The sequence below is a fragment of the Stegastes partitus genome, unplaced genomic scaffold (assembly GCF_000690725.1).
Source record: "Stegastes partitus isolate 25-593 unplaced genomic scaffold, Stegastes_partitus-1.0.2 Scaffold1567, whole genome shotgun sequence".
Taxonomy (NCBI): domain Eukaryota; kingdom Metazoa; phylum Chordata; class Actinopteri; family Pomacentridae; genus Stegastes; species Stegastes partitus.
In genome coordinates, this window is record NW_007579298.1 from 100,652 (window position 1) to 162,897 (window position 62,246).

Genomic DNA, 62,246 nt, shown 5'->3' on the forward strand with positions numbered 1-62,246 from the left:
TACAAATATTTAAGAATTTGCTACAGAAACCCTAAATCAATGTATTTTTATTTTTCTTTCGAAAACAACAACAATTGAACAACAAATATAGAGCTGCACAATTATGATTAAAAAATTTTGTGGTTATTTTGATAATTATTAAGATCACAACTAATAAATATATATATATATGTTTTTTATTGCTATTTTACATTTAAATTATTAGAGCACTACTTTTGCTTCCATGTTGTGCTGCATTCTCACAATAAGTCTTAAAATAAGGTTCTTCTTCACCTGCATTCAGTGCATCTCCTAGAAGCAAGATCTGAAATTTAACTTACTGAACACCTGTTTACATGCTACAGTTTAATGATGGCCCACAAATGCCGCCCATGCAGACTATGGTAGATGATAGCGATTCAGCTGTGCACAGAGAAACCTCCAGTCTTCCATGTCGGTCACTGAAAAAAGTGAATAATTATAATAAAGTCAGATTTACTGAACTTTTTTAATGAGTTTTTAAACATCCGTATTACGTCGACCATGTTCATTTATATTCATGTAAGTTGTGATTGTGATTCAGATTCTGTTCATTTTTGGCAGCCCTAAATAAAGTGCATAATAATCAAGAGAATATACTGTGATAACTGTGACTAAAAGAGAATACATTAATCCTGAGAAGCAACACTGTGATCCAACTGTATTGGACACGCACAATATTGTGTTTACTGTAGGGACAGCGCACTCATGAGTGGGGGTCTACAGTGTTTGTACAGTGTCAGATATAGATGGCCTCATGCTGCAGCAGCATATGAAGGACTGTCTGCTGAGCTGGAGGCCAAGCTGAGTTTGCCACATGGAGGAGCAGGAATAATGAGAAGCGGGACTGAGGGTCATTAGAGGTAGAGAGGATCTTTTTCCACACTGGTGGCTGATAGACTGCCACTGGAGTTTGATTAAAATGTGTTGTGTGGAGTGAATGGGGTGCTGCGTTTTGAGATGAGAAGGAGCCTCAGGTTTCTTGTTTCTTTTTGCAGTGGAGATTTTTTACGTCTCTCTGGTGAAGTTCATCTCAGAGAGCAGAGAGGAACATATGCGCTTGTGTGCACAAATACTGACGCGCTTGTATAGGCACTCTCATGCACAAGTAATGCAAACTGAACATGAGGATACGCTGCACAAACATATACAGACTCCTACACACAACAACACATGGACCAGAATGCCTCAACAGATGCTCTGTGGTTGTCGGGATCAGATGGACACTGTTGTATCTGTACTGGAGGCAGCATCACGGTAGTAGGATGCCTGAGTAAATCTGGCCTCAGCCATCTGTCCCGACACCTCTCTGTACACATACTGGATGTGACACCACTCGGCAGACAAGTACAAAGGCATTCTGATTGAACAAGTTTAGAGCGCTCTGGAAAATGCATTGTCAGCATAGTTTGAGAATTGCTAAATGGCTTTTGGGTGCTCAAATAAACTAAGTGATGAAGAGTAGGCTAATACAAGGTTGCATAAACCATTCATAAATATGAAGCCACAGTTCATCTTTGGTCATCAAGAAAGCAAAAAAAAAAAAAAAAGTGTATTTCCTAAAATTTCGGACTATTTTTCAAAGAGGATTTTTTTTAGTTGTAATATGTGGAAAAATTCATCAAAAATTCTGAAAGTATGAACTACAGGCCTTTTTAAAAAACTTTTTACTTTTGATTCATCACAGTAACAAAGTCAAGAAAGTCATTATTAACATTAACAATGCTATTAATTAGTCTGTTCAAACCTTCTAATCCGACAGCATGAGCAATAAGCAGCTAAATGAAATTCATCCATCACTGATTTCATTGGAATAATAGCTGATTGGTGAATTTGATTGATTATTCTATATCTTATTTACAATAAAAGAGGGATGTTGAGGCAGTCTACTTAATCTAGAACTGAAGTGGCAGCTCAGTCCACCAGTTGACTGAGGCGAACTGTAAGCTTACAGTCGGCAGCCTCTCCCACAGGCATCTCGTTCATGACCTTTCAAATGATTGCTGATTAGGAGCACTCAGCCGCCTCCAGTGAGGGGAAGAGGGGAAGCGGGCAGAGCAGAGGAGAGGTGGAGGAGGGCATCAACAACAGTATTTTCATTCAGTGTTTGCAGCCTTTCCACCAGGCTGAGTACACATTGCTGATAGAAGAGCATCAGTCACTCAGGCTTTCTGCAACTAACACTGTCGTGGTTTTATCATTACTATATGATATAAAAAGGACTTAAAGTGTTTCAGTCGATCGCCAGCGTTCCGCAGAATGGACGAGGCTTGAGGATGACCGGCATCCAGCTTACAGGTGTGCATTAGTCAGTCATTCTGGCTTTGGAGACACCTGTAAAATTATATTTTCTACATAATGGCCAAAGTAAATAAAAAACAAATGCTGTTGACACATTCATTCCATCTTCGTACACAATACATCAACTGTTCTTAATGCACATAGTTCAGAAATTTAAGATTCAAGCTGTTTTGGCTTTCAAATCATCTCATAACATCTAAAAATACATTTCAAAAACTGTATATACAACTAAATGATTTTTGCCTTTCTGTTTTGGAAGAAATGGTGTGACTGCATGGATTCTGATCACGTGCAATACGAAGAACTTAAACACCCCCTACAAAAAGTGTTTTACCTTGTTAATATGGTGGTTTTTTAGATGTTAGACGACACCTCATGAGCAGAATAAGCTTTGACTGAGCATTTCCACCTTGCAGTGGAGACACATTTTCATACTTCAGGGCTTTCACACATAATAATCCTGAGGAACCAATCCTGTCATCTTGCAGGGTGGGACTTATTGTATCATTCTTCAAAAGCTATTTCCAATTTAAAGATGTATGTCTATATTACACCAATAAAACGACTAATTGTTGTGTAGCATGGAGTAGTTTTGCAGTGTTTGAGCAGGTGAGCTGGTGTGCATGAGCTGCAAGTGTGTAGAATTATATCTGTGCCATTTTAAATCAGAAATTGATTCATTTCATGGGCTTTAATCAATAACCGGAGAGGGTCCTAATATGGAAAATGTTCCCATATATACATATGACAAATTGTATTATAGTTGCCTATGGTGATGGGCAACTATAGAGTAATCATGCCTGTGTGTGTGTGTGTGTGTGTTTTTTGTTTGTTTGGTTTTTTGTCTTTTAACAGTCTAGCGCTTTACAGGAAAGGAGTTTGAACCTGAAACTTCATACATGACCTCGGTATGGTCCCTTCTCGGAGTGATGAGTTTTTGGGGTCAATACATGCGGGCGGCTGTGGCTCAGGTGGTAGAGCAGTTGTCCTCTGATCATAAGGCTGGCGGTTCTATCCCCCGCCCCTCCACAGTCGAAGTGTCCTTGGGCAAGACACTGAACCCGAAGTTGCTCCCAATGGCAAGCAGCACCTTGTGTGGCAGCTCTGTTACCATTGGTGTATGAATGTGTGTGTGAATGGGTGAATGAGAAATACATTGTAAAGCGCTTTGAGTGCCAACAAGGTGGAAAAGCGCTATATAAGTGCAGTCCATTTACCATTTACATGCATTGGTGACTGCTGTAGAGGTCAAAGGTCACATTTCCCAAAAACAGCCCTGTGTGACTGAAAATGCACAAAAGACATAGGTTTAGTATACTAACTTAGGAAGACATCCGAGGCTTATAAACTGGTGATGTAAAATATGACCTTGAGACAAAGATCAAGGTCATGCATACATTGGGCAACTATGTCCCTCTACTGAAGGCTCTCTAGTTTTTTATTGGTGAATGTTTTTCCAGATATGTTCAGTGTAGACGTATTGCAAATTCTTACATGTTATTTAAAAATGTTTATTTTGATTACGTTACAAAAAGTCAAGCCAAGCTAAAGTTATCTTTCCAAATGTTTTTGCTGCTTCAAAAGAGAAGTGTATGAATGCAATTTCACAAACATAAACGTGTGCTGTAGTTTCTTTGTGTGCTGCCTTTTCTTTCGCACCATACAAAGAAAAAAAAGCGAAGAAAAGCCGAGCCTGATCCACTATCTCTGCAGACGAAAGTCACTGAAAACATGACCATGTTGGTCCAGGGCTATAAATTGTGGCCACCTGACAACACATTATCATTATTCCCTGGAGTGTTGCAGGGAGCCTTCAAGCTTTGGTGCACCTGAATTATTCAGGGTGTCGCTCTTATCCAGCATGGCCCACTCGTTGTTTAATCTATTGGTCCTCTTCGGTGTAGAGTATCTATGGAACTTGTGTGACATATGTTTATGTGGACAACAGCTGTAGGCATGCAGGTGTGCTGTAGGTTTTTACTTTTAGTCACGGTTCTTAGGTATATCTGCTTATAGTTTTTACTCCAGATAGAGTTCCTTTTATTATCCAAGTGTTAAGTGTCAGTGCCAAATGAAGACGTCAGGTTGAAGACAAAATCATTTTCTTTTAATAGATTGTACTGGTATATTTTCCCTCTACCCATCAAAACACAGAGAAATTAATGATATTCCATTTTTTATTTTTTATTTTTTCCCCAGGTCTGATGTGGCCTTTTCATCCTGGTTATTTTCTCCTCTGCTTAACATACCTGTTTTTAGACTTGACACATCGTAATCTTTGCGACTGTTAAGAAATTGCAGTGAGAAGGTAAAAAGAGTTGATTGTTCTTTTTTTTTTTTTAATGTTGCTGGATGACTTCTGTCTTTTCCAAATCATGACACCACAAACAAAACCAAAATAATTTAATCATAGTAATACAACAAAAGGTCTCTGAGGTTTACTCTAGTTCCACTTCTGTGGCAGCGATGAAGAATATCGTATACCCAATAGGTGTTTACTGAAACATGAAACACATTACCGGGCCGTATCAGATGGGAGCGAAAACTAAAAACAACCAAAGGGGCTAAAACAAATGGAGTTGGGGAAAGAGGCTGGATGTTTGATGAAGCAGTGAGTATGGGGACAGAAGAAGAGAGAATGAGTCAGCAGCAGCTTTCTCTCTCTGCCTCTCTAAGGACAGATGTTTTCCTAAGATTAATATTCCCACTCAGAGTTTACTCGCCCGTGTTATCCCCACCCTCACCAGGTGATTTCATGCCTCCTGAGCAGCAAGAAAGGCCCTTTTTCCTGCATCCATGATGTCCAACCTTTCACAGATTTTTAATAAATGATACTGATAAACCCAGCTTGTGGGACTGAGTGTAAGGTGGCGCTAAATTTAGCCCGACCATTGATCTGACTGTTTACACACACCCCTCACCATTCATACCGTTTCCATTTCTTCATGAATTTTTAAACTGTGGAAATCTTTACCACTAATGCCTCCTCCAGACGAGTCGGACGTCACTCAGTGCCGGTTGTGGCCACTGTGCTCTGTACTAAAGGCGGCGGCAGTCATTACAGGTGCCCCCCATTCTCTTTGGTCCTAATTGATCACAGATTGGATCGGAGGCAATGAATTATAAATCATTGTTTCCACTGACGTCTGACTGTGGACCACGGTGCTCTTTTTTTCTCAGTGTGCAGGTAATTGAGTGGGCTTAAAGAACAAGGTATGAGTCCATGATATTGATCTGTGGGAGGTCATTTCCGAGCTTTAGAATGGTTGATCAAATTTCAGACGCGTGACTGTGCGCACGCCAACTCTCTTTTTACATCTTTGTGTAAGTGTGTGCACGTGAAGGAGTGAGATAGAGATCACAGTTTAATCTCCAGGCACTGTCCTCTGAGACTTGACCATGAAATCCTCAGACATAAATGGATTACCTTGCATCTGATAATTATCGTGTAAATCCGGACCCGGTTCTAACTGTCACCTTCACCCTGACCTGACTTAACCCGCAAATCCTTTGTTCTGTGTCCATCCGATGCTTCGGTAAGTCCTTTACTCACCAACTTTGTGTTATGCTTTGCAGGTTTCTTTTTTGGCCAAGGGTTGTCAGGCATCTATGATATTGTGTTTTCCTGAACTAAATATCTCAGGAAGGCCTTAAGGAATTTCATCAAATTTGGCACAACTTCCCAGTGATCAACTGAGAATATTTTTCTGGTCCAAGGTCACTGTGAACTCACAAAACACTCAAAATAACTAACATTTGACACAAATGTCTAAAAGGACAAAATGATTAATTAATAATATCTTACACCTGCAAGGTCAAACGTCAACTTTACTGTGGTATCGTTAGGTTCTATTATTAAACGCTGTAACGAAAGAACAGAGAGGTAGATTGTGAGCATATTTCACATTTAGTTAGATACTGAATTGGTGACACAAATTTTGGATGTCTCCCTTGATATTTGTATAGACCTTCTGCGCTATTGGGATGGATTGGGACTGTGTTAGACTTTTAGCTGTTTTGTAGCAAAATCTATAGTCTCTAAGTGAAGACAGCATGTTTCTTGCCAGAAGTCATACACTGGCATCATACATGTCAACATGGTGATAAATTCCATTTTGCCAAAAAAAAAAAAAAAAAACGCTATTAAACGTGGAGTCTGTGATTCTTTAGAGGGACTTTGCGATGTCCAGCTAGTTAGCATTTCTACATAGTGAGCACGTCAGATTTACTGTCCCTCTCACTCCCACTGCCTCCTTCCCCTCTGTCGGGGGAATATGCACAAGATTGGATGTGGATGGGAAATGTTGGATTCCTGTTGTGTTGTTTCCCATTTACAGAGATATGGTTGTGCACGAGGGCTGCAAGGTAGCTCGGTGGTTAGCACTGTTGCCTCACAGGTAGAAAGTCACCGGTTCGCGTCCCGGTGAGGACACCCGGTATCTTTCTGCGTGGAGTTTACATGTTCTTCCTGTGCAGCGTGGGTTTTCTCCGGGTTCTCCGGCTTCCTCCTCCAGAAACATGTTGAGGTTAATTGGTGATTCTAAATTGTCTGTAGGTGTGAATGTGAGTGTGCTTGGTTGTCTGTCTCTAAGTGTAGCCCTGTGATAGACTGGTGACCTGTCCAGGGTGTCCTGCCTTCACCCTGAGTCAGCTGGGATAGACTCCATCCCCCCGCGACCCTAGTGAGGATTAGGCGGTGTATAGAAAATGGATGGATGGGTTGTGCATGAAGACTGAATTTTTTATTGCACACACAGAATGAACAGCTAGCGGACCATGAGATGAAATTTACTAATTTTGACAAAGTGTGTATTGGATTAGAATCTGATGCTCCATTTTTTATTTTTTTTAAAATTCCATTAAAGTCTTCCCTACATGTTGTATATGAGTCTGCAAACTGTAACTTGACTGATTGGCAGAGGCATACAACCGCAAGGTGGTAATTCTACTTTTTATGTATTTTTTTAAAATTTCACTTAATTACTTATAGCAGACAGGAAAGTGTCTGTTTTGTCACTTGCCTTTTTCCCAGCAAGGTGAAACTGACACCAACACAAATGGATGTGGCTTAAATGTGATGGATTCTGCCGAAGTGCCAGGTGATTCACGTCTGGGAAGTTAGCCAGTACACATTATTTTTTCTATCACACATGCAGGTTGGAAAGTCTTTTATCTGGGACTTCCATGTCGGCTTCTAAACGATGTTCTGATATTATTTTTACTGAGTGCCTTTTAGTTTAGAGAAATTGAACTGCGCTTTCACGTCCATGCCAAAGGCATCAGCATCAATCAAAAGTACATTTTTAGTAACAGTATTTGAAGGATTTTGCACTGCAAAAGTGTGGGGTTTGGTGAGACATTTAAAAAAAAAAAAGCAACCAGCTATTAATAAAAAACCCACTTACATTTTATCATGAGTGATCTGCTCCATGCCTGTATATCAGAAAAATTGGGACATTAATAAAAGTCTGTCCAGCTAACAGCCTTGTGAGGCTTTATTTAGACACAGGAGAGTTTAACGTCAGCATCTACACGTGTTCACTTTCTTAGTTTAGCATGTTAGTACGCTACTATTTGCCAAACTAAATTAGAAATGTGTGAATTACATACAAAATATTTACACAAAATGCTGACTCACAAACATGGACATACTTATATCACACAGTTAATATTCAGTCCAGCTTTTAATATTCTAAATCTGTGATACACTGAGAAAATACATATCATGCTGTCTATTTATCTAATTTAAATCTATTATTTATCAAACCCTAACATCTATGAGACACTGGATCAGTAGGACTTACTGTTAGCTCACTGAAATCCAGCCATGCACAGTATTTATCTCAATCAGTGCAACATTTCCATCATATTTGGATGCTTATGTCTTACAGTCCCTCAATTAGACAAGTCCTGCCTTCTTTTGCTGTGCTTTTTAAAGATTGCGTGTACCACCAATGGCATAGTTCACCTTTTAAAGAGAGCCCTTTGTCTCCCAATAATCCTCAGTGTTGTTTTAGTGCTTTATAATTATGACGAAGCCGTGCCCTTCATTGAATCCATTGCCAGTAAGAAGCATTAATTGAATCGTGGAGTCAAAGCATCTGGTAGTGCATTTGTTCTCCATGTTAATTGTGAATGTTAATTAGGTTCTCTCTTGATGTTGGCAGTGTTTCCTCCTCTGTCCGTGTGCGTACGGCCAATGGCTGCTGACGCATGAGCCTTACAGCAAAGTCAGGCCAGTGACCACCACACAGTGAATTATCAAAAATTAAACAAATAAATGGGACTGCCTTTACAGGTTTGTCACAGTGTTTTAGTCAGAGAGGAGTTGATATACATAACAGTTTTTCCTTCTGTTTTGGGGCATTTTATTATGCTGAATTAGATAGTTTGGGGTATTTAGGTGGAGAAAAACACCCGCATTAATCTTCCACAGGATCACATTGTACTGCGTTTTACATGTATGCATGCTGTTTTGGTCTTCATGACTGGATTTGCTTCTGGTAGTCAGCACACATCTACTTTACAAGTGAAAACTGTCATTTCTGAGCTTCCCAATTTTCCCCAAAAATAGAGCAAACAATTTGCATCAAGCCTGATTGACACATTGAGACACGCACACAGAGTATTTCTGAAAGCCTAGAAATAAAGCAGAAATAAAGAGCATATTATTATTACACACACTAAAAATTAAATGTGTAATTTTACTGCAGGTTTTAAAAGACTGTTTTGGAAGATGATTTCTTTCATAGTTCTTATTGTCATAATTTTCTAATTACAGGACTGACAGATGGTATTAGAGCCCGATATGTTCGCCAGTTGATATGTCTGACACTAGCGTGAACTCTCTCTCTCTCTCTCTCTCTCTCTGTGTGTGTGTGTTCGTCTTTGTCAGCATTTGTTTTTCTCCCCTACAAGATTAAAGTGGCTAAAAAAGTAAGAGGGCCATTTCTCTGCCATGTGAGGAAGATTAGGGTGGACAGACGCTAATCAACTGCCAACAGAGACCAAAGTGATGGATAGAGAGAATGAGAGGGAGGTTTACATTCAGAGTAGGAGATGGGAGGAAGAGTGGGGCCACGAGAATGATAGGGAACAAGAAGTGGCTGGATAGAGAGGGAGACATCACCCAGAGACTTCCATTTGTTCTGCTGCTCAGGATTTCAATGATCTGTGCAGCTTAGTGATTGGATGGAGAAGTCTTGACTCAGACAACAGTCATGTAGAAGGCGATATTGCATCATCATGTCTTCACTAAGGTTAAATCAAAGTCACTTGAAGTAGATGTCCATGTAGATTTTGTATGTATGCATGTGCTGATATTCTCATGAACATTAAATACAACTTATAATCTTACCACCCAGCAGGCTTGTCACTGACTTGGCTCAAACAAGGCCACCGGCTGCACCTTGTCCAAACCTGCAGGCATCCTCCCAGCACCACAATCTGTCACCACCGTCAGCACCTACTGTAGGACAGTGCAGCCTGCCCTGCCATCCTCCATCACTCACTGGCCTTCATCAATCTATTGTACAACCTTTTGTGCACCATCTCCACTGGCCCTCCCTTAAACTCTTAAACCATCCTGACTCTGCAAAAGGAAATTTGTCACTTCATCCATCATCTGCCAGTTCAGTAGTACGCTTAGGATTAGAATTGTGACATTTCTTGAAAAGTCACAGCCACTTATGTTGACATAGTCTGATTTAAGTAAAACAAAAAGACAAATGAAAAGAGTTAGAACAAAACAGAAGAGATTTTTACGAGAGCCCAACTGTCACTGGATGTTTGTGACAATGCCAATACTGATTTTTAGGGAGTAAAAAAAATTCCAATATTAAGATATCGGCCTATATCCTTAATATAGTTGTATACACTATATGCTACTACATACATACACATATAAAAATACAGTTTATTTGAGTACACTGAAAAAAGAAAATGACAAGATCATTGTTGAATACATTTCCGGCAATGCACTTCACAATCTGAATCGAAGCTTACCATGAAGACACCTCTTGACTCCGCACCATCATCTGCTCTGTTACATGTGCTGCTAGACAGTTCTGAAACTATTGTAAGCAGTAGAGTCAAACCCGTTCTTCTGTACAAACCAGGTGATGAAACCATTTCTAAATTAGCCCAAATGTCTTTATCTAGATTATGTTCCATAAAAAATAGAGAAAAAAGTTTTTATATCAGGACAAAGAGGACAACATATACATTAATTCTGACCTGTCTGTGATAGGCCAACATTGTATTGACCAACCAATAAATTGGTCAGCTCTAATTTTTAGGGAGAAAAATTAAATAAGAATATGGACGATATGTTAATGTATTTGACCAGATTCATTCAGGACCATTGAGATGGACCACAGAAAATGGATGTTATGTAATAGATGCCATCAGTTCTGATACGTTAAATATGTTTAAAATCAGTGAAGTACTCTTTTACTTCTTAGATTTGCATTGAAATTTTTTTTTTTTTTTAAATAATCACAGTAATCAAACAAGAAATATTTGGAATAAGAGTATCTCAGTTGGCAAAGAAAGTCCTGAAATGTGTGATTTTAGTTCTAACATTAGGATTGGTGACAGATGATTGTCACACTCACCAAACTCCATTAAAGTGTTTAACACAATGTTCCATAAAATGGGTTGCAAGAAGACCCCTTCAAAAGGGTACATTGTGAATCTGAGAGGGAGCATTAGAGCAGCAATAACTCAAATTTATATTATGGAAATATGCTGTGCTGGAACATCTGCAGAAAGTGGTGAGAAGCAGGGGGAAGCTGAGGGTGTTGTCGCCACTAGGGACATTACGATATGACAGAGTTGAACCATTTGTCTGACTTTCATCTACTGAAATGACAAAAACTCAATCAGATGTTCAACACTGTATCACATTAACATATTAAGGGAATCCAGATCGAAATATTCAACAGATAGTTCTCTTCCCCTGATGAACAGCTAGTTAACGTTCAAATAAGACACATTTGGGTGTAACAACATTAAAACTGTATTGTTGTGTAACAGAAAAAGCCAGTATTGGTCAAATATCACTTCCCTTATCTAATAAGAATTGGAGTCAAGACATGAGCTGATAAAAAACAAACTCACCAAATCCTATAGAGGAAACAGACATGCTTAGTGTAGATTAGTGTTAATATGCAAACATGTTAACAAAGCAAAACAGTAAGTATCTCTGGAGACATTTATTATGCTGATCGAGTCTATGAAAAAATCTTCCCTCTCAGAACAGACACAGTGTGTTTGCAGAAGCTGTCTTTATAGCTTGGATAATGGAGTTTTATGCAAAAATGCCAAGTAAATAATGAACATTTCGCCATCAAACTGACACGACTAACAGTTTTAATGAGCAGGCCCTCTGAAACTAAGTGAAACAGAAAAACATCATAATTAATTTATACATATTGAAAAAGGTTGCCAAAAACCTCTGCTTATTGTAATCCTGTTTGTTTTGTTTTTGTTCTGTACGTACTCTGAAATGAGTAGCGGTGCTCATGATTCACTAAGAAGCAAATCCGATGACTCTGCCCATCATTAACCTTTTCATGTGATTATAATGATCAGGTTTCATAATCATAATTTTCTATTATAATGAGAGCACAGGTGGAAACATAGATAGATGGAAAGGTTAAACAAAAATAAATCTGGAATAACTGAACTGAGTGGGGCCTCTGATTAACAAGGCCGTTAGCTTTAATTGCTTCCAAGAAGTGACTGTCAGCTATTAAATGCTGCGTTTCCTTTTCAGAGCGACTCACACTGTCTAGGAGTAATGTATGAGTGTATTTGCATCTCATAGCAGTTTTTTTTTGGTTGTTGGATGCAAGATGCTGGATGTATCAAAGAGCTGTGAGCTCTGCTGCAGGGATAAACAGTATCCTGACCTGGTGCAGTTAGCAGGAATAAGTCCATGTTCAACGATTCAACCACAATCCTGATTCAGGCAAGAGCCTACTACTAGCTTGTCTCCATTTGGCTGTGGTTATATTCATTCAGAGCACACAAAACCTACATGTGTCAGTGTGTTGACTCTGCATTTGACACCACTGTCATCCAACACGAGACTTCCAGATTTCATGTGCATTTCTGGAGAATAAGGTGATGTCTTCATATGTCTTGTTTTGTTAAACAAAAAGTTTAAACCCCAAACACCGTGATATATGACAAAGACAAACACCAAACTCAATTATTGGAAAAGCCGGAACCATGTCAATGTACCTTTTTATAGCAGTTTTGATGGGGCGGAAAAAATAGATTTCCAATTGTTTTTCTGTGAATTGATTTTGATGAAGTGTTTTATTGACTAATTGTTACAACTTCAATTTGATTTGTCGAAGCACCTCTCATGTTTTATCATTAGTACTGAGAGACGTGGAGCAGATAATGAACCTGGATAAAGTACCTTCAAAGTCAAAAGAATATTGTGCCCTCTTTTTTTTTTTTACCCTTGCCCTACTTTTTGACAGCAAAATAAAACTGCATACAACCAGAACATGTGCCAAGCAAACCTGATGCAGCATCAGTGAACTTGGCTCCCCATTTGCATCAACTCTGACATTAAAAACAAGAGTTTGATTACATATAAAATGCTGCTATGATATTTAGCTGTTATAACTATATTGAAGTGCTCAGTTAAAAATGGATAATGCATTTGGTTTTATGTAAACATTTATAGGTATTTACTGTAAAAATGCTGCAGTTATTCAAATTCTTTCATGAACAGGAGAATTCCCACCTCTTCCCGACTTCCCCACACTTCTCGACTGAGGCAAATTGTGGCTTATCATCGAACCAGTTGAGGCTTTATTTAATGCCAGCCAGAAGACAGGATTGTCTACTCCAACCTCTAATGCAATACTCCTGTTTTTATTCTCACGCAGAAAACTTTTTCAGGAGTCTTGCAGTAAAGTTTCAATGTTAGTTCGCTGATTTTGAAATTTGCAGGTATGTTTCAGAGTTTCGTTTTCAGAATTTGGATAATTGGCTCAGCATCTAATCCGTCATCATGATACAAACACACCTTTATAGCTACGATTTTTTTGTATACAGTCCATATGTAGCGTCCACAACAATGATTGTGATTACATGTGCACTAATGTCGCAGTTATGAGGCTTATCCTGGTTTTCAGATTATTAGGGATGTAGCACTTCCATGGAACACAGAGAATCAGGGTATTCATAGTCCTGTATACATAACAAATATTCGTATTCCAGTTACTTCTATTTCAACTTAATTGCATGTATATAGTGCCAATACACAACATATTTTAACAGAGAAACCAACAATCCAAAGTTCTCTTTGGATTCCCTTTGAGCAAGCAGATACGCGATATGCGCATATAGCTATATCTAATCGCGTCATCACATTGACTTTACATGTAAATCATTCGCGCAAATGATTTTACTCATGTCTGGTGTGAACACAGCATAAGAAAATCCATATTTCTTGGGTGAAAGTCCAGTTGACCCCTACCTCCATCCTCTCCTCCTACCTCCTCATGTGAACTTTATGGAAGGCTTTCCTACTATATCACAGGTGCAACAATACGTTTGCTAGAGATCAAAATTGTGCTTCTTTAAAAATGTAAATAAGAATGCAGTCTAGCTGTATAGGAATGTAATTTTCGTGGAGACAGGGTTGCACTATCAGATGCCAACACTGTAGATTTGGCTTTTTCACCTTATTGCCAGCAATTGGAAAACGGAGTGACATGACTGATTTCAGACTGTCAAGGACAAGGGACATCGTGATGGAGTTCAATGACCCTTCGAGTGGACAAAATTTCAGTATGTGAAAGGATTTCTCTTACCATCTGCATGGCACAGCTGAAGCATTCATAAGACCAGACCAGATAGAGCTACCCCGGCTCTTTCAGAGTGCTCCAGGCTGCATAATTGGATGTGTCAAAACCGTGGTACAGGCTTATCCAGGTTTTTGAACTTGGGATATGATGTTTATGTGCGCAAACATTGGATATTTCAAAAACCCAATCATAACTGGGATGCTGAAGTCCATGTAAACACAGTCAACATGTGTAAAAAGTGTCCACTGCAGGGTCTGTTTGCTATTTTCTTGGAAGCACACTGGCTGTTGTGGTCCAGACATCAAAGCACGGCTGCAAGAACTCAGCACATGAACTGCAAGTAGAATTATACGGGCCTTCCAAGCTCATGCATTTTGATAAGATTGTTTACTTATTTACTGACTGAACTTTGAGTGTGAACCCACAGGCCAGCCAAGTACATGGCTGAACCCTTTGCACTCTTGATCTTCTATAAATATCTTTTCACGTCACAGCTGCTCAGATTCATCAGCTCTTCCTCTCCTCTCACCTCACTTTCCTCCTCTCACGTGACGTATTTCAGTTTTGTAGTCAGTCACTAAATTAAAAATACCCCCACTGTGACGGGTTTTTGACAGACAGTGAGAGAGCCTGTACTCCAGCTGATTCGCTCTTCATTTGTTTTTTTTCATCTCTCCAGCTCCCTCAGATGTCTCCTCTCTGCTGATGAGAGCACTCTGCACTTTCATCTCCACTTTAGTTGTTCTTCCAGCTTTTTTTTTATTTTAAGAAAGTGTGCAATGGATTAGTTCACCCCTTGAAAAGCCTTTGGATTAAGATGTGTGAAGGGCGACAGAGAGGATGATAAAAAAGAAGTAGAAAAAAGAAGAGGACAGAGAAGGCAGAATAAAGGAGAACAGAAGAAGGAGAAAGAGGATGAGAGGGTGAAGAAAGTAGAGGAAGTGGTGTAAAAGAGCAAAACGGGGAAACACTGGAGGAGTCAAAGGAGGATAAGAGAGCAACATATTTGCATGAGATGATTTTATTCCTGCGGGTGTTCAGCATTCAACATCTGTGCAGCTTCAACAGTTTGTGTTGTGTTACCTCTTGGTTAGCTGTTACTGGTTGCTTATCGCCTGTATGTTGGCTCCTTTGAAAAACACAAAAAGTGACTCACCGTTGCTACGCGACTGTTTAAAACACTTTCAAACCAGTTTTCGAACCCCTGCAATCTTGTGCTAAAATGATTCAATGTTGAAATCTTTAAAAAAAAAAAAAAAAAAGCATCAGTACCTTGGATACTGAGTGAAAATGCGAAATGCGTGAATGCCACACAGAGCTGTCAGACTTTCTATTACAAGCAAAGGCGAGAAAAAGTCACTGGTAAAATTGCCCACATAATCACACTGTTTACCTGACATTATCACGGTGTTTCTATCTGGATGTCCTGTCTGTAAAATAGTAATACAAGATATATATATATATAAATGCATACAGAGCACATCGTGGTCAGATTGGGATCAGATCAGCCAGCTAGGTGCATTTTGCAAACTGCACAGAACAATAGCATTCTTGTGGAGAAAAAAAAATCTGCCCAGCAAGTGAAAAGGTTATCTCAAATCCAACATGTCACAAGTAGTTGCTGTAATTAATAAGCTTTCCACAAGCTGAACTGATACAAAAGTAGACTAGAGATCACATGAGCTATCCATGATAGGATGCAATTGCTGAGATCATTTATCCAAATAAAGACCACGTACACTCACTCTACTTGGAAATTCATTAAATACATGTAGCTTAAAACCAATGCATTCAAATACCACAGATTGACAATAAATCTACCCTCATATGGATTATAGTGTTCACTTTTGGTTGGAACTATCTAAGATAGCTGTGAAAGAAAAAAGTGGAATGGAGCTGATCTAAAGTGCTTTCCAGGGCAGATGGACTAACAATACCAGAATACACGAAATAAGAGACAGTAATAAAATAATAAAAAAAACAGAACGAAGAGAGAACGCAAAGCATGAAATAAAACTGAAGTAAAACAGATGAATAAAAGGAATAATACATGAAAAGGCGAGAATAAAAATAAAAATGATAAAAACTAGTTCTCAGTGGAAACAACAGCACATAAAAAGCAAGAAAGAATGTTTAAAATTAATTAAAAATGGATGCTCCAATGAGCATGGACTAACCTCAGATTGAATTAAAAGCAGGGGAAAAGAGGTAGGGTTTTAAACTTGATTTAAAACTAATAATGGGACAGGGGAGTATTCCACAGCCTGGAGGCAGCAACAGAAAAAAGACCTTTGTTATTGTTTTGAGGCAAAAACGAAGGTGTAAGAGAGATTGTTAGGAGGATGACCTGAGTATCCTGGAGCCAAAAAATTTGCTTGTTGGTAATATGTTGTTGAGTTAATTCAATTAGGACTTTAGAAACAAATAGTACTATTTCAATCTCAAATCTAGGTTACGCTACAATAGTAATGCAAGTGAGCCAGAAGAGGATGGATGTGTCGTCTTTTCCTTGTTCCAGATAAAAGCTCCATACTCTTGCAGCTCCATTTTGAGCCATTTGCAGATGAGAAAGGGTGGAATGGGTCAACTTCATCTATAGGGACTCACAGTTGTCCTTCCAAGAGGTGATAAAAGCATGAATAACTTTCCAGGTCCTTAGGAGACAAGAATGCTTTTAATTTGATGATGGTACTCAGTTGATCAAAGCTATCTTTTATAACACTTGTGGTTTGTTTGTTAAGAGTCAAGGAGGCTGCCAACATTTTTGACTACATTTGCTAACAGGATAGCAAGAAAATTCTTTTGACTTGTGACATAGCTAAGTTAACCACAACTGATGTCGTCTAGACAGTCGACAAGGTTCTTCAGTGAAAGCGGGCTGCCAGGTGTGACAGATTAAACTGTTCATGTGTAATGAGAATGAAAGAGGTCCTAAAATTGAACCTTGCGGGATCCCACATTTAATGGGAATGAATGAAAACAGAACAGTTTCCTATTCTAATGGAAGAGGTTCTTTCTCTCAGACAAACAGGTGAACCATTTTGACACTGTTGCCTGCAGAACAACTTCGCCCTTCAGGCGTTTTTGAAGAATGTCATGGTCAATTGTATCAAATGCTGTGCTTTGATTGAGCATGACTAAAATCGCACTTGAACCAGTAGTGACAGACAGGGTTATGTACCCTCAACACAGCAGATTCTGTAGTGTGCAGAATTTGAAAACAAGACTCAAAATTTGTCAAATGAACAAGGTTAAAACTGTCTATTCTTATACTGTAGGGTGCAAAAATACAAATCTGTGCTATGGCATAATATCCAACACATCTTCTCATAAAAATCTGCTGCTTTGTGATGATGCTGCTGGCATACTTCATGCTCTTAACTCTGATCCTATCTATATTTAGACAGTGGAGGTGATAGAGGGGATTGTGGTGATATTCTATTTGGGTCACCTTTTAAGGTCACTCACGCACACCACCAAACAGCAAAATCTCTGATGATGTGGGAGTTACTGTTCTGCCAAAACCAGAACGCTCTCCAGCTCTACTGTTCATATCTCATTATATGCTAGATTCTCACACAAACATTTTTATTTAAGCTCCTTGATCAATATTGCAACAAGTAACAAAACAGACTATTTAAAATCTTTAATTCACTCCTCAGATTAAGCTGTGTTGGAAATATTACCTCCCTGTCATATAATTTTTTATAGCTGTCTGTTTTCCGAATGCATTTTCCAAACAGAAAACTTTCTTTTCTATTTTTTGTATTTAGGATGTGTTATAAATATTTAATCAATGGCTTGTGCTGCAGTACAGTGTGCACACATAAAAGCCACTTTCCACAGACAAACACACAGTTGTTCAGTGGAAAGAAACTTCCCATCAGTGTACATGAATAAAGGAGGGTTTGTTTAAAAAGGATGCTCAGAAGCTCTTTTACAGCAGCTGAGAATAGACAATTCATTTTTAATGACATCACAATTTAATTGTTTTGTTATCGGAACTCACATTTCAAAAGGGAGAAGATGAGAGCAAAAGAAAAAAAATTCATGTTTTTTCGAAATCACGGGATAATTATAGAGAGCTTGAAAATGAGCATCTGGTTCATTCGATCACACCTGAATTCAGCCTTTAAGATCACTGCCATGACCAGCAACAGTCTCAGCAGGATCACTGGAGTGGAGCACTCGCCTGTGAAGCCGCAAGCTTAATTGATGAGGACTGAGCTGAATGTTATCTCTAACACAAAGATGTGATGCAATGCTTGTGCTAGACTTTGATGATTGAAGTGTAGCCTGATGGGATGATCAATAACGGGATGCTCCTCCTTGAGCTGACATTTTCAGCTTAAACAAGTTACTGCAGTTGCCAAGATGCCATCTACGCATGCTGACAACACATGTGCAAGCGGAACAAAAGATAAATTTATAAAGCCCTTGACAAACCTTTATTTTTCATCAAGAATGTGAATAATAGGAATAAGAAACATAGAAACATAGTTGCTGCTCTGTGGATTTTAGCACAACTGAGGTCTGGAGAGCAGCTAGTCCACCCTGCTGTGTGGATAAAATACACCTTTATTTTGCTGAGTGCTACAGCTCATAAAAGGGTTAACTGTTTCTTTTTTTGTTTTACAAATGCAAAAATGAAAGTAAAGTCGCTTGCCAAGAATAGCATCCGTGTCTGTAACTTTATTAAAGTGAATTTGTGATGATTCAGCCTCATGCATGAATCATACATCAGTAATAGCCGCTTTTGACACAAGATCCATGATGACAATGATGCAGACAAAAAGATACGCATGGTAAAAAATAGCATATTGTCTATATTTTAGAGGAGACACAAAATGTCACAACGCATATTTTCAGGGGAGCTCATGTCTTGCTAAGAGGAGCCAAACTCCCCTTGAAATTGTGAACTGGTAATCAGAGGAAAATTAGCTTTTCTGCCTTGAGATAATGTGATAAATGAAACCATTATCTCAAGAAAACAGCATTAAAAACATTTCCATTCCCGTCCATTCTTGGCTTCCATACACATTAGCTTCAAAGCAACACAATAACTAGGATGATTCAGTGTTTTAACATTCTACATTCAGTGTTTACACCAGCTGGGGAGAATCTGAAGCTTGTTTTCTTGCTGACATTTTAAGTTATTCTTTGTTTTTCGTAACCTGGTGACCTGTAGTTGTAGCTCTTCTATTTTTAAAATGGTAAAATGGATATTTGTCTTTTCATTAGGTCCATGTTAAAGAATATTTTTGCTTTCCTAGCACCTCATTGTAATGCTTTATTGAAAAGAGTCAGCTGGAAAAACTGTTTTCCTCAGCTGAGGAGCATGAAATTAGGTGGAGCAGCACATAACCACGGAGGGTTATGTGCTGTTAGTGAGAAGTGCTGGCTAATGCAGAACTTCTGCTATTTATATCAGAATCTGTAAGGAGAGATTTGGGTGAAACTGGCTGAGCTAATCAGGTTCATGCAGCATACTTAATAACAACTTTATGAATGTTTCATTAATTCGAAATGCACAAACATATAAAATGGGATAAAGATCTTTCAGTTTATCATGCCAAACCTACCAAGTGCGGTAAACTGGCGTTCCTGTGTGCTACATTGCTGCACCAAGATTGCCATCACAGAAATTGGGTTTTGATCTTGTTAGGAGCTGAATGGAAGCAAATGGCATCTAAAGGGGAGACAAACCACATGGTAGATGATGACAGCATGAAAAAATCTATTTTCTCTGAGCATAAAAAAGCCTTCCCTTTAGCAGAAATGATCCTTTCAGCAGAGTGAAGACCTATACTTGGCCACCGTATGAATCCACAAAAGCCTAATTCCTCTCTCACACATACACATACTGTATATTTCCCATCAAGACCACTGCTTTCCCACTGCTGCCTTTAATATCCACCATTTTCTTCATTTTCACTTCCCCTCTCTTTACTTTCCAGACATTATTCTCAGTGGCACAGCAGAAAACTGAGGGTCACAGCTTCTTTAACCCCTGTCTGATTTTGGTAAACTCTTTTATGGACGAAGGCAGGAAACACAAGCCGTAACCATCAGATAGGGAAAATATAGATAATGCTCTCAAAAGGCTTGTATTGTTGCCACGGTGATGGAGATGATGACTCTCTCAATTGCACATGTGTGTCATAGTGCTGGTGGCAGTCAAGTTGCCACAGGACATCTTCACTTACAGCAATACAAAATATGTAAAATACAGTTTTAATGCTGCAGTATTTGAAAAAAAAAAAAAACATGTCGGGTGTAAAATGTGTCAAAGTATCGCGTATTAACAAACCCACAGAAAATTATCTCCGACTCTGCAGTTTCTTCTGGCTCCATGGAACGGTTTAAGCCTTTCAACTCAATGTTTTGGCTTTGTTGCATGCAGCTTTAGGACACTATTGTGGTTCACTCTCTCCGCTCTCATCAGCATAATTCCCAGATGCAGCAAGCAGCTGTTTTTAACAAACAATCTCTGACAAACGGGGCACTACCTGCTCAGCAACAAACAGCACATAAGTGGAACATTTAGCTGCTAAAGAGCCACATTTTCCCCTCAGAGGCCGACGGGGACTAAACTAAAAGAGTGAAAAATGGAGTTAAGTTTGCCATTATGAAGGAAACAGAGCTCCAAATGAATGTTAATGTTGCTCAATGTTGGCTGAGCATGAAAAAAAAAAAAAACAGTTTGGCCATCGCAGTCTCATACCAACATGTGAAATAACTGCCTACGTTTTAGTTTTTCCTTTTTTTGATCTACTTTTTGCTAGTGGCTAATTTGCTAGTTACTGATGTTCTAATATAGTGACATGCAAGTTTCTTTTAATTTACACATAGAAAAGAGCAACACCCATTGTTTTGTGGCATTTTCTCTTGTCATTTACTTCACTGTTTTCAGTCATTTTCAGTCACTTTTTGCACTAGAAAACCACTGTGTTTAGCTTCGGCACTAAAAATACACTCCTCAAAAAAATAAAGGGAACACTATAAAAACACATCCCTGATCTCAATGAATGAAATATTCCAGTTGAAAATCTTTATTCATTACATAGTGGAATGCGTTGAGAACAAAATAACATAAAAATGATCAATGGAAATCAACATTATTATCCCATGGAGGTCTGGATTTGGAATCATACTCAAAATAAAAGTGGAAAAATCACATTACAGGCTGATCCATCTTCAGTGGAAATTCCTCAAGACAAGTCAGAATGAGGCTCAGTAGTGTGTGTGGCCTCCACATGCCTGTAGGACCTCCCTATAACGCCTGGACATGCTCCTGATGAGGCGGTGGATGTTCTCCTCCCACACCTGGATTAAAGCATCAGTCAACTCCTGGACAGTCTGTGGTGCAGCGTGGTGTTGGTGGATGGAACAAGATATGATGTCCCAGATGTGCTCAGTTGGATTCAGGTCTGGGGAACGGGCTGGCCAGTCCATAGCATCAGTGCCTTCATCATGCAGGAACTGCTGATACACTTCAGCCACATGAGGTCGAGCATTGTCATGTGTCAGAAGGAACCCAGGACCCACTGCACCAGCATATGATCTCACAGTGGGTCTGAGGATCTCATCCTGGTACCTAATGGCAGTCAGAGTACCTCTGGCTAGCCCATGGAGGGCTGTGCGGCCCTCCAAAGAGATGCCTCCCAACACCATTACTGACCCACCACCAAACCGGTAATGCTGGAGGATGCTGCAGGCAGCAGAACGTTCTCCACGACGTCTCCAGACTCTGTCAGGTCTATCACAAGTGCTCAGTGTGAACAAGCTCTCACCCGTAAAGAGCACAGGGCGCCAATGGTGAATCTGCCAATCTCGGTGTTCTCTGGCAAATGCCAATCGCCCTGTATGGTGTTAGACTGTAAGCACAAGCCCACTGGTGGACGTGGGGCCCTCAGACCACCTCATGGAGTCTGTTTCTGACAGTTTGAGCAGAAACATACATATTAGTGGCCTGCTGGAGGTCATTCTGCAGCTCTGGCAGTGCTCCTCCTGGTCCTCCTGCACAAAGGAGGAGGTAGCGTCCTGCTGCTGGGTTGTTGCCCTCCTACAGCCCCCTCCACGTGCTCTGGTGTACTGGCCTGTCTCCTGGTATCTCCTCCATGCTCTGGACACTACACAGTAAACCTTCTTGCCACAGCTTGCATTGATGTGCCATCCTGGATGAGCTGCACTACCTGAGCAGCTTGTGTGGGTTGTGGACACGCCTCATGCAACCTCTGGGGCTGAGAGCACTGACAAAATGCAAAAGTGACCGAAGCATCAGCCAGTAAGGATGATAACAGGGACATGGTCTGTGGTCACCACCTGCAGAACCACTCCTTTATCGAGGTCGTCTTGCTAACTGCCTCTCATTTCCACCTGTTGTCTGCTACATTTACACAACAGCAAGTGAAACTGATTCACAATCAGTGTTGCTTCCTAACTGGACAGGTTGATTTCACAGAAGTGTGACTGACTTGGAGGTACATTGTGTTGTTTAGGTGTTCCCTTTATTTTTTGAGCAGTATACTTGCTGGCATTTGAGAAAACAAACACTTTTCTTTCACTGCTTTGTTTTCTGTCATTTCCAGTAACTCTTTGCTTTTATTTGCATTGCAAAAATACTTGCTTGATATTTGGTGCCAAAACTGCTTGCTTGCATTTCTGAAAAAAATCATGGTTTGGGTTAAAATATACCATCCATCGATCCATTATCTATACATCACTTAATCCTCACTAGGGTTGCGGGGGGCTCAAGCCTATCCCAGCTGATACAGGGTGCAGGCAGGGGACACCCTGGACAGGTCACCAGTTCATTGCAGGGCTACACTTAGAGACAGACAACCAAACACACTCACATTCACACCTACGGACAATTTAGAATCACCAATTAACCTCAACATGTTTTGGACTGTGTGGGAGGAAGCTGGAGAACCTGGGGAGAACCCACGCTGCACGGGGAGAACATGCAAACTCCATGCAGAAAGATCCCAGGTGTGCTCTGGAGACCTTCTAGCTGCAAGGCCACCGAGCCACCTTGCAGCGCTTAAAATGTACCAGTGTAAATATTTTTCATTCAGTGTTTCATTTTCTGTTGCTGTCGTCTGTCATTTGCTTTTGTTTTCTTTACAAAAATACTTACTTAAGTTTAGGCACCAAAACTGATTGCTTAGGTTTAGGAAAAGCTCATGGTTTCATGGATAGGAAAATGAGTTCTGAAAAACTGTAAGCATCTGACCATTTACCTTTTCTTTTCATTAAGATAATACATACCAACATAGCAATTATGCAACTTTACATGAAACTGGCTGGTTTGTAACAAGCACTAACACACCATATTAACATCATATAATAATATATCATTTTTTGTCTATAGCTGCAGGTGTAAGTAATCAAAAACAAACAAAAATGTTAAGTTCAAATCGTCTTCTACCTAAAAAAAACGAAATATCCGCATGACTGCAATCACAAGCTACTTTTATTATATAATTAATACACTGTAATATTAGTTTCAGCCTCAAGGATATCAGTGTCAGCGTTGCATGAACAGCATGATCCTGTTCCAGTGTGTTTTCCAAAACATCTGTCACCATCACTTCACACATACACGAGCACTCGTTATTCCTTAGAAGAGACTCGAGAGGCTTTGATATTTCCATGGAGACTGTTCAGTGATTATCTCCTATAGCTCGGTCACACTTACAGTAACAATAGGCAGGCCATGCATTTGCTTTGCTGGAAAATAAGCACTTCAAATGTGTTCACTGATGTTTGCTTTTGAGATCATTGAGGCCAAATGAGCAAAAGGTAGGTCAACCATGAAATCTGTTGCATTGGCCTCATGTGCTAACAAGAGGTAGAGAGCTTGCATGAACAGCAGGAGAAACAATGAAAATGAAGAGATGTGCTCATGAGGGAGTAAGTCTGAAGGTAGAATATCAGCACCTGGATTTCTTTCCATCTTTACAGATCATGTGGCAGTCATCTATTTGAGTTAGGGTTGACATATTTATGCAATGTTTTTTCACTACTGTTGCTGCTACACTGTAAAAAAAAAACAAAAAAAAAACAGACAATATATTTGACTGAATAAATCAATTAATAAAATAATATATAAACATGTCGTAAAAATATCGGAATTTTTCATTTTTCAAAAGTTATTAGCCTTAATTTTACAGGAGATGATGAGATGTATTTTTTGGTTTCTTGATGTTTAGTGAAGGATATCTACATGTGTTAAAGTAATGAAATGAGCTACAAACATGGACAAACAATGCTATATTTCAAATAATCAGAGCTGCAGAAAAGGGCAGTTATTATTTAATATATATTTTTATTTTTAAAATCTTCATTTAACAAACAAGTCTATGTAAAATGACAGAACCAATACTCCTTTTTCTGTTAATTATCACTAATTACATCTATTTTTAGCAATATATTTACAGTATTTCAACTTAACAATAGCATCTGTTAAATATGAAGTTATTTTTTCTGATATTCTTAAATTTTTTTGCAAATGTGTTTAAACAGTCTTCATATGTAAAAAAAAAAAAAATACACCTTTTTTTATAAGTGGAAATTTCATGGCTATTCGCAGTTACATGTTTTTTTTAAATGTTATTTTACAGTAGACATGTAAATCCTCATCTTGTTTTTATTTTCTCAATATTTTCCCATCTTTCAACAACACAAAAAAATGTGCAAACAAAATGGAAAACAGTGTATGCTGTTAGAACTGTGTACATTTTCACTCGTCCATAAATAATTCAGGCTCAAGTACATCTTATCCAAAATGTCTGATACTGTAAGTGGTTATCTTACAGGTTCATGCAGCTGTTCTGCACCTTTTAGAGGCAGGAGACCTACGTGTGCGCGTGTTTCTGTTTGTACACATGCATGTTCGTCAACATGCTCGTGCACGGTGCATGCCCATGCCCGTGCCTGCGTCGTGCAGCTCATTACGTTTGATCCATGCGGGGCTCCTGCGCTTTCGCTCGGCACTTGGCGGACAGACGCGCAGAGCAGTCAGTGGAGATCTGCTGCTGCTGCTGCTGCTGATTCCGCGGGGCTCCGTTCATCTCGACCCTCCTCCAGTCTTGGTAAAACAGTCTGGGATTCCTTCACTGCTCGGTCTGGGATGCGCATCTGGACCGGAGAGTGTCCCGGGGACAATTACGCGTCGAAGTGCTGCGCTGTAGCTCTCCCGGTCCTCCTGCCCCCACAGAGGAAATATTAACACCGGTTAAGGAGTATTTTTTTTGACAGAATGGCAGGCGCAAAGTGCCTTCTGAAAACACCGAGGTAAGACACTGGTTATTCTCCTGGAATTTAATATAAATCTCGATGAGCAAATAGGCGCATATTCCCAAATGGAATCACCACGTCTCCACAGGCACTTAATTTGTACGTGTGTTACTCAGACTTTATTGTGTTTTTGTTGCACCAGTGGGGAAACTTTGATATTTTTCCTACAGTATTTCACATACGAATGTGCTGAGATATTTGTAGCAGTCTTTTATGGTATAGTTTTTTTTAGATACTTTCACAAGAGCACTGGAATGAAGTGCGCCATATCATTTTTTCTGTGTTGTGTTGAATCATATGGCAATGATGTTTATACTGTGCAGTTTGTTTTTAGTGTTGGAAAAGCGTAAAATCCATGCAGTGAAGCAGCTTGCACAGTAAAGACTGCTGACAGTGTTGTGCAGTAAATGAGATGTTTCAGCTTGGCTGCTCTGACTGATGGAAACGTGTGGCAATGACAGCAGTCACGTTTTTAAAAATATGTTCAGTTTTCACGCTTTATAATAGGCTTTAGTCTTCTTTTTTTTTATTTCCTCCATTCTAATTGGAGAAAATTAAAGCTATAACCTGTCTTGCCAGTGACATCTGAGGGCCACCACTGAAGTTGCAGTAAACTGGCCTGTTTGTCTGGAATCCTGAAGCCCTCACAGTCAATTACAACTAAACTGTCTAAAATGGGAGACATTTCAGGGGTTAATTGTGTCCTCACATCAGCTTGGAGCCTGCTGGGTACCTGGGGCCCCGGGAGCAGGAGAGCGCACCGACCTGTCACTCATCTCCGCGTCGTGATGGAAAGGTCGTTAAGCCAAAGATTAGAAAAAAAAGGAGATCGCGCATGACAAATCTATTCTGCTGGTCTTTTCCCAGTTTTCTGCGCAAATCTCTCTGCAGTTGCATGAAAACCACAGACAGATCTGTTGATTGTGTGTTTTTATGTATGTGTGTGTGTGTGTGTGTGTGTAGGTGTGTGTGTGTGTGTTTACAGTGTTCTTCACTTCCATCTTTACACTGCATGCATCCGACATGTTCACCGCAGAATCATCGTCTGTATATGTGTGTGTGTGTGTGTGTGTGTGTGTGTGTGTTGGATGGCTGTTTTGATGTGTGCCTTGCAGATACAGCAGCCTATTTAAAGCACATCATATCCACTTATCTCCAGCAAATCATCTTTCGTTTTTTTTTCCTCTCCCCTCCCCAGTGTGTCCATTCCTTCACAGCAAACTCACTTTTCCTGTGACACAATTATTTACATCATGCATGTCCATTAACTGCAAATAGATACCGTTGTGTCATCCCTGGAGGCTCTTTAACATGCAATGCTTTTAATTTGCTTTGAAATATGTGGATTATAGAAAAAAACAGCTGTTCCTATTTAAATATGCATCCCCAGCCTCTTCATTTTCCAAATTGATCCTCATTAATGCCATTCCAGATAAGCTTCGATTTGGCTTATCTCAGTGAAAGCATGCACAGAGGATAATGACGCCTTCCTGGGATTTTTTTTTTTTTTTTTTTTGAGTTTGCTGTGTTATTTTTCGGCTCACTGTAGTCTGACAGACATCCCCATCAATACAGTTTTTTTTTTCTTATGCACCAAATTAAGGTCACATGCTGTACTTCCCTGTTTGTCCAATCCTCCATCGCAACTGCTGTCAAAGTCAAATTTGAGGATTGGTCACAGTCGCTGTGATGCTTGGACGCGCAAATGCTTTGGTTGCAGCGCTTGTGCAATACGAGTTTGTTTTCTCATTTGGAAACTGGAAAACTGGCTGACGATCTCTTGAACATGCTGCTAGCCTTCTGCAAAAAAGCTGCAGTTGGCTTTGCTCTCATGCAGATGTCTGAAAGATCAGTGGATTGATGCGATTCATGCAGAGAGAGAAGAGATCCCATACATAGTTTCTCATAAACTGTGATGAAAGGGTCATGACATCTAAACAGAAACGCCTGAAAGTCTTCAAGTAGATAATAGATGTCACTTTATTTGGCCCCAAACTGGTATCTTTTCTTCAATACAAACCGGGGCATTCAGAACTGTTCAAAAATCCTGTCTTGTTTGCCTGTGAATGATTTTCCTATGAAGAAATGAAGTGTTTACCACAAAATATTGAATTAATTCTCCTGTCTGACAATAGCCGTCTGTGTACCTCAGTGAAAGAGTGCCACAGCTCTACAGTATGAACAAATGTGACAGCCAATGGGTTGCTCCTGTCAGAGTGGCAATCAGCAGCACTGACTGAGTCCAGATTTTTAAAAGGGGGACTGTTGAACGTTTGACGAGAACTTGGTCTGACAAAGTCAACTTTGTGCCCTTTTTGCCTTGCAGTAACTTCCAGTCATCTGCCATGTTTGAAGGCTCGGAGTCGGTGGAGGTGGAGGGAGGCAACACAGAGAGCACCGTTGCTTCTTCCATCAGCGCCTGTAAGAAGGTAAGAGCGATGCCATGTCTGGTGTGTTTTTGTTGCGTACGTCTGCCAACCCCTCTGTCCCTCTGTCTGTCTGCTCTGTGACCACTTGTCAACCACTTCTTCATTATGTCTTTTTTTATTTCCACCGTGCCTTCGTACCTGTCTGTCATATTTTCCTTCCCACCATTTTATCTGTTTGTATGTTTACAGCAGTGCACGAAATTTTCATTTCCTCCTCTTGGGTGCCGGTGACACCCAGGGGTTGTGTAATAAGAGGAACAGCCAGGCCCTCAGGTCAGCCCAGTAGATTTATCATCTCCCAGTGCTAGAGAGACAGGAGGGGAAATAGTACAGATCAGTGGGCTGAGGTGGAGGCTAGATTGAATTTCCTTTCAATGTGTGTAGGTTTATTTGTATGTGTGCCCGACTGTACACGATGTACATGTGCAGGTGGGCTCACTGATGTGTCCTCTTAATTTGCCTTGCTGCTCATAATCTTAACTGACTTCTGCTCGAGTGTCCTGCAGAGACATGAGTCAAGGTGATGTCTTTCTTCAAACTGGGCCTCGTGCTCCACTGACCTGTGCCAGCAGCCTCTGATATGATCGCTCCCAGTGAGATCAGCTGAGTCTACGTCACCCTTACCTGGCCGAAGGCCTGCACAGATGGTCTATTCCAGAGGGTGCAACCATGAGGGGGCACGATTTGTCACTAAAAATACACAGCGAGAATGAACAACACACATGCTGGTGCTATGTGTAAAGGCACGAGAATAGTTTTATTTATAACGTGATTTTAATCTTTTGTCCACTGTTGAACAAACAGTTTTAAAGGTAGTTTCTGTACACAACAAACACTCCATCTTCTTCTTTTATAAATAAATAAATATACCATATGGTCAAACCTCATTACTTTGATAAGCATCGAGGGAATCTTTAATTTTGTCATTGCAAATGATTTTAATAGACTGGTTATTAAAACAGCCATGTCAACAGTCCAGGACACACGACTACATCAGACAGTAAGATGCTTGTTTGTCACTCACGAAAGCAGCTGTGTGACTGTTTCTTCATTAAAATGTTGCTCCAGGGAGGAGACCATAACTGTCGCATATATAATACACAGTGTCTGGTTAGCTGACAGGTTATTGATTCTGTGCTGCGGACACTTAGCCTGAAATAAAGGTCCTGGAGAAAGGTCAATTGATCCTGTCATTCTGAAGGGTGAGCACACAGAGTGGCAGATGAAAGCGAATGCGAGGCTCAAGAAAGTGCGTGTCGAGTCAAATGCTCCATGTGAGACTTTGCGTGTTATGTTTTCTTTGCTACTGTATCTGAGCAGAATTGGTCTGTGTGCTGCAGGTACTGTGCAGCAACAGCGTGCTGGACTCGTCGGAGTACTGGCTGAGGAACGAGAAGACTCTGTGCAGACTGGGCCTGCTGGATGACGACACTGAGGGCAGCTGCACCATGGTGAGTAGCATCCTGTGAATGATGAAACACATGCACCGCTCTGGCAACAAAGCTGGACCGAGTCAATTGTAGTGAACGGTTTTCAAGCTGCAGGAGGCCTATTTGGGGAAACAGTTTGTAATTTAAGGCAGAAATGATGCGACATGACATCTAAAATCTGCTCCGTCTTCAATCTGCTTTCCACTGAGAGGCTTTTAGGCATTGAAATGGCGAAAAATCGTTTTTACAGCAGGTTGTTGGCTGCTTCCCTGCTGGTTGTTAGTTGACAGCTTTTGCTCATGAGGCTTGATGTGTCTCAAAACTTGTGTATTGTGCTGACAAAACTGAGGTCCAACACAACAAGCTGTACTGACATGACTAAATAATGCATCTGCAGGATATTACTTTTTCCTCTGGAGAGATAATGTCTGTGCACTGTTTTCGTGTTTCTAAGATTTTAACCTTCTGCAGTGGAAGAAACAGGATTGTGAGTCATAATACTCCTTATAGATTTCTGCGTGCCCAGTATTTGCCCGACTTTACTTAATATGAAACGGCAGCTTGTCCGAGGAATTACCGGGAAGGGTGGAAAAATGCTGCACATAACTACACCTGAACATCTGCGATTCCCAGCGTAGCCACAGTCCGTCACAGCTGGCCACCTCGCAGCTCTACCGCTGCAGCTTAAAGAACGACACAGCAGCAGCTGGACATCCTGTTTTTGCTGATCTTTCAGCAGTTTAGCTTTTCAACTCGTTGTAGCGATATAGAGGTTAAGGTGCACTGTGACATCACTGTGAGTTTTAGTGCGACAAAGCGCATTTTTTGTTGAACCCTTTACCGAGAGAGGGCAGTCACGTGTCGCTTTTCAGTCTGGAGTTGTGTTACTAGCAGGAAGTGCCTTGCTCGTGGCTCAGCAGATGGAGGAGAAACACCACCTTAAACAACTATTAGTTAATTATTCAATTCAAAATCCTTAAACAACAATACTTCTGATGTTTGCGACCACAGTTGATGCTGATTGTTGTTTTATTTTTCCTCTCGCTGAGAGGCACTTTATTGGATATGAGTTGGAAGTAAATTTTTTCGCAAATGGAATATTATTTCTCATGAGTGCTTCGCTGCTTGAAATATAGCAGAAGATTTTCTTTGAATAGATGTAATAATCTATGCAAATTTTAGTCTGCTTTCTGATTTTTAAAAGCTCAAGCTCTCTAAGCTCAGGCTTTGTCTCAGGGGGCCCTTGACAATCAAACTATTAAAAGCAGCTGGTTTTGTGTCGTGAATGCGCCTGCGTTGTGTGAATTTAATCACACCCTGACTGAAATAGACAGAATGGTCAATGGCCATTGGATTGGGCTTATCTGACAGCTAATTACACAAGTGTACACAATGGTTTAATCTATTTATTTGAATTACCTTTGTGCTTGTCTTGTATACAGTTACTGATACATGCTAACTAGCAGAGAGTCTGCCACTACCTCCTCTCCTTACATGATATTCTCACGATAAACTTTATACAAGCCTCTTAGTTTGAATCAAATGAAAAATTACCGTCTTTCTTTAACTTCCTATTTCATTGCCAAGATAACTAAATCCGAGATTATTAATAATCTCAAGCAGCACACAAACTATATACATAACCTAAAGAGGTGAACCACCATGACTCACCTTTTTAATAGTCACATTTTTCTGTCCCGCACCTGAGTTAAGGTTGATGGGCCTCCACTGTGCTCTCTGCGCATTGTAAGAAAAGTACAATTTAAAACACCACTTCATTGTTTCTACCCGGGAACATTTTGTGTGGTTGTTAATGAGCCATTGTCAGGCTGTCTTTGCCTTCTGTTCACTGCATGCTGGGATGGATTTAGCCCAAGTACAATTTCTGAAATTATGACGGTTATTTGAAGTGACATAGAGAGACAGACTCTTTTACATCTTGTAATCAGATTTCATGATTCTAACTCCTGTGTTTTTGGCTTTAGGCTTATTTCTGTATCCATTAACTCAATATATATATATATAATTTTAAAGCATAGTCTTTATGAATACTGATTTATACCATTTGCTGTAACTTCATCTAGGCCTATAGCATCATTTGTCATTTCTCTGTGTGGCTATATGTCCCACCACAGATCCAGTGTTGGGGCATGTTTTGTGGAAAAAAGCGACTAATGACACAAATATGGATATTCACTTACTAAAGACACTGTTGGCTGTTCAGACAAGGACACAGGACTTCAGAAAATACAAGGCTTTCAGCTGTTAAGGACACATGTGCTTAATCCTCGTAGTCGCCCATTTAGGATGCGTCACCTTTGATCACTCCTTCATTTGAAATTGCAAGCTGAGCATGAATTACATTCAGGATTCACATCTGTCAGTGGCTAAAAGGCACTCATTTGATGTTCGTTGAGCAGTGACAGGCGTTTGATTCCTTCAAGTGTATCTGTTAAATTTTTACAGCAGTAGTTGTTGTGCGATACAAACTAGATCAACAAGATAAATAAAATATCTTACCAGTGCGTCAAGCCAAGGAGTTTCACAATCTCTGCTGTGCGTGGGACTCATTAAAGAAAGTACATCATCTGTTCTCTTTAATAACATCAGCTGTTTCTCAGACAGAATGACATCCACTCTGTGGTGATAGCCAGTGATATGTCTACATTTAAGGCCCCCAGGGGACCAAATTAATTTTCTCACCTTCAGCTGCAGAATATCTCTGGTGCTTTCTTCTTTGCTGTTTTATTATTTATTTCTGAAATTACATTTTTATATATTTTATATGTATTTAGACCCTGTTTCTAATTCATGGCCTCCACCTCACTGATCAGAGCCTTAACTCTTTGAGCCAGGTTTGACTGAGAGGCCAACATTGTCACAGAATTCTATTCACAGAATAGTAAATAATTCCCCCCACAGAGAGATGCTCAAGGTGCTAATCCATTTCCATAGAATAAAAGATGACTTTAAAGAAGGCTCTAAGACTTCCGCCATTGGTCGGCTGTTCATTTAACCAGTTTGCTCCAGATTGAAACATCTCAGCAACTACTGGGTTGATCACAATAACATTTAGTAGAAACATTCATGTCCCCGCTCAGGACAAACTGTAACAACACTGGTCATCCCTGAAGGTTTCCTCCAGGGTCATCATCAGGTCCTGATTTCAGTTTTTCCAGTACTTTGGATCATCATCAAATGAACCTAAACCTGCAAAACTAATGATATCCCCAGTCTCAGTTGTCTCAGCTGTGTTCAGCGCTAATTTGCTAACATGCTAGACTTTGATGGGGGACATGACCAACCCTCAACCTGCTGAACATCTGCAAATTGCCACCGCAACTGTGATGCTCTTATCATGCCTTGTTAGCATTTAGCTCAAAGCTCTGCTACATTCAAGTGCAGCCTCACAGAGCTGTAAACTCTTGTTTTTGGTGCTTCTACTGGAGATCTCTCAGTTGGTAACCCAGTTACTGTTTTAATGGGAGGTGATAAACAAAAAATAAATAAAACAACAACTAGGCTTTCAAACCTTATCTAAAAAGTGCCCTTAAAACTTCCTGCAGTTTGAGATCATCATTAAATCATTAACTGAGAAAGAGTTACATGTAATTCCTAATTCTTTCTGCAATAGGCTGAGCAGCTCCATTTTATGTAAAAAAAAATAAATGCCAGTAACACACTAAGGTGTTGTGACATTTTTCCCATACTCCTCCCTTAAAGATGCCTCCACTGTTTGGTAATCATTACCAAGGTAACAGAAATAGCAGTAATTTAGCAAAGAGCACTGTTCTCACACACTCATGTCACACTTCCTAAGTGTGAGCAGATGCAGGCTGAATTGAATGTTCCTGAAACCTCCAGACACAAGCTGCATTCTCTGGAACAACACATACACAAGACTCAAGCAACCGTGTCGGTTTTTAGCTGAAATCTTTTCAGAATAGCTTCAGATTTCATTGAGATCTCAGTATTCCTGTGTTAGAGCTACTATCAGTAGCCTCTGTCATGAAAGAGACGCAGGTGCTTGTGCAGAATGCATAGCTTTTGCATACTCATTTGTTAAGTCTGATAGATTTTAGAGAGTAGATGACCTGTATATCTCCCCAAAATTTGGTTTCATTTTATTTATTTAACACAATTCACAGTATATGTCATCTCAAGACATGCATCTTAGTAAGGTAAGACCTTAAAAATGTATCGAGAGAAACCCAACAAATCCAAAGTTTATTTTGGTTTCCTTTTGAACAAGCACTTGGCAACAGTGAGGAGGCAAAAAAATATTCCCCTTCACTGAAAAGGACCAGAAAACCTCTGACAGAACCAGGCTTGGGGGAGGGCGGCCATCTGACTCGACCGGTTGGGGTGAGGCTAAAAGAAGGGGAGAGTAAACAGGATGGCAGACAGAGAGTCGACAACGCAAAAGAAACTGGGTAGGTTAGTGAGGCTAGTAACTGCAGATCCGAGACCTGCAGCTCCAGATCCAGAGATCCCTGCAGAGAGAACAAAACACAAACTACGGGAAAGAGAAGAATCAAATTATTGACATGTAATAGTGGCATATAAATTGTCTGCCTTGGTCCAGCAGTCTGAGAACGAAGGACTCTGTTAGGATGATAGGGTACAATAAGATCTTTAAGATATGGTGGAGCTTGATTATTAAGTCCTTTTTTATATATGAGGAGAAGGATTTTAAGTTCTATTCTGGATTTTACAGAGACGCTAATGCTGGAGAAATATGATCTCTGTTACTGGTTACGCCTAGAAGTTACTAAAGCATGGACTAGTTTTTTCGGCATCACTATGTGACAGAATGTTCCTAATTTTGACGATATTACACAGGGGAAAAAGGCCGTCCAACACACGTGCTTTTTGTGTGACTTAAACGACATTTGCTGATCAAAAATAACTCCCAAGGTTCCTCACAGTAAAACCAAGTAATCTGCAAAGTAAATTTATTTATGACTCTTTCCCCCTCATCATTTTTTTACTTGAAGTGCTATTTGTGACGAGTGTCAGCTTGAAAACAAAGACATCGCTCATCGCATCCTTGCGTCTGCAGAAGACGCCACTTCTCAAACTCCTACCTGAGTTTGGGATTATGCAGACAGTTGTATCTTCATTTTTCTGTATAATGTGAAAACCAAGCAGCTTCATCTTCGCAGTTTTTGTATAAACTAGACAATGGTCATTTGTTTTCTTTACTCCGTGTCTGCTTTCTATGAATCAGATGGAACGTTAATGCGAGTGCGAACAGATGCGCCCCATCCTCCTGCGGCATCGTTCTCGGACTTTGACGTGACAAATTGCTCCTCCAACTCTCAATTTGCCGTTCAGCTTCTCAGTGGTTTACACAGCCAATCAGTCAGACAGGAGCTCACGATTGATGGCACTGTGCGAGGAAATAAATTCTTCTATCCTGGCCTGAACTGTACAGGAAGGTGTGGAAAACAGAAAAGGGTGAGGCAATGAGCGCTGATGCAAACAGAATGAGAGAAGCAGCAAGAAAACCATAAACACAGAAAACTTTTTTATTTGTTTCTTGCAGGACTGTGGGATTGGTTAAAGAATAGAAACAAAATACTCAGATTTTTATTGAAAGCTGAGTACTTAGAGATCTACTGTTGATATTAGTCCATGAGGTGGTGTTTTCTATGAAATCCTTTTACGAGAGAGTACAAAGAAGAAGAAATTATGATTATGTATGCAGCAACAGGAAAAGGCCAAAATAGTGAGCACATAAGGCCATAAACTATGAGCTGAATAAAAGATTAAAGCTTAGGCTTTTCTGTGTTTTTCGCTCTATCACCTACCTCTGGCTGCATCATGTTGTCACCTTTGATCGTTCACTCATGTTTAAATGCATGAAGTCACAGAGAAGTGTCATGCTGCTGTGATAGTCACACTGAATTTCATCACACCCCTGAGTAGTTTTACAGGGTGAGCATTTTGAAAAGGAAGACAGGACATTTTGGGTTTTTTTTTCATTGCCATGCAAAATAGTTACCTGATTTCTGTGAATTAGATTTACACTCCCGTATTTCCTTTTATTGATGTATCCATTTACCTTATATGAGTAAAAAACTCTCAGTTAAAACACAAGCTCTGCTTATAAAATGAGGAAACTAAAGACCAAACTAAAAAATAAAGCTAGTAAAAGCTTGTGTATACGGTTAAGATGAAATTGAAAAGAGCAGAAGTCAACATGTACTGTATGATATTGCTTCTGCCAAGACTCAAACTTGTTTTCAAATGTAAGAAATCAGATTTTTGACCAAAACTACACAAGTAGATGAATTACAAGTAGGTCTGCAGAGCCTCTCCTGGACCTTGTCAATTCTTCTTTCCTGTCTGTCTTCCTGCTTTGAACTGTGGTCCCTGGAGGAGAGTCATCCATTCATCACCACAGTCAAACACTTCACACTCGGGTAGTGTGTCCTGACCTGTCCCTTCCTGGCCTAGAGAGGGAGAACAGAATAAATATGCCATCAGCTGTGACAGGAGTGCTGACTTACAGCAGGATCAGAGGTGGAAGAGAGAAATCCTTCCTTCTGAACCTAAACTAAAGCTCTTCCTTTCAACTTGTGCTTTAGACTGTGTCATGTTATAAGAGTCTACAGTCTTTGGTGCAATGCTGAGGCCTCCCTAATCGTAAGCCTTCATTAGAAGTGAATATCTATTAACAAACAAATGGGGGAGATACAAAAATGGAAAATTCATAGATGAGTCTGTTTTGCAGGCAAGATGGAATAATTTGGTTGAAGACCACAGGGGACATTGAAGTATGTGGCCTTATTGTAGTACCTCTGAGACATTTTGATTGATTTATTTAGGAATATATGCCATGCAGGAATAATATCAACTGATATATAGAAGTAAGTAGAATGTAGGCTCAACTCATCCATTTAAAAAAAAAAAAATTACATAACAGCGTTTTTGCCTTTACTGGACAGTTGATGGTGCAGATCCACACAGTAAAGAGTGGGAGGGTGAAAGATGTACACCAAAGTTTCCTGGCTGGAAAAACTGGAGACATTGCAGTTATATGGCATGTGTCTACACCCACAATTCACTGTTGTTTCACAACTATTTGCTATTTGCCCTCTTTATTACCTAAAACAATAAATTAATTAATCAAAATGGCACACAGTGAAACTGAGGCCTTTGAGAGCTCTGAAAGTCTTGCAGCCAAGGCAGTTTCCCACTTTTGTTGGTTGGTAACCCAGTCTGAATTGAAGGTTAGCTGTTGGTGGACTGTAGGTCAAGGTAAATAGCTAAACATACTGTAAAGTTTGGACATAATACTGTTCAGGCGAGGTGGTGCTGTCTCTGTTGTGGCTTGGAGGTAGGCCACTGTGCATTTTGGAGATAATTTTATGCAGTAATCAACATTTATGAGAATTATTGGAAGGTTTTAGTGTAAAATGAATAAATATGTTATTAAAATTTGAAAATCCCCCTCTAGAGTCAATGGTTTGGTTGATGGTAATGCTGTTGTAATTATACACTAATGACAACATAATTATGAATGCTATATGCCATTTCTGCTAATAGATCCTCCGAAATCTGCTACACTGGATCTTTAAAAAGCGGCTTAACGTCCTACTTAGCTTGAATATGCCCCTTTCTCAAATTCAAAACATATATTTTGCCCCCTCCAGAGAAAATCCTTTTTTTGTTAACCTTAATGTTAATATGTTCATATAGTATTTTATGTATATATATATATATGCTGGAAGACACATCAGCTGCATGATAAGTAGTCAATACCATGTCTGAGCATTTTCAAATTAAAAACAGTGGACTGATGACTGTGTCAAAAAGACGGATTCAGATTCTCTAAGGAACCAATCCTGTCAACTTGCACGGTGGGAGTTTCCGTGTTCCTCGTTCAGTTTGAACAGAGGGTTAGGGTTAGGGTTAGGGTTAAAAAAGTTTTCGGGGTTTAATTGTTAAACAAAGTGAGACAAGAGACAAAGAGACAGAGAAATGCTGGAAGTAAGAATACCGCAAGTTTTTCTGCTGCTGTAAATATACACAATTACATTTTATTTTGACAAAGGAAACTAACTCGTATTGTAGTGACCACTCTAATCAATCGATAGCATAGAAACATTACATGTGCTTTCCTAACTAATACAAGCTGATGTATAGCTAAACAACTCTCCTCTAAAGATAAAGCAAGAGCATTCTCAGGATGACGCTTTGCATTAATGCATTGTGGAAAACATTGTGATGAAAACACATCTTTGCACTTCTCCAAATGTGTAAACAACACATTAAAATTTATGCATTTCAAAGACACGGGAGCTGTTCAGCGTCAACTACCCGGGGCCTGTTCGTAACCTGCTGTTAGCCATTTTCATCAGAGTCCTTTAGAGTTTTTTGTTCTCGTGCATGAACGTATTAACGTCCGTATTTACTGCTGAATATATGATCCTCTGGTGAATGTGTACATTTGTCAACCCAACAGGGGTGTGTAGTGTATGTACTCATTCTCAGAGATATTACAATGTGCATCCCCCCTGTTTTTGACATTTCCCATAACATATTCATATTATTCATGTAGTGAGAAGAACCAGGACAGCCTTTGCTGCCTGATGTTCTCTTTAGCCTGAGGCTCCGAGCTGAGCAACTCACAGTCAAACAATGACTGTATGAGCCTGTGTGTGTTTGATTCAACAGCGGGACGGCACAGCTGTACACAGTTTTCACATCTGGATTCGAGAGTACTTTTTAAAAAAAAACTTTTAGCAGTGAAATTCTTGTAACCAAATAAACTGGAAGCAGCTTAGAGATAATAAAAAAAAGAAAAAGAAAAAAAAGCCAGGACAGTGCGCAGAATGTGTAATTTCAGCATGTGGGCTTTCCTTTCATGCTACATGGACAACTAATGTTATGCATTTAATCAGCATTTACTTAAATGTAGGAACACAAAATAAGGCTGTTTGCAGTCAGCAGTCTGTGTGATCAGCACGCCTGTCTGGTTTCCACACCAGCACCGTGCAGCTTGTGGGTTGCATCGCAAAATTAATATGGCAGCATCGCTTAGCTTCCATGTTGTTTCCCCTCCAAACTTCATTTGAATTAACTTCGACTTTAAATGGATTATAATTAAAGTTGGCAGCTACTGAGATAAGTCAAAACACGTTATAATACAAGGAGCTATGTTTAGTTTTGTGACCTTGGAGTGAGAATAAACTCGTTTTTTTTCCGCCACATGAGGGACATTTTCAATGCCGCACCTTTAGAGACTGACGTGGTAAATAGAAATGTGTCTCAAATCTCTTATTTTAGGGTTGCACCTGAAGAAAATAGTACAAAAGCAGGAGTAAAAAGCTCAATTTTCTGATCACCAGAAGCCCGAATATACATGAAGTGACCTGAACAATGCTTATAAGTGATTCATTCGCTGCCAAAACTGCAGCTATTCTATCAAGCAGACTTATTTTACTGTTGTGTTTGGGAAGAATGACCGCAGCACAAACAGGCATAAAGTATACACAGCAGTATATTCAGTGTGACAAAAATATTAGAATTTTTTGAAGTCATGAAAAAGGAGCCACAGTTAAAAGAAAAAAAAAAGGGAGACAGAAGGACCAAGAGCAGCAGCTGTGTGTGGGAGGATCAGAGTAGTGAGCAGAGAGAGGGGGCTGCTGAGGAGAAACCAAGCTTTGATGGACAAAGGAGACTAAATTTTTGTAATGGTTTCTTATATTGACCACGTCTGTGCACATAATGTTGTACTGGAACTGTGTCTAAGTATCTGCGCAAGCTCCGTGTGTGAGTGTGTGCAGAAAGAAAGAAGTCCACCGGCCTGACAGGAAGCAAATAGGATTTTATGCATAAATAAGTTGGGACAATTGAACCGTTGTGTGTGTGTGTGTGTGTGTGTGTGTCGGTATTGTCAGAGTCTTGGATGCGCACACGCTGTACCTCGAATAATAACGTATTGTAGCTGAAGCTGGCTGTCGGGTCGGAGCCCAACTAAACATAAAAGCGACATAATTATTCCTGAAGCTGAACTGTAGCCTTGAAATAGATGGAGTCCTTTACTGCACCGATACAAGGACGACGAGCAGTCGAATAACGATTCCACTACATAAGATGAGAATAATATTACACCATGACATGATAAGATAAAAGTTCATTCTAAAATATTATGCAGTTGTAAGGAAACTGTAAGTAATACAGAACCAAGTTAACAGCGCAGGCCATGTTTCCTACGATGGATAATCCTTATTTAGCATGAGCCGTGTCTGCGTCGTGGAATATATGCATACTCATGCATTGTATTTCTACTGTCTCAAAACAGACTAGTGACACCTGCATCCAGCAATCATGTATCTTATATTATACTTATACTATACTTACATTGAATTTCCCTTCTGGGATAAATAAAGTATTTTTCATTCATTCATTCATTTCCTTTCATTTCATCTTTAATACCAAGCCGATGAACCTAACCGAAGGCCCACTAACTTGCTTTCTGAGCAATTTCAAACATGCCAGAGAGCTTTCATTAGAATATGAAGCGATGACTGTTTCATTCTGGAAATAGTAGTCTGATAAAATCACTGTAACTCTAGATCCTCTTGCTGGATTTTACTGTAGTTTTCACCTGTATCAGAGGTGGAAAAACCACAGCTTCATGACAACTGCAAGGAAAAGCAAGTAAGTGGACCTTGTTGTTGTTTTGTCAAAATACTGTTTCTGAGGTCAAGATGGATTTTTTTTTCTCTTATAAAAAGCAACTCTAACATTGAAAGGACATGCAGGACGACAGCATGTAACCTTGTTCTCTTTTACATTTCTCTTTTTATCCTTTTGAACAAGACAACAACCCTTCATGTTACCTTGTAGAAACACTAATCCCATCATTTACATTTTGCTGATAGTAAAATTGAAACATGTTTTATTTTGGGAACTGGTTCCAATCTGAAGCTGTTTCCAAAATTCACATACGAACTCAACAAATCAACAAATCAACTCAACAAATTTTACTTTCGCTAGAAAATATACAGTGTACTGCAAACAGCTAATGTATATCTACCTCTATCTGTCTGTGCCATTAGTCGTGAGCTTGCATGCATGTCTTACCGTCTCTTAATGCATTTGTCTTTAACCTCTGAACTCCAAACAGTTTCTGGGCAGTTTTTGTTTCTGTCCGAGTAAAACAAGTTTTTAAAAATGTTTAAAAAATAAGACAACAGGGCTGTGAGCTCTTTTTTTTTTTTTACTGCACTACAAAGTCCTGCACATCTATGGAAATTGCATACCCATGGCTAGCAGTAGAGAGAAGCTGTATAATAAAGCTACAATGCCACAATTTGTGAGAAAAATTCAATGAATATTTGATTTCTTTGATGTTTTGTTTTACAAAAATAAAAAATGGAATCAGTAAGTACTACATTTTTCTAAGTGCCTACAGATGTTACATACTGGAAAAGATGCTGGCTCTATATATGCTATAGCTATTTAAACACTTACATGTTTTAATTGTTTCCACAGCCTATTCTTCTCCTATTTGCTTTATGCAACAAAGCCTGCAGTTCAGCCAAATAGTCCTACTTTTTAAATTGTTTTTTTACTTTTTTCAGAAAATCTGGTTAGCTTAAATAGTCCATTTTTTTACTTTTTTTTTTTAATGAGACAAGTGGAATAAAGTGATTGTGATGAATTATCACCATTTTAAGCTAAGATTAAAAAAAAAAAAAAATTAAAAATAAATATAAGATCCTTTTGAGCTTCATGTTACATATATGTAGATCAGGGACCCCCAGACAGTTGAGAATCCAGTGATGCTTTCTGTTTTGTTTTTTCTGGATCAGAGGGATAATAAACCATGAGTTTTGTATAATCCCCGTCCAACCGGTTCAGCTGTTGCTCAGTTGCTTGATTAGCTAATTGCATGATTGTCTTGTAATAATTGCTTTAATTAAGAAAATTCTGTGCTACAAAATGCTTCACGGGGATGAGATTCAACTGTCGTTTAGGTGAAGTAACCAAAGTGATAAAATAAACCACAAAAGACACCCACTGCTGCAGCTAGAATTACTTTATCTTTATCTTACTTTATCTTGTTTGTGCTGCTAACGTTTATCTGTGGTACGCAGCGTTTCACACAACTGTGCTGTGAAGAATGCAGGAGGATGCTGTATTTACATTACATGAACAGGGACTCTCCATTTATCATCTGTGACAGTGAACACAGACTTTCAGTAACTAATATGCTTATCTGACTAAAGTAACTTTACTTCCTCTTATAGCAAACACAGCAGCAACTGGTTCTTGAACCTTCCTCAAATTGGATATGAAGCTAGGCTGAAGATGTGCTCACCTCACTTGTCTAAAAACATAGTAACTATAATAATTCCTATAATTATTAGGTGTTTGCTTACCTTGATAGGCACAGATGGGCAACTCAAGGACGTGGAGCATCACTTTCATAAGTAAACGTATTAATGGCACACTGTAGAAGTCCTGCATTGGAAATCTCAAAGTGAAAGTAGTATAATCAGGAGAATGTACCATGGTATTAAAAATAAGCATGAAATGTCTCCTGCGTGTCTTGTACGATAATACATGATATTTTATCATCAGATTATGATTACTTGTGCATGAATGTAAAAGCAGAATATTGTGTTTTAGTAACTGCCTAGAATACAAGCCTATCTACTGGTGACCTCCACAGCTGTTTCCAGATTTTCCTCTCTTTTAGGTCATTACTCTCCATTTCGGTCTTAGCGGTCCATCAGCACATGTGGTCACAGTCACCCCGAGTGTCACGCTGACCGCCTGAGCCAATGCAGAGCACGCAGCTGTAAATTTGCACGGGTTGAGCACCTAGTGAGGCGAGAAAGCCCGGAGAGACACCCAGATCTCTGCTGCAGATAGGGTTTGGATGCAACGTGAGGATGTTTGCAGATGAGTTGTTCCTCAGAAAAATATCATAGGGTTTATGTTGACTTTGAGCAGCAAAGCAGGAAGTTTTATGATCTTGTACCGCTGTGAAAGTCATAATGAGGATTTTTGGTTGGATGGATGTCGTGAGTGTTTGACTTTGCCAGCAAAGTCCTTTTTTCTTTATAAACTTAACCCTCCTATTACCTTCATATTTACGAACATCTTTTATACTGGAGTCAAGTTAAACCCAACAATTTCAACCTCCAGAAAATTATCATAATTAAAATTGTTACTCAAGTTTATGTGTAAAAAGCCTGTGAAATTAAAATTGAAAAAATTATGTCAGTCACTTATTTTGAAATGTTAAACATTGAATGGGATCAAATTGACCCCAAAGATAATAGGAGGGTGAAAGTGGGTATTTCAGTTCTTTTGTGTTTCCACTGAAACTATTAAGGTTCTTCAGCGTTTTTTTTGTTTTTTGTTTTTTTTGTTCTCCAGTCCTCAAACTTTACTTTTTCGGTTTGCTCTCACTGCTCTCATAATGCTGAACATTGTGGAGCATTTAGCAGCTAAAAACAACCAGATATATTTGGATTTGGCGAAGACCAAACAAAGTTAAACAAAGAGGGAATGTGGGTCTTAGATTCATTAAATGGTCATGACTCCAAATGAATGCTCTGTACCTGCTGGATTTGTTGATTTGTTCAACAAGTTCATATGAGCTTAAAAGGTGATTATTTCACAAGTTAATGTTGTTTTTCTTGTTTCTGCTTAACCTCGGTGTTCAAATAATTAATTACTGGAAATGTAACCATATTGTTTAGTTGTCTCAGCTTAAAAGAAATAAAGAAAAGAGAGATAATCTTATGAGAAGTTATCACTATCACCTGGAGCTCTATTCAAGTCCTTACTATTCTTCCATGGTATCCTTTATTGCATGACACTATTATACTTCCCTTCCCCTCTCCCTCTTTATTTTCCTTGGCTGACGGTGAAGTGGTCAGTCCGTCAGTGACAGGCCGATGTGAGTATTTGTGTCGTCTACCTCGTCTGTGAAAAACTGATAGAATTAGAGCGTGTCCCAAGGCTTGTATCGCCACCAGATGACGAGATGGTCACCCGCTTCCCGCATTTAGAACGACTACCTCTTGGCTCTCACCGTCTGATGGGGTTAAATTGCTTCAACCCCTCTCAAGGTCAAAACTGCGGATCACTCAATTGGCTTCTTTGCCTGTATGTTCTGTGCAGGCGGCGTTGTTGGCAGGCGGGGGAAGGTGTCGTTGCTGCTTTTCCTGGGATCATTTCCAATATCCCACAAGTGAATATTGCTGAGGTGCTCCTGTGCAAAGGCGCCAAACCTCTTGTTTTAATGCTGAGATGCAGACAGGAGTTAAAAATTGAGTTGGATGCCAAATTGAAACTCTTCAGGCTATTGCTTGCACATATCTGCACCCAAACACAAAACTAAAAAAAAAAAGATGAAAGTGGGCTGCACAATGACTAAAACATCAATTGAAAGCCTTTTTTAATCAAACTGTGGTCAGCAAGTGGCAATGTCAGGCCTTTGTCCTTTTATTTTTAGTAAATGGTGTGAAATAATGTCTAATTTAACAGCTATTCTGACTAAATGGTCCTCCTCAAAGTGATCCGAACAACAGACAAGCAAATGAGCAAACTGTTTTTACTGCTCAGTGAGTATATTGCTGTTATTATTTTGAGGAAGAGGTAACAAAAGAGAAAACCTCTTGGTATTCAGATACATGTTACAGGTGACACATGCAGACCATGAAGGGCACAGGACAAAAAAAAATCTACAATTTGATCAGCCTGAGACAGGAAAGTCTTTTCAAGTATTCTCATTGTCAGCTGTCATTGACTTCACATTTTTTATACTTGACTGACTCCATTTCCAAGCAGCAATTTTCATCACATTAGCCTTGATAGTTTGGAAAATATTATGTTTGACTGGAGGATACCCGACTGAAGGTGAGGGGGAAATTGGCCCGTTCTGAATGTGCCGCATTATCGCTTTAGCTGAAGGACATTTTGACTCATCCAATCTGACTTTGCAGACAGTTGCTCCCCAATATTGTCCCTTCTTTTTAATCTTGGTGTTTTTCTTTGATGGAGCAAACCCACGCTGTCTTTCAAAGGAAGGAAAATATGCAAAGTCTGGCAGAATTACATCCTTATTGTGAAATATAAACTCACGCGTACACTGACCTATTTATTGCAGCAGTGTTTGCTTCTCTTTCAAATCTGCAGCCAGAAAACACAAGGCGTGACATGATTTCGAAAGGAGAAATAGTAAAGAATATACATAGATCTTGATGTTGGATCTTTTGCGGCTGCTATACCTTGACATGACTTTCTCAGAATAGATCTTGCTCAATAGGGCACAAACAAATGAAAAAAGATGAAAATCATAAAGAATATACGCTATCTCTAGAGGGCTGTTTGGAAGCCTGGCAGGATGAATCATGCGCACCTCAGGTTGTTCAAGGGAAATTATTTCAAACAGTGATGTGTGTCAAAATGTGATTATTTGAAACTATATATATTTTATTTTTTCAAGGGTCTAGAGAGGAGAGAAAAAGGGGGAAGATAGCAGCAGGTAGAGCAGATATGGAAATGTAAAAGAGAGACAGCAGGATCCCACCTGTGCGTGTTTTGCCTTGAAAACAGAGAGAGACTGCCTCAGTGACTCACATTTTGATTAATAATGACAAGCAGGCTAGCTTTCAGATGCTAGACGTATATAGAAACGTATGCGTTCGTGACTGAGATGCAAATATATCACTTTTCCCAAAGCACTCCACAGTGCACGCTGAGTATGGCTGCTCAAGTGGGAACTACCCCCCTCCCTCAGAAGCTGTTGGAGCTGTGCTTTATTCATTTAGCCACACAGGACTAACTTGGCTATGTCAACTTAGATCAGAGGCTGTGAGCTGTAGAATCAAACAGCAGCCATTGGACAGTCCCAGACTCCCAGCACTGACATGAGGACTCCATCACAGACCATTAAACCAGCAGCTCGAGGCGAAGGCGTGTGAGGCGGGTGGAGAGGGAGACGGAGAGTGTGACAGAGGCGCCGTGACGGACTGGAGACAGTGGAAGAACAGAGGCAGAGAGGGAAAGAAAATCTTTTCTGCTTTACACCAGCTGCTAGAAGCCCCTGAGAGACAAGAAATACTTCATAGAGAGGGCTCTGCCAATGAGAGACGGTGCCACAGTGCGGTTATTCCGACACAACAGACAGCTGCTGTTTTTAATGGTGAGTCACTTAGACTAAAGCTACCATTCTGTCAGGTTTGTAGGGTTTGTGACAAAGAAATGGCAGTTGGAAATACGTTGCAAAAACTTAACCATCACAGCACTCTCATATCTGACATCTGGGACACTTTATACTCTGATCCCTACTTAGCATTTGTAGTAAAATCTTCCCTTCTACACTGTCACTCTGATGCCCTGTCTCTTGTTTCTCTCTCTCTCTCTCTCTCAGATCTGTTTTGTAAATCTGGACCCTCAGAAAACAGACTGTCGTGATGACAAAAGCATCAAGGTGAGAGCATTCCTCATCCACTCCCTCCTCTCATCCCTCCTGCTTGCTATCCTTTTCTTTCCTGTCCACTTTTCATCTCCCAGGAAGTCCGTTCATTGTATTTCACATATACACAAAGGCTCAGTTGCCATGGATTCAAGATCATTACCCAGAATTAGAGGCCAATTTGTTTAGATAATATGCAGATTTTGCAGCCTTTTGCAGCTGGTGGTGGGCAACCAATAATCACTCCACACGGTTCAAGACTTCTCACAGGACGGATTTTATAATTAATCGTCTCTCACTCGGAACCACAAGAACAAACACATTGTGTTCAGTTTTGAAGTCATTGAAAGAAAAGCATTTTATTGTTATATCATCTAGCATTGTCTCTGTGCTATGCATGTATATTGCAGAAATTGGCGTCTGTGTCTCCAGACCTGCCAAAGCTTGTTGAATTACTGACTGTCCACCAGCCGAAAGAAAATGAGATCTTGCTGCTTGGTGGCCTCGAAGCCTCAGACACTTGCCAAACACACCCACACTCCCCCCCACAGGTAAGTTTGCAAGTATTTACAGCCTTTGAAATAACCGGGCTGGATTGTAAAGCAGAGAGAACAAGATGTTCCAATGTACAGCAATTTAGTGTGATTACATGGGAACCTTTTGTGCTAAGAAAAATTCAGGTAACAAAATGCTCTCATTTTATGTAGTAATTATCCTCATTTCGCTCCAGTAAAAGCATCTCTTCATCTCCAGTAGCATCGAACTATCTCGGCAAACAGCGAGACATTGATTGGACTTTCATTTATGGTCAAAATAAGGCTCAGCTATCATCTTCACTGTTTGGTTGAAATGTAGTCTTATGATTGTTCATTAAAACTGAGCCAGTAACTGATAATGGGTGTAAAAGTATGTCAGAACATGATACAAATGTTTAAAATTTGATTACAAGGTACATTTTGTATACATCATGATGCAAAGGCTGTGGGTGCACTGAACTACTACATGCACACGACTGGTCTTCACTAGATATCATAGAACATACCAGTTTGTGCTGGGTAGCATGTGTTAGATGACTGTAAAGGAAACATGCCTGCAGTCACAGAACAAAATAAACATTTAACATTTTTATTTCAGAATGCTCTGAAATTTTACAGACATACAGAGAAATACAGGGCTAATATGCCCTTCAGTTTTGGTATTTCTCTTAAAATACAATGTTCCCTTCTCTTTTTGAACCAAATACATCACTGTATGAAATCATGGTTACAATCAATACACAGCCTGAGGAGCCTGCACAGGCAATAAAACTTGCATGAGCAGGTCCAAGGACTTATAGTACATCGAATAAAATGAAGAAAAACAGGGACGAGGACTACATCGGATGATTAGAATATTGTGTCATATTTTATGACTCAGTTGTTAACTTTGTGATGGATGTACCCTCAGTGTGTAGTATGTGTATCAATACTTGTAGACCTGACGAGGTGTGTCAGAATGTTTCAGGACTGTTGTCACAAAAGACATATTTCAAATCCAAACTACAAACTACCAAGTTTTCCCTTTCGAAGTAATCCCCCTGGAGTCTAACACACTTTCCCAGCTTTCTCTGCCACGCTGCCATTCACTCCTGGAAGGATTCTTCTGGGATCCCCCACAACTTCGTCGTCACAGCCATCTTGATGTCGTCCACCTCTTCAAAACGGGTCCCCTTGATGACCCCCTTGAGCTTGGGGAAGAGGAAAAACATCCCTCGGAGCCAGGTGGGGTTAGTAGGGAGGTTGCTCCAGCACGGCGATGTTCTTCTCAGCCAGGAACTGTGGGATGCTCAGGGCAATGAGAGCAGGCGTGTTGTCATGGTGAAGCAGCTATGACTTGTCCTGCCACAACTCTCACCTCTTCTCACGCACTGAACGAATCAAACACCACAGGATCTCTTTGTAGACATGCTGGTTGATCGTCTGAAGGGGAAAACTTGTAGTTTGAAATATATCCTTTGTGACACCAGTCCTGGACCTTTTCTGACACACCTTGTATATGTTGTTTAAGTATACATAAATCAATACACAGTATATGACATGTATAAGTGTGTATATACTGTTTAGGGGTGCATAATGGGCATCTGTACATGTTCCATTTAGGGTGGGCAACAGCAGCACAGAAGTGCAGGTGTGTGCTTGGTTCAGTGTTCAGGGAAGAGGCGCTCCACACCACCCAGCAGCATCATCTTTGAGATCAACAAGTTCTTGATCGGCCTGCAGTGGGGAAAAGAGCGGCAGTTTCAGCAAGGCCGAGCCACCGGGCCGCGTGTTGATGATGACACCAATCGCTCCATCTCCTCCATAGAAGAAGACTTCCTGACTGCCTCAGAACACCTTGGAGATGACAGCGAGGATGATGGCTTCAGAAATGGTGAGCCTCATTATGTTCACTGAGGAGGTTTTGTTGTCAGCTCCATTATTGCATTAAAATTGGAAGTATATGTCAAATTCTAAACAGTTTGATGAAAACTGGGAAAAAATGCTTATCAACTCAAATAGTTGTTGATACTGATCCAAAATGGGTTTCTCTGTATTTTTCCAAGCTGTAATGTTGAACATCTCGACTGCTTTCTTTATGCATACATGACAAGATGAAGCTGTATCACACGATGGCTCACCATCCTTTTAAGTTTCAAAAAGTAACGTTCACTAATGTGGATAAATTGCTGCATCGACTGTACATAGTTGTAGATCTGAAAAATTGTTGCCATTTTTACATTGTGTTTTCTCTCCATGTTCACTGAGCAATCTGTCGATATATAAATCCTCTTAGGTGCCTTTACTCCACTTTCTGTCTTTGATGCAATCCAGAAAACAACAACACAGGGGTTAAAGAATTTTCATTTTACATCTGGCCCTGTACATAGCACTATGCAGCCTGAGCAGCCTCACAATCCTGCAACACATTTACATTTGCTAACCCCCGAGTCAGCATGCTGCCCTTTGAAATCCTCAGAGAAAATTCTGCATCAGAAATAACATGCAGCACAGCCAACTCCATATCAATCCTATATTCATATTTAGCTAGTTTCCTATAAAATGTGTTCTGTTGTGTATAGATGGTCTAACAGTGGTTGTAGTGTTTAGACATACCGGGCTAATTGTTAGTAAGGCCTTAGCCCACAGATGATGAAAACAGTGGAAATGATGGGAATCTTCTTAACTCACCTACTGCTCTGGTGCTGTACAGCTTTAAAGACAGCAAATAACATTCATTGCAAGCTGAAAAACTATTTTAAAAATCATTGCTGACATCAAACTACGATTCATTTATTCAAATTGTAAACATTTTTTTTTGTCATGTTTGTTTTTAATGAGCACATATGTTTAAAAAATAAATATAGCATATTATGGGAAAGTGAATCCTCAATTTATGGCAATACTACTGAGAGAGTTGTGCAGAAAGCACTGAAAGATTTTAATAGTGCCTGAGAAACCCAAGCATATATTTATTGCCCCTTTGTTACTCCAGTGATAAATATAAAATGTGTTAGAAGGAAATAAATCTGAGATTTTCTCCAAAGGGAAATTGAATGGGACAAACGAGACATAACCTACCGTCAATAGTCAGCGAAGGGTAAAACAGGGCAATATTGTACTCTGGTTGTGACATTTTGGAAACTGATGGAACTGCTTTCTAATCAGTGTGGACATTTTTCATTGCCTGTCTTTCTGTGTGTGTGTGTGTGTGTGTGTGTGTCCCAATCTCTTCACAGAGCCAGAGAGTGGTGACCTAGGAGAGAGCTTGGTAGAGGTTGCACAGAAACACTGTGTCAGACTTGGATGTCACAGGGGACAGCTGGCCCATCATCACAACAAGGAGGATGCTGAGGTGAAGAAGGAAAGGCATCAGCAAGCAAGCCTCCAGACTAAAGAATCAGCCGGTCACTACGCCACCAATCTGGCTGAGTCAGTACTGCAAGATGCCTTCATACGACTCTCTCAAGATGAAACCTCTTTTGTTTCTGAGGCAGCTGTCAGTGTGTCACTCTCTAGTCGCCCATCCAAAACCAACGGTCCGTCAAAGATCAAAGAGCCTTCTCAACAGCGCACCTGCTCTTTTGAACTTCCTAAAATTGTCATAGTCCAGAGCCCAGACAGTTCTGATGGGGCTGCAGAATGGCCAGAGACCCAGGTGTCTCATGGACCTGACGACAATATCACTGCCAAAGCCAGAGAAATGCCACAGACTGGGACACAGGCTCACATTCCCCACCACAATGGAGGACACACATCCAAACATGTAGAAGTGGCTTTGGCCTGCGCTGCTAGTATTATCGGCACTATTACTACCCCACAGCTGACAGAACAGCTTGCCATTGAATCTGCTTCAGAAGAGGACACAGAGGAGGAGCTGCTGGAACCAGAGGAGAGAGGTGACTACTCCTTCTCCTCAGCTATGTGTGGCATGGCTCAGGTCGCTGGTGCGGTAGCAGCTGTGGAGTTAACAGAGGAATCAGGAGAAGGACGCGATTCTGATGCAGATTCCACTGAAGTCTACTCAGCATCACAGGGTCTGATGTCTGCTGCCAAGGCTTCCACAGCCTTTACACTACACTGCAGTGTGGCAGAGGGTACCAGTGTTGAAGCATTTCGTGCCAACATCGCTGAAGTCTTGCACAGGGAAGCAGCTGAAGTGCTGACTCAACCACAAGGCTACAGGAGTGTAGCTCACCTGCTGGAGACCACACACAACAAGATAGTAGATGGGATAACATGTCCAAAAAAATGCTACATGGATGAAAGAGAGATGGATGACTTAATAAATGACGTAGCAGACAGCCTATTCAAGCATGCTTTAGAGAAAGCAAAAAAGAAAAAGGAACTCGAGGGTGCTGGAAAAGAGGCACCAAGCCTCCAGGTGTTTATGCAAGACAGTGTAAACAATTTGCTGTTTGATATTCTTTGCCTGACACAGAAAAAAATCAGTCACATCTCAAGATGTGACCAAGGGTCATGTGAAATGCAAGAGGGTGATATTTGTGCAAAAGAGTCTGCCACCAGCAAAGAGAGCAAGGATCCATTAGGTCAGTTACAGTGCTTAATTGGCCATAGTCAGTCCACCAAAAGTGAGAGCCACAGCAGCATGCTACACTGCACAGATAAGATGTCCATGGTTCCAGGCCTGAAGCAGAAGTATGTGCTTGATGAAAGTGATCTTATTGCATGTTCCACCGCAGTCCACAACAAAGAGCAGCAGCAGTCATTATGCAGACAAATTCAGTCTAAACACATCTCCTTGCAGGCCAAAGACTTGTCTGACTACCAGCAGATCCAGCAGGGCAGTGCCATTAGAGAACCTTTAAGTGAAATCCCAGTTCACAACACAGAGAAGAGGGGTCGACTCATGACAGGCAACGACAGCAGACAGGCCTCCCTCACCCCTCAATCCTCCCTCAACTCTTGCAGTTCTCTGCTCTCTTTCAGAATGGACTCTGAGTCCCGAACACCTATTACTTGCTATGCTGATGATTTGGCTGCTACAGTGGTATCTATGGCCACAGAACTAGCAGCCATCTGTCTGGAAAACTCCACTGGGAAACAACCCTGGTTCTGTGCCCTTAAAGGGGCATCAACCGAAGGTCCAGAAGCCTACTTGATCCCTGCTTGCCGCACAGTGCTCAGGAGGAAAGAGGGTCAGAGCAGCAACGCAGCCTCCAAGAAACATCGGGCACCACGCCTTAGTGAAATTAAGAGGAAAACAGAGGAACAACCAGAGCTAATGGAGCGGCTGGTCAACCGGGTAGTGGATGAGTCAGTTAACCCTGATGAACCACAGGACCCATTTGCTCTCTTTGCCTCTGAGGTTACAGCCAGAATCATGAACTGCCCTGAACTCAATGTTGTGGATACTTCCAAAACAGGCCAACAACGCAGCAGGCTGCAGTGTGAGAGATGGAGCCGTGGAAAGGCATCTAGTTATGAGAGCATTCCAGAAGAAGACGCAGACCCTTCAGGCACACCCAACACCCTGGGTCCTGGCAGTCGGTTAGGTCAGAACTTGAGTCGTGGTAGCTCAATCTCTAAGCAGTCCAGCTGCGAGAGCATCACAGATGAGTTCTCACGGTTCATGGTAAACCAGATGGAGACCGAAGGCAGAGGATTTGACCTTCTGCTGGACTACTACGCAGGGAAGAATGCCAGCAACATCCTTGCTGCAGCTGTGCAACAGGCTGCAACAAAGAAAAATGGTCACCTTAATGTCAGGGCCTCATCCTGCCTGTCTAAACAGTCTAGCACAGAGAGCATCACAGAGGAGTTCTACAGGTTTATGCTTCGGGATATGGATAAGGAAAACAAAGAGTATGGCATTGCCAAGACTAAAGAGTGGAGCAACAGCCTCTTCCCCCCTTCTCCCAGAACACCCTTCTGTATACGACAGTCTTCTGTCCCAGACCGGCGCTCTTCAGACTCACGGCTGACTGTCAACTCACCCATTAAAGCCAACTCCTTTGATGGGTTTGCCCGCAATGTGCATGGAGACACACTGAATATCTACCCTACCAACTCAGTGTCAGCCACAGGACTGTGTAAGTCAGACTCCTGCCTCTATCAAAGGGGTAAGACTGACCAGATTACTGATATGCTGATTCATGAGACCTGGTCAAGTTCGATTGAGTCCTTGATGAGAAAGAACAAGATCATTGCTGACCCAGAGGACAGTATTGATTTGGAGGCTGCAGGGGATTCTCAGCCCCATGTGCAGCAATTTGCCAATCGCCTTGCAGCTGACATTGTAGATATTGGCAAGTCTGCACTTGGGGGACAGCAGGATGTAGCTGGGGGTACGCTTGGGTCACACCCACGATTGCACATGCCTGTTGGCGAAAAAAGAAGGGGGTTCAAACAATCTCATCTAAGTTGCAGTCGGAGTAGGTCCAACCAGGAGCAAGCTGGCACTGGAGTAGGGTCAGGGGCCAGTGACATCACTGCAACCTGCACGAGGGGCCCCAGAGATGTGCCGCTGATCCACATTGAGGGAGATCAGAAGGATGAAGAGAATATTTTACACCCTGAAAGGATGGGAGGAGGACCTCAGGAAACATCTTCAGACATGTCAGTGAACAAGCGCACAGAGAGAGCTACTGCCAACAGCAGCAGGTATTACACAGCTCACAATCTTTCTGTATGAGAGTCAGCTTCAGGTAGAAAGGTTTTATAGCCTAGCAGCAGAATCATCATATTGAAAATATAAAAGCAGAGATCAATCTCTCTGACTAGAGTAAAGAGAGAAAAATGAGAAACAGCTATTTTTAAAATAAAACATGAAAGTTGTACAAAAATTGGCACTAAACAAATAAATCCAGGTCGACAGAGTACTACAGCTATTCTTAGTGTTTGATCAAAGTGAGGCAGGCACACAGAGGATCTATTTACGGTGAAAGCTAATCTATTTTTAGCAGTGTGTGAGGTTTGACAAACCTTTGGCTAGGCTGTGACTCACACTGTCTGGGTGATGTACTGTGTGTGCAGAAAGCGTTTATTGGCTTCATCCTTTATCCACTGAGGGGTTGTTGAACTCTCCTTAATCAGTGCAAGCTGCACTCACACTTGGCCAATGTGCTGAAACCACAAAACACTCTGAGATATTTAGATTACACTGACAGAACTGCATTAAATGTCTTATTCTACCCAGACTGACATTTTAGCAAGACATGGACACAACTAGGTGGCAAGATTTGTTCTAATTCTAAAAAGGCAAAGTGTCTGGAGTGTCATTTTAGAGGAAGATCATAGACTGTTCCAGAAGACATTTCAGTAGATATTTTGGGGTAATAAAAAATGGAACATAGCATGTCTCAGTCTGGAATCAAAAAAGACAACTTAAAATGTGTAAGTTGCATTGCTAATATGCAAGAGAAGTGTGTATATAGATCGTACCGACACTGTAAGTATAGAAAAGTAAAATAATATCCAAATATGGTCTTTTATTTTGCATTTTAATAAAATTTAGATCCTCAAAATAAGCCATGTTTAACAGTGAATGAGAGGAAACACTGAAAGTCTTCCAGGCCACAGGAGAGTCACAAGACATGCTCCTTTTCACTTGACAATACATGTAATCCAGAAACAAGTGGAGTGCATCTGTTTGTCCCCTGTGTAAGATTGGAATTCAGTCACTCGTCTAGTCAATAAAACCTGATTTCCCTGTGGACTTGTCGAGGATGGCAGCCCTCAATCATCTGATTATGACTTAATTTAATCAGTTTCCTAAAAAAAACACTGAAAATCCAATAGTGCCCATGGGAAATGTAGTTTGCTGACACATTAAAGATATTGAAATGAGTTAGCTTTCTTTTGATGAGGTGCACAGTCATTTCCAATTCCAAATGTTTGCCATTTGTAAGAAGTTACTGTATGTCTGTCATGTTTATAACAGTAATTGTGCCCGATACTGCCTTTTGAAAATGCACTTTAGTTTGAACAGTAGTGTAATATGGGAAAAGGTAGCCAACATTAAATACACATTGCGGCAGATACACAGTGCACAGCCAGTTGATGGTCACTCCCACCATCTTGCGGTTTGCTCTCCCCAGCAGTGAGAGGGACAGGCCAGCTGTGGCGGTGGCTGCAGTAGTGAAGAGGGACAAGCGTTCTATGAGTGCTAGCAGTGAAGAGAGCATGGGGAGCTGGTCTCATATAACCCCTGAGGATGACCCCCACGAGGAGACCAGTAGTTTTATCCAGCTGAGCGAGGGGTCAGTAACCATTGCTCCTTGATACTGCTCTAAACGCTGCTATTCCCACCCTCACCCCACTCTCATTGGCCCATTGCTACTGACACTTGTGTTCTCTTGCGCCAATGCCAATTTACTCCCTGCTGCTGCAATATTCACACCTGCTAAAGCAGTGTATGGCAGAGCGCTCACTGCACAAAGCCATACAGGGCTCGACCCCGCCTGCACCCACACTACCTGCAGTAGTAGGGTGCAGTGGTATCGCATAACAAAAGACTACTTCTGAACATGCGCTACACCATTTGCTGCTTCATTAAATTCTCATTTGTTTACTGAACTAAAAGTGTAGACTCACTGCTCTCTGTTTACTAGCTGAAAGTGATGATAATGATGAATAATGATAATAATACTGCTAATGTTAAAAATAATAGATGAAAATGCCCTGTGTTGCCTTAAAAAAAAAACTAATGATATGTCACAATATTGGGCTAAATAATGCTACTAATGTCAAGTAAACTGCATGTTTCAACGCATTTATTTTATAAAGGCGGTGACAAGTGTAGTTTAGAGAGAAAAGAGGAAGTTGGAAGGTCTTCAGTGTGGCAGCAATACCAGGCTGTCAACTGCAAGGGTAGTCGTCTGCACGCCCATTACACTCGCTGCTCCTTGCAACCTCTCCATCTACCTGCTTACTTTAACTCCACCTCATCCCCGATCCATGTTGTGACACTAGGGCACGGCTGCCAGCCTTGCCTGTCCACCTTTCCCACCTAAACTACCTCCAGATCTCCTCATCCCCATGTTCAGGCAGGCTCACTGCCACCAGCTCTCCCAGCTTGAGTGTCCAACGCTGCTGCGGCTGCTATTTATATGTTAATCACCAGCTAACGAACAACATGACTCGCATCGCTGCGCTTGGTTATTGTTCTCTTCAGCGATCATGTTGGATGTCTCGAGACAACATACAAGTGACACTATCTCTTGCTCTGTTGTCTTTTTTTTTTTTTTTTAATTGGTTTACAGGAATGGAACCAGCAGCACATCTAGCTTAGGCCTCGCAGACCTGGATGCTTTTTCCGATGTACCCACTCAGAGCACAGTAATCAGGTATATGTCACTGTCACCGGGTGGTGCTGAGATGTTTCTCATTATTGTTTCACTCTTGTGCTTGTAATGACATTTTTTTAACATGCCAGAAAATGTTCAGATAGTATATTGCTTTTTTCCTGTGTTCTCACCATTAGATATCCCCGTTCAGCATGACATTCTAGCACAGCAAAATAATGTTTAGATCAGGGGTGTCAATCTCAAAAACACAGTGGGCCAAAATTTAAAACCTGAACAAAGTCGCGGTCCAACATTGAACAAATTAACCTTTTAATATGGACCGAAACAAATTTTGCTTTAACATTGAACATGGAACAAGCAACGCTTATTACCATACATTATATATAACTTAATAGTGGAGACATGCAAAATCAAATTATAAATTAAAAAAACACATCAATGGCACAGTGACAATTGTAATGTGAAGTCGCTATGCCTACTGTCACAGAGGAGAGGGAGTTTCTGGGTCCTGTCCTGATTGACGTGCCAAAACAACAACAGGGCATTATGGGATTTGTAGTATTAGCAGTGAATGCGCTGTACAGTATAATACCGGGGGCAACTCTAGTAGTCATTTGGTATTGTCTCGCGGGCCAAATATAATTACAAAGCGGGCCAAATTTGGCCTGCGGGCCAGAGTTTGACACCCCTGGTTTAGATTATAAGCATAAAAGTCTCTCATTTCTTCAATGATCAACATAACATGTATAGACATAGATTAGATCAACAATCTGGGACATTTCTTTATTCACTTTCTTGCTCTGAGTATGATACCTGTAAAACTACAGCATATAATTTTTGCATTTTGTTTTGTTGCGTGGATTAAACTGTTTCACCTTGTTTTCAGAATTTATGCTAAGCTAAGCTAACCACATTTCTCATCTTACTTTTGGCAAGAAAGTGAATAAGCATAAAGTGTCTTCCTAAACTGTTTTTTGTTTTTTTGTTTTTTATGTGATAATGTATGTTACTGTAACTTTCATTTTTTAAATATTTTTCTGCATCACAGCGAGGAGAACGAGAAAGGTCACCTGGCAGGAGCCAAAGAAAATGTCTTTGGTAAGTGTAGTCATGGATTCTTAAGCTGTCTCAGAGTTGTCCACTGGGTAATTATTCACCTCCTTCAGTTTTAACATCTTACTACTCACCAGGAGTCCTTGAGTGAATTAAGGTACAGTGCGTGCTGAGTCTGTGTGATTAATACCCCAAATAGATGTGGTTGAATAGAAGCAATCCTCTTTTCTGAATCCAGGATGCTCATACATAATTAAAAAGGGTCCATAGTTCCAAAAGCGTGTCAACACAGAGTTCATCTTTGTTTAATGGCTCACACTACAACAAAGATTATCCCAAAGCAATACTGAGCCTAGGATATTTTTATTTCATGAAGCTGAACATGTTGTGTGTGTGATGGCATGCAAAGGCTTTGCACATTAGCATTTGATGTCCCGGCGAGAATAGAACAGATGAACTGTCTGCACAGCCCCACACTGCTTTGATGGTGAGCACAACATTGTGAGCATCAAGGTGCATTACCACTAATACAGTGTGTCTTGTTCCCTTTGATCTCTCAGAGGGCAGTTCGGTGAGGACAGCGGGCAGTAGCGGCAACCTCAGGGAGATGTTGGTGGTAAACTGTGACCTCGAGCCAGAGTGTGTGGACTCCGAGCTGAGATTGGCCCTGCAGTGGATCGCCGCCTCCGAGCTGGGCCTTCCTGCTCTCTACTTCAGGAAGTCCAAAGAGACGAGGGTTGCAAAGGTAGGAACAGTCGCTGGAAAGTCAAGTAAAAATTTTAAACACAGTGAGCCACATGATTTTTCAACAGTTATGTTACTGAGTGTAATATTTTAATTATTATACCCTTGTGGCTGATTATTTTCTTACCTTATTTTTGATATTGTTTGATATTACTCCAGTGCATGGTGAAATATAAGATTATATTATCTTTTATAGTAGATTATTACGTTATATACCTACAGAATAAATAAATACAAGGACACTCTTGCTACACACATGCAATGCAGACTCTATACTTACTGCTGGATTCTTTGTTTGTTCTCTCAGTTTCAGAGGGTGGTCCACCTGATGTCTCAGAAGTCATGGCGGATTGCAGACTTGTTCAGTGCTGTGGTTCAGTTCTGTAAGCTAATTGAAAAAGAGGAAGAGGCAGGCCGCTCTCTCCAGTCCAGCCTATTTGACTGGCTTTTGGAGACCCTTTAGGACTTACTAACCTCCTCATACTGCAAACAAAAACACACATGCTCACTCATTCTCTCACATGCTCCTAACCGTTTGGCCCGTCCTGTCTCACACCAAGTGTCTCCTACTGCAAGCTGAAAGCACGACGCAATCAGCATACTTGAGAAATTCATACCTCACACCCCGTCCATGAAGGTTGTGTTTTTTGTTTTTTTTTTGTCTTGTTCGCAGCTATGAATGGACCAATCTCCCTTTAAAGAGAGCATGTTTTCATTTTCAGATTTAAACACAGCGCAAACTGTAGGTACATAGGTTGGACATTCCTAATGGGGATGGACTAGCCTTCAGGTGATTATAGTCGGCAGGTTTTAACTGCTCCAGATTATATATAAATATATATATTTAGAGACTCTCACAGCCAAATTAGGTTTATTTATTTATTCCAAATGAACACGTGTGAGGCAAATTACCTATAGAACATAAGAGAATCAGGTTAAATTCTCCCCACAACCCAACATGCTCAAACCTTTTGTATTAAAATTGCTTTATAAAAGAGGCTGTTCAAATGTAAGCCCAGAAAAGCTCTTTCAGTTTCTTCTGATAGCCAATTAGAAGTGCACATTTGCTTAACACAAGCAAAACATCTATGTCTTTGTTGTGTTCATTGGCCAACATACCACCTCTGTTGTGACTTTGAAATTCAGTTCTAAGTAAGTATCTTATTTTGTTCATGTTACTTGAGAACTGATTATTTTGGATAGCTGTATTGTATATACTGTAGATTTGGAACTGCTGCACCTTGGAGTAGTGGACTGCTCTATTTAGCTTTTACTATGTCCGAAAGACAGAGTAAGGTTTGTAATGTTGAATTTGTATGTGGATTTGTTCTGTTTATTTCTCTACTTAGTGGTAATCCAGTGTTATATCAGCATCGGGGGGGAAAAAAAGCACACAATTCAGCTGTAAACTCTGTCACGGTAGAACTGAATGTATTTATCTTTTGACATCAATAAATTTCTGTGATGTGAAATACAGGCAGAGTTTATGATTCATAACATTCAACAGAACAGCAATAAAGAACGCTCAGTTACACATTTATTCGCATTAGTATTACACTGCATTTTCTGCCTACCATAAAGCGGGTCGGAGGCACAGTGAGTGTGTAAAACAGCCAGACAATCTTTCTAGTTGTTACCAGCAGAGCTACTGAATAAACTGTCATCATTGTGGTATGCTTTTAGAAAATACTGCTTAGGTACACAGAAACATATAAGGCATAAAAGTATCACACTTTTACTATCTGATGATGGATTTGTGAAGATGAAACATAAGCAAACATTTACAGTAATGATTATGTGTGAATATGATGAAACATTTTTTAATGCAGTGTATTAAAAAGTTTTAAAAATTATCGAATTTTGAACATTCATAAGTAAGATCGCGGAGTCTGGCTTACACGTGAAAAAGATTTAAAAGGCTTCATAAGGCCTAATTAGAATCTGGTGATCTTTCTTTAACCTCTTTAACTTGGGTAATAGCTTAGCCACTTTCTTGCCAACAGATGCAAAATCCAATCTCATTTCTGTATATGTATTGCATATATTATATGCTGTAAAAATGTTTCTTTGACAAACTGTGATGTTGATGCACAGGCAGTTCAGCAAAAAATATTTGCAATTGATGTAATGCAAAGGTATGGCATACGTTACTTAACACGTGAAACGCAACTTGTCATTTTACATTTAAGTTATTGTATGGATTAAAAAGACAAAATGCAACGTGTTATATTAGCTGCTTGCTGCCAACCAGTAATTGACTTCCAGGTTAGCTATACTCCTCCCTGTTTCTTTAGGATAATCTCATCACCTCCTGGCTCCACCTCCATAAATGATGTACTGATAATGATGTACTAACTATTTGCAATACAACAAATCAATTTATTAATCCCAAAGTAAAACTATTCCTTTAAATCTATATTGGTGATGACATTTTGTGAGCAAAGCTTCCATACTATTGATAATGATGATTTCCCACACCAGTTACATCTTACTCAGATGTGAAAAGACTAAAAGTCTTTCACATAAGTGGAACAGCAGGTTTTATTTTTGTTTGTTTTGTTTTTTCCAGATAGCAATCCTCAATTAAACAGATGCAGAGTGGATGATGTGTGGCAAACACAAATTGATTGTTGTGCCCATGTGTTTGCCCGCCTGAGCCTCTGATGGGTCAGGGGAAGGGTCAGTACCAGATCCGGCATGTGTTATCCTTGCTGCCTGCAGGGGAGTACAAACCAAAACAGGTGGTTGCACAGAAGGACACAGCTGCATGTTTTTCATCTAAAATGTGCAATTAAGCATTTGTGACGGCTGGCGAGGAGGAGTTTATTCACCGCCTCAGGCTACATTTTAAGTGTGTGGTTGTCGGAGAAAGGGGTGTGTGTGAGAACAGTACATACCTGTAATGATGGTGTCACCCTCATAGTTGAAAACACAGGAGAAGATCTCATCAGTGTGCCCCTCCAGGACTTGTAAGCAGACTCCAGACTGAACATCCCACAGACGAGCCATCTTGTCTGAGCTGGCGGTCAGGACTCTGCTGCCCTGGGGGCTGAAGCAGATCTACCAAGAGAAGCAGAGTCAGGAGAGTTAGCTTTACTCAGAGGTGGTTGTGTGCTACACGAGCGACAGAGTGCTGAATAAGAGATTAGGCCAAAAGTAGTGGAGATGACAAAGGGCGGGAACATGAGTGTGTTTTTGTAACACTCTCACCATGTCAGCAGCATTATTCAAAAGAGGTCATTCAACTTAAAATACTTAAGGAGGATAAAGGCACCAGTGGCACTACTTAGTGAAGACAATAGAGTGTTATGAAAATCATGGCTGAAACTGATTGTGTTATAGCCTGCGTTTATTATTCCCTGAATGGCTTTATATCTTAACAGTGAGGGGTACCGGAAGGGATGATTAAATGAAGTTGGCTCTAGATAGCCATGAAAGTAAAGTATGTTTTTATTAAAACTCTAAACTGAACACCAAGCAGTGACCCCAAACCGGAAATGGAAAGAGAAGAAGCTAACAAATATCGAAGACTGGAGGAAGATGATGAGAGTTGAAGCTACAATACGATGTGGTGAAATGGAAGGTGGTGGAAGATGGATTAAAATGGATGAAGAAGAGAAAATAAAATGTCAAAAAAGAGTGTGCAGGAACAAGGTATAGATAAACAAGGCAATGCTGTGTCTCATTTCCATATTGTGTACTTATACTAACCTCATTTCTAAATAGTGGGTTCACACGTCACACTGCAAAAGTTCTAAAGCTGTCAACATTCACACTTGAGAGTGTGGTGTTGATGGATGCTATGTACCCCGATCTGTTAATGCTCATTTCTTGACTCACTTCACATCTGAGACGGCAATATATGTAAGAAAATCTGACATTTAAGACTTTAATTGTGGAAAAAATGGTCTCAATGACACCAATATGCCTACCCCACACTTCACACAGGTTTAATTCAAGTATAGAAAATGGAGGAAATAGGCAAAAGCATATGTTTACAGAGGTGTGTGCTTCCAGTTTTTTCTGTTGTCACTTTAGTGTCTTCCTCCTCATATGGTCACTAGTTTGTATCCATGGTCTGGTGTGTCTGGCATGTTACAAGCTTTGTATCTATATCTGAACAGATTTTTACAGGGAGTTGGCCTACAAAAGTGCCACTTACTCATCCATTTGGATTCTTCCTTTTTCAACTGTGAAGCATGCTGTAAATGTGCTGTGCAAATTTCATTGAAATAATTTGGGTCTGAGGGAAGCGCAAAAAAAAAGAAAAGAAGCTAATGGGATGTCCAAGATGGCAAGGATTCCTCTTCCTAGAACAAAAGGTTTTTCCTAACGTCTCTGCTAGGAAACAATTTCAGGGCCGAAAATAGCCTTCAACCAAGGCCTGCAAAAGTGCCATTTACTCATCCATCTGGATTCCTCCCCTTCAACTCTGAAGCATGCTGTACACGTGCTCTATAAATTTTATGAAAATGAGACTTCTCCATTAGGAAAATTCCGTTTTCCACTGAGAAAGCTCACACCGAAATCCTTTTAGCCTGAGTTAAGAGCAAGAAAAAAAGACTAATGAGGTGTCAAAGATGGAAAGCATTTCTTTTACTAGCACGGACAAGGAAAACAAAAGGTCTCACAAGGTCCTGACATGAGATGCTGTATGCACTAGAATCCACACAGAAACATGAATCGGGCCTCTGGAATCATTTTTTTCATTAACAGTTTATCATTTATATCATTATATGAAAAAAGAGTAGCAAGGTGAATTAAAGCCGCAAGCGGCGATGGACGGGTCCTCGCACCTACGCTTGTCGGCCTTTGCGCACGGCGGGGTGTGGGGCAAACCTGCTCCGGGCGGGACTGTGATCCGGCATGTCGAGTTTGGGGCAGATCGGAGCA

General features: G+C 40.4%; 1 protein-coding gene across 1 annotated transcript; it reads left to right on the plus strand.

Annotated features, from left to right (window-relative positions):
- Positions 1-25,401: 25,401 nt before the first annotated feature.
- On the plus strand, positions 25,402-58,829 carry sphkap (SPHK1 interactor, AKAP domain containing). The gene is made up of 12 exons (XM_008300635.1): positions 25,402-25,454; positions 27,784-27,886; positions 29,227-29,337; positions 45,728-45,787; positions 46,183-46,323; positions 47,911-48,181; positions 49,527-52,911; positions 54,348-54,509; positions 55,512-55,595; positions 56,605-56,654; positions 57,170-57,354; positions 57,661-58,829. Exons 1-12 carry the CDS (start codon positions 25,420-25,422, stop codon positions 57,814-57,816), a joined length of 4,743 nt encoding a protein of 1,580 aa, XP_008298857.1. The 5' UTR covers positions 25,402-25,419; the 3' UTR covers positions 57,817-58,829.
- Positions 58,830-62,246: the final 3,417 nt, after the last annotated feature.

Coding starts and splice junctions, on each gene's coding strand:
- sphkap (XM_008300635.1), top strand. CDS start 25,420: ATGGCAGGCGCAAAGTGCCTTCTGAAAACACCGAG. Junction 55,596..56,604: donor ACTCAGAGCACAGTAATCAG/GTATATGTCACT, acceptor TCTGCATCACAG/CGAGGAGAACGAGAAAGGTC. Junction 56,655..57,169: donor AGCCAAAGAAAATGTCTTTG/GTAAGTGTAGTC, acceptor TTGATCTCTCAG/AGGGCAGTTCGGTGAGGACA.